Source organism: Cervus canadensis, chromosome 11, assembly GCF_019320065.1.
Source record: "Cervus canadensis isolate Bull #8, Minnesota chromosome 11, ASM1932006v1, whole genome shotgun sequence".
Taxonomy (NCBI): domain Eukaryota; kingdom Metazoa; phylum Chordata; class Mammalia; order Artiodactyla; family Cervidae; genus Cervus; species Cervus canadensis.
In genome coordinates, this window is record NC_057396.1 from 6,241,262 (window position 1) to 6,313,350 (window position 72,089).

The following is a 72,089-nucleotide window of genomic DNA, read 5'->3' on the forward strand; positions in this document are numbered from 1 at the left end:
GGTCCATTGTGTCATTTAAAGTTTGTGTTTCCCCTAAGGCAATTAGAGAAGGAAGAAATGAAGAACCCCAGGGTTAGTAGAAGGAAAGAAATCTTAAAAATCAGGGCAGAAATAAATGCAAAAGAAACTAAAGAGACCATAGCAAAAATCAACAAAGCTAAAAGCTGGTTTTTTGAAAAAATAAACAAAATTGACAAACCACTAGCAAGACTCATTAAGAAACAAAGAGAGAAGAACCAAATCAACAAAATTAGAAATGAAAATGGGGAGATCACAACAGACAACAGTGAAATACAAAGGATCATAAGAGACTACTACCAGCAGCTCTATGCCAATAAAATGGACAACTTGGATGAAATGGACAAATTCTTAGAAAAGTACAACTTTCCAAAACTGAACCAGGAAGAAATAGACGATCTTAACAGACCCATCACAAGCAAGGAAATCAAAACTGTAATCAAAAATCTTCCAGCAAACAAAAGCCCAGGACCAGATGGCTTCACAGCTGAATTCTACCAAAAATTTATAGAAGAGCTAACACCTATCTTACTCAAACTCTTCCAGAAAATTGCAGATGAAGGTAAGCTTCCAAACTCATTCTATGAGGCCACCATCACCCTAATTCCAAAACCAGACAAAGATGCCACAAAAAAAGAAAACTACAGGCCAATATCACTGATGAACATAGATGCAAAAATCCTTAACAAAATTTTAGCAAGCAGAATCCAACAACATATGAAAAAAATCATACACCATGACCAAGTGGGCTTTATCCCAGGAATGCAAGGATTCTTTAATATCCGCAAATCAATCAATGTCATACACCACATTAACAAATTGAAAGATAAAAACCATATGATTATCTCAATAGATGCAGAGAAAGCCTTTGACAAAATACAACACTCATTTATGATTAAAACTCTCCAAAAAGCAGGAATAGAAGGAACATACCTCAACATAATAAAAGATATATATGACAAACCCACAGCAAGCATCACCCTCAATGGTGAAAAATTGAAAGCATTTCCCCTGAAGTCAGGAACAAGACAAGGGTGCCCACTCTCACCACTACTATTCAGCATAGTTTTGGAAGTTTGGGCCACAGCAATCAGAGCAGAAAAAGAAGTAAAAGGAATCCAGATAGGAAAAGAAGAACTGAAACTCTCGCTGTTTGCAGATAACAGGATCCTCTACATAGAAAACCCTAAAGACTCTACCAGAAAATTACTAGAGCTAATCAGCAAATATAGTAAAGTTGCAGGATATAAGATTAACACACAGAAATCCCTTGCATTCCTATATACTAACAATGAAAAAACAGAAAGAGACATTAAGGAAACAATACCATTCACCATTGCAACAAAAAGAATAAAATACTTAGGAGTACATCTACCTAAAGAAACAAAAGACCTATATATAGAAAACTATAAAACACGGATGAAAGAAATCAAAGAGGACACAAACAGATGGAGAAACATACCGTGTTCATGGATTGGAAGAATCAATATTGTCAAAATGGCTATTCTACCCAAAGCAATCTGTAGATACAATGCAATCCTTATCAAGCTACCAACGGTATTTTTCACAGAACTAGAACAAATAATTTCACAATTTGTATGGAAATACAAAAAACCTTGAATAGCCAAAGTAATCTTGAGAAAGAAGAATGGAACTGGAGAAATCAACCTACCTGACTTCCGACTATACTACAAAGCCACAGTCATCAAGACAGTATGGTACTGGCACAAAGACAGAAATATAGATCAATGGAACAGAATAGAAAGCCCAGAGATAAATCCACGAACCTATGGACACCTTATCTTTGACAAAGGAGGCAAGGATATACAATGGAAAAAAGACAACCTCTTTAACAAGTGGTGCTGGGAAAACTGGTCAACCACTTGTAAAAGAATGAAACTAGAACACTTTCTAACACCATACACAAAAATAAACTCAAAATGGATTAAAGATCTAAATGTAAGACCAGAAACTATAAAACTCCTAGAGGAGAACATAGGCAAAACACTCTCCGACATAAATCACAGCAGGATCCTCTATGACCCACCTCCCAGAATATTGGAAATAAAAGCAAAACTAAACAAATGGGACCTAAGGAAACTTAAAAGCTTTTGCACTACAAAGGAAACTATAAGCAAGGTGAAAAGACAGCCCTCAGATTGGGAGAAAATAATAGCAAATGAAGAAACAGACAAAGGATTAATCTCAAAAATATACAAGCAACTCCTGAAGCTCAATTCCAGGAAAATAAATGACCCAATCAAAAAGTGGGCCAAAGAACTAAACAGACATTTCTCCAAAGAAGACATACAGATGGCTAACAAACACATGAAAAGATGCTCAACATCACTCATTATCAGAGAAATGCAAATCAAAACCACAATGAGGTACCATTACACGCCAGTCAGGATGGCTGCTATCCAAAAGTCTACAAGCAATAAATGCTGGAGAGGGTGTGGAGAAAAGGGAACCCTCTTACACTGTTGGTGGGAATGCAAACTAGTACAGCCGCTATGGAAAACAGTGTGGAGATTCCTTAAAAAACTTGGGAAATAGAACTACCATATGACCCAGCAATCCCACTTCTGGGCATACACACGCGAGGAAACCAGATCTGAAAGAGCACATGTGCACCCAATGTTCATCACAGCAGCTGTTTATAAAGCCAGGACAGGAGCAACCTAGCTCCATCACAGATGAATGATAAGGAACTGTTGTACAGATACACCATGGAATAATTACTCAGCCGTTAAAAAGAATTCATTTGAACCAGTCCTAATGAGATGGATGAAACTGGAGCCCCTTATACAGAGTGAAGTAAGCCAGAAAGATAAAGAACATTACAGCATACTAACACATATATATGGAATTTAGAAAGATGGTAACGATAACCCTGTATGCAAAACAGAAAAAGAGACACAGAAATACAAAACAGACTTTTGGACTCTGTGGGAGAATGTGAGGGTGGGATATTTCAAAAGAACAGCATGTATACTATCTATGGTGAGGCAGATCACCGGCCCGGGTGGGATGCATGAGATAGGTGCTCGGGCCTGGTTCACTGGGAAGACCCAGAGGAATCGGGTGGAGAGGGACGTGGGAGGGGGGATCGGGGTGGGGAATACGTGTAAATCTATGGCTGATTCATATCAATGTATGACAAAACCCACTGAAATGTTGTGAAGTAATTAGCCTCCAATTAATAAAAAAAAATAAAAAATAAAAAATAAAAGTTTGTGTTTCCTTGTTAATTTTCAGTTTAGTTGATCTATCCATAGTTGTGAGTGGAGTATTAAAGTCTCCCACTATTATTGTGTTACTATTAATTTCCTCTTTCATACTCGTTAGCATTTGCCGTACATATTGCAGTGCTCCTATGTTGGGTGCATATATATTTATAATTGTTTTATCTTCTTCTTGGATCATTATGTAGTGTCCTTCTTTGTCTCTTTTCACAGCCTTTATTTTAAAGTCTATTTTATCTGATATGAGTATTGTGACTCCTGCTTTCTTTTGGTCTCCGTTTGCGTGAAATATTTTTTTCCAGCCCTTCACTTTTAGTCTGTATGTGTCTCTTGTTTTGAGGTGGGTCCCTTGTAGACATCATATATAGGGGTCTTGTTTTTGTATCCATTCAGCCAGTCTTTGTCTTTTGGTTGGGGCATTCAACCAATTTACATTTAAGGTAATTATTGATAGGTATGGTCCCATTGCCATTTACTTTGTTGTTTTGGGTTCATGTTTATACACCCTTTCTGTGTTTCCTGTCTAGAGAAGATCCTTTAGCATTTGTTGAAGAGCTGGTTTGGTGGTGCTGGATTCTTTCAGCTTTTGCTTGTCTGTAAAGCTTTTGAATTCTCCTTCATATCTGAATGAGATCCTTGCTGGGTACAGTAATCTAGGTTGTAGGTTATTCTTTTTCATTACTTTAAGTATGTCCTGCCATTCCTTTCTGACCTGAAGGGTTTCTATTGATAGATCAGCTGTTATCCTTATGGGAATCCCTTTGTCTGTTATTTCTTGTTTCTCCCTTGCTGCTTTTAATATTTGTTCTTTGTGTTTGATCTTTGTTAATTTGATTCATATGTGTCTTGGGGTGTTTTGTCTTGGGTTTATCCTGTTTGGGACTCTCTGGGTTTCTTGGATCTGTGTAACTAATTCCTTCCCCATTTTAGGGAAGTTTTCAGCTATTATCTCCTCGAGTATTTTCTCATGGCCTTTCTTTTTGTCTTCTTCTTCTGGGACTCCTATGATTTGAATGTTGGGGCATTTCACATTGTCCCAGAGGTCCCTGAGGTTGTCCTCATTTCTTTTGATCCTTTTTTCTTTTTTCCTCTCTGCTTCATTTATTTCCACCATTTTATCTTCTACCTCACTTATCCTATCTTCTGTCTCCGTTATTCTACTCTTGGTTCCCTCCAGAGTGTTTTTGATCTCATTTATTGTGTTATTCATTTTTAATTGACTCTTTTTTATTTCTTCTAGGTCCTTATTAAACATTTCTTGCATCTTCTCAATCTTTGTCTCCAGGCTATTTATCTGTAACTCCATTTTGTTTTCAAGATTTTTGGATCATTTTTATTATCATTATTCTAAATTCTTTTTCAGGTAGATTCCCTATCTCCTCCTCTTTTGTTTGACTTGGTGGGCACTTTTCATGTTCCTTTACCTGTTGGGTATTTCTCTGCCTTTTCATCTTGTTTAGATTGCTGTGTCTGGAGTGGGCTTTCTGTATTCTGGTGGTCTGTGGTTCCTTTTTATTGTGGAGGTTTCACCCAGTGGGTGGGGTTGGACGATTGGCTTGTCAAGGTTTCCTGGTTAGGGAAGCTTGCTTCGGTGTTCTGGTGCATGGAACTGGATTTCTTCTCTCTGGAGTGTAATGGAGTGTCCAGTAATGAGTTTTCAGATGGGTCTATGTGTTAGCTGTGACTTTGGGCAGCCTGTATGTTGATGCTCAGGGCTATGTTCCAGTGTTGCTGGAGAATTTACGTGGTATGTCTTGTTCTGGAACTTATTGGCTCTTGGGTGGTGGTTGTTTTCAGTGTAGGTATGGAGGCTTTTGGATGGTCTCTTATTACTTAATGTTCCATGTAGTCAGGAGTTTTCTGGTATTCTCAGGTTTTGGGCTTAAGTCTCCTGCCTCTGGATTTCAGTCTTATTCTTCCAGTAGTCTCAAGACTTCTCCAACTATACAGCACTGATAATAAAACTGCTAGGTTAATGGTGAAAAGATTCTCCACCATGAGGGACACCCAGAGAGGTTCACAGAGTTACATGAAGAAGAGGAGAGGGAGGAGGGAGATAGAGGTGAGTAGGAGGAGAAAAACGGGGACTCAAGAGGAGAGCGACAGATCCATGCAGTTCTCTGTTCCCAAAGTTTTCTCCATAGCCCAGACACCCACAGAGATTCACAGAATTGGATTGGGAAGAGAAGGGGAAGGGGGGAAATAGAGGTGTTCTGAGGTAGAAAACGGAGAGTCAAAAGTGGGAGAGAGTAATCAACACACTCCTGAGTAAAAATGGGTACTGAATATTGGATTCTTAAATGTCCAAAATTGATATCAAATACTGAAAAACAAAGATTAAAAATCTATAGTAGAGGTTAGACTCTTTAAAATACAATATTAAAAACAAAAACACAAAAATTTTAGAAATATATATGAAGCTCAGTTTAAAAATAGGGCTTCTCCTTTTTTTTGCAAGGTTATAGTGAAATGAAAATGAAAATTAAGGAGTAATAGAGGAGTAATAGAGGATTTTAAAAGAAAATAAGAGAAAAAATAAAACAAGAAAAAAAATTTTTTTCCTAATTAAAAAAACAGTAAAAATATATGAAAATGAAAGTTAAGGAGTAATGGGGGAGTAGTAGGGAATTTTAAAAGAAAATAAAAGAGAAAAAAAATAAAAAAGAAAAGAAAAGAAAAAAAATTTTTTTATTAAAAAAAAAGGTAAAGATACATCTAGGTATTCCTCTGGAGCTGTTGCAGTCAGTGTGGGTTCGGCTCAGTTTCAGATAGCTCCTCGTTCCAGCTTACACTTCTTGATATCTATAGGCCCCTTCTGGTGTAGTCGGTGTTCTCTACAGGGATTTTAATCTGTTGCACCGGTCCCTTCTGAAGCGGTTCACTTTGTTTATTTGGCTTCTGTTTGCCGGTCCCTTCAGTGTCTAATTTCCACCCTGACACAGGCGGGCGGAGGTGGACTCTTGTCCAGGTTCGCTGGTTCAGTTGTGCTGCGGGGAGCGAGGGGCGCTGCAGGCAGATATCGCTGTGTGTGGGCAGCACTCACCGTGTTGCGGCCACACTGGGCTTGCCCCCGCTCACGGGTGTGTGCTCTCCCCGTCTACACTGCTCAGGCTCTCAGCTGCTCTATATGGAGCGGGCCCTGCATTGCATGCAGTTCCAGTTTTCGGGTTCTCCACAAAAGCGCGGACTCTTTTGTGGTTGCGCCTGTGTTTTGTGCCTTCCCCGCCCGAGCAGCTCAGGCCGCCAGGAGCTTGACGGGCACACTCTCCCCGGGTGCGGTGCGTCTTCTCCCCTCTGCGGTCCCAGACTGTTTCCTAGCGTGGCAGTCAGGTGCACCTTGTGTCTGTTCTCGGGAGCTGGCCTCTAGCCGCGACCCTCCCGGCGGATGTCGACCATCCAGAACCTCAGGAAGTCCTTGGTTAGAAACTGGAGGCCTGTTTGCAGTGTGGGAGGGGATGCCATCTCTGGGGCCAAGTTTGCCCCTTTCCCCTCCCCCCGCCTCCTGCCTCTGGCAGGGGATGTGCCGGTCCACCATTGGCTAGCTCTTCTCTGGAATTGCTCAGTGCCTTTGTTCTGCGAATGGCCAGCAATGTGTTCAGGCTGGTTAATTTTCTCTCTCTCTCTCTTGCTATCCCACAGTTTAAGTTGCTATATCACCTTAGCTCCCTCCGATTGCCCTCAGGGCATTCAGGCCTGGTCCTTACCCTAAGCAATGCTGCCCGCTCCTCTCCGTTCTGCCCCCACTTGCTGGTGGCGAATGTGGGCATCTGGGGTACTTTTCTGCTGGAAGTTGCTTTTAGGCATGTAATCTGTGGGTTTTATTTATTTTTCCTCCCAGTTAGGTTGCCCTCCAAGATTCAAAAACTTCCCCCAGACCCGCCAGTGAGAGGGTTTCCTGGTGTTTGGAAACTTTCTCTATTATGACTCCCTTCCTGGGGCAGGTGTCTGTCCCTAGCTCTTTTGTCTCTCTTTTTATGTCTTATATTTTGTCCTACCTCCTTTTGAAGATCATGGGCTGCTTTTCTGGGAGCCTGATGTCTTCTGCTAGTGATCAGAAGTTGTTTTGTGAAGTTTGCTCAGCGTTCAAATGTTCTTTCGATGAATTTGTAGGGGAGAAAGTGGTCTCCCTGTCCTATTCCTCTGCCATCTTGGCTCCTTCCCCCTCCAGAGTGTATTATAGTAAGTCAAATAAGTCAGACAAACAATTACATCCTTATGAGTGGAATACAGTAAATAAAAGAACCAGCAAACAAAACAAAATATTATAGTAATATACAAAGAGAGTTCCAGAAAAACATCTATTTCTGCTTTATTGACTACGCCAAAGCCTTCAACTGTGTAGATCACAATAAACTGTGGAAAATTCTGAAGGAGATGGGAATACCAGACCACCTGACCTGCCTCTTGAGAAACCTGTATGCAGGTCAAGAAGCAACAGTTAGAACTGGACGTGGAACAACAGACTGGTTCCAAATAGGAAAAGGAGTACTTCAAGGCTGTATATTGTCACCCTGCTTATTTAACTGATATGCAGAGTACATCATGAGAAACGCTGGGCTGGAAGAAGCATAAGCTGGAATTAAGATTTCCAGGAGAAATATCAATAACCTCAGATATGCAGATGACACCACCCTTATGGCAGAAAGTGAAAAGGAATTAAAAAGCTTCTTGATGAAAGTGAAACAGCAGAATGAAAAAGTTGGCTTAAAGCTCAACATTCAGAAAACTAAGATCATGGCATCTGGTCCCATCACCAAATGGGAAATAGATGGGGAGACAGTGGAAACAGTGTCAGACTTAATTACTGGGGGCTCCAATATCACTGCTGATGGTGACTGCAGCCATGAAATTAAAAGATGCTTACTCCTTGGAAGGAAAGTTATGACCAACCTAGATAGCATATTAAAAAGCAGAGACATTACTTTGCCAACAAAGGTCTGTCTGGTCAAGGCTATGGTTTTTCTAGTGGTCATGCATGGATATGAGAGTTGGACTGTGAAGAAAGCTGAGCGCCGAAAAATTGATGCTTTTGAACTGTGGTGTTGGAGCAGGCTCTTGAGAGTCCCTTGGACTGCAAGGAGATCCAACCAGTCCATCCTAAAGGAGATCAGTCCTGGGTGTTCATTGGAAGGACTGATGCTGAAGCTGAAACTCCAATACTTTGGCCACCTCATGCAAAGAGTTGACTCATTGGAAAAGACCCTGATGTTGGGAGGGATTGGGGGCAGGAAGAGAAGGGGACGACAGAGGATGAGATGGCTGGATGGCATCACCAACTCGATGGGCATAAGTTTGAGTAAACTCTGGTAGTTTGTGATGGACAGGGAGGCCTGGCGTGCTGAGGTTCATGGGGTCACAAAGATTCGGACACGACTGAGCGACTGAATTGAACTGAACTGATAGTAATATACTTACACAGACAGAGCAAACTGGTGACTGCCATAGGGGAGAACAATGGGCAGTTAGGGAAAATAAGTGAACAGGAGTCAGAGATGCAAGCTTCTAGTTATAACTCAAGCCACAAAGGTATAATATACAGCATATGGAACATAGACAATAATACTGTAATAATTGGGAATTTCCCTGTTGACTCAGCACTAAAGAACCTGCCTGCCAAGCAGGAGACGTGAGTTCGATCGCTTGATCAGGAAGATCCCCTGGAGATGGAAATGGCAACCCACTCCAGTATTCTTGCCTGGGAAATCCCATGGTTAGAAGAATCTGGCAGGTTACAGTCCATGATGCTGCAAAGAGTCACACACGACTTAATGACCAAAAAACAATTTGTTCAGTCCTTAAGTCATGTCGGACTCTTTGTGACCCCATGAACTGCAGCACACCAGGCTTCCCTGTCCTAAACCATCTCCTGAAGCTTGCCCAAATTCATGTCCATTGAGTCAGTGATGCCATTCAACCATCTCGTTCTCCATCATCCCCTTCTTCTGCCTTCACTCAATCTTTCCCAGCATCAGGGTCTTTTCCAATGAGCTGGCTGTTTGCATCAGGTGGCCAAAAAATTGGAGCTGTAGCTTCAGCATCAGCTCTTCAAATGAGTACTCAGGGTTAATTTCCTTTAGGACTGATCAGTTTGATCTCTTGCACTCCTTTACCTAAGTCTAAATAAATTCCATTTTTTTTCCTCAGTGGAAAAGGATGTTTTTTAAAGTCAGACATAACTGTGTTTGCATTCCAGCTCTGACCTGCATAGTAAATGTGTAACCTAGGGAGGGTAATTTAAACTCTATGGAGAAAATAATGCATATTCCATGGGCTAATTTATAATTTGAATTTAAATATGAAAGTGTGTTACAAGTATCTATAATTGCATCTGGTATGTGGTATACAAGGAGGTAAATAAAAAAATGCTATCATTAGTTTGTTGTGAGGACTTCATAAAACTTCAAAGTGCAATTAAAATTGAATCCTCACTTTATTCCATACAAGTCATTTTAAAGGAGAATTATGCTATATATACCCTGCAATGTCATTCATTAGTTATTACCATGTTTAGGATGACAGACATTGATATTGAACAGTTGTGTGAAGGTACTGTTTTTCTTAATTGAAGTATAATTGGTGTATAAAGTTGTATTAGCTTCAAGTCTGTAACATAGCAATCTATCAAATATATTACAAAATGATGATCAAAGCAAGAACAGTAAATATCTGTCACCAAAAAAATTATTACAGTTATTGTTTTTTACAAACTGTGGGAAATTCTTAAAGAGATGGGAATACCAGACCACCTTTCCTGCCTCCTGAGAAACCTGTATGCAGGTCAAGAAGCAACAGTTAGAACAAGACATGGAACAACAGACTGGTTCAAAATTGGGAAAGGAGTACATCAAGGCTGTATATTGTTACCCTGCTGGTAAAGGGGTGTCAAAAGCAACTTCACTTATAACTTTTTAAGACAAATTGTGTTAATTAGTCATATTTAACTTTGGTTAAACTTCAACTGAATATATATAGTACATCTGTTTACTTAGAGGTCACTTTTTCAGCAGTCTCTAGATTCTTACAAAATCATTCCTCTGTTCATTTATTTACTGAATAAAAACATCACTGATTTTTAAGTATGTTCCACAGACTGTTTTGAAACTAGGGAAATAACAAAGAACCTATGGTCCCTACCTGCAGGGTATTTACAGTCTAATTGGAAGACAGATATGCAAACAACTCAAACTCAGCAGTAATTAGGAAAATGTTAATTAAACAAGATTTACACTCATCAACTTGGCAAAAATTAAAATTTTGTATAATGCTGACTGTTGGCAAGAATATGAGAATTCTGAATGTAGGAATCATGATGCAGTAATACTTAACATTGTATAATGATGAATTTTGTTTTAGATATGTTAAATTTGAAATATCTGTGGAAACCCAAATGAGGATATCAGGTTGGAAGTTGGGTGCTCTCCAAAGGAATATAGCTTTAGGAGTTATACCTGAGTGTGACTCTAGAAGCCAAAACAAAAACAAACAAACAACTAAACTATTAATAAAAGGTCTTGAGCAGAAAAGATTCAAAGCCTACAGATCCCATGGACTGTAGCCTACCAGGATCCCCATCCATGAGATTTTCCAGGCAAAAGTGCTGGAGTGGGTTGCCATTTCCTTCTCCAGGGAATCTTCCCAACCCAGGGATTGAACCCAGGTCTCTCATATTGTAGGCAGATGCTTTACCATCTGAGCCACCAGGGAAGAGATTAATAAAAGATCTTGAGCAGAAAAGATTCAAAGCCTGTTCTCTCAGAACATCCCACCCTCGCCTTCCAGCATTGAACAAGTATACTATCAAGGGTGAAACAGATCACCAGCCCAGGTTGGATGCATGAGACAAGTGCTCAGGGCTGGTGCACTGGGAAGACCCAGAGGGATGGGATGGAGAGGGAGGCAGGAAGGTGGGGGATAGGGATGGGGAACACATGTAAATCCATGGCTGATTCATGCCAGTGTATGGCAAAAACCACTACAATATTGTAAAGTAATTAGCCTCCAACTAATAAAAATAAATGGAAAAAAAAATATGAGAAGGAAGCATGATGAACTGAAAGAATAAAACTGCTTTTATGAAGGTTAAAAAAAAAAAAAGATTCAAACCCTGGTCACTAAATGTCATGTCTGCAATGAATACTGGGTTAGACTGTTTATCTTGAGTTTTTACTATGCCAAACTAAAGAAGGGAATGTGATTGAATAAGGCAAAGTGTTGGACTGGTATCTGTTAATGAGATATGGAGCTCTAAGTCAGCTGACCCAGGTCCCTGGGCAATCCTTGTACTGTTGCAGTTTTTCCTTTCTTTAGATTATGAACTCTGAAAATTTCACAGAATCTATAAATCCATCCCTAGAGCAAAATAGAAACACATTTCAGAGTGTCATTTCAGAGTGTTATAAATCCACTGATGGATCCCAGCTTAAAAATACTTGGAAAGATTAACTATGATTGTGACTTTTTTTTCTTTTTACCTAATCATATTTTTCCATAATCTATCGGTTAGTGGCAACGACGCTCACTGCAGATGGTAGGAAAGGTGAAGCCGACATTAAGTTTAATTCCACTGTGGCAAAAGTTCACAGCTGTCCCAGACTGTCTCAGTAGGGTTTAAAGTAAAAAAGAACTGACTGATACTGTTCTTGTTCCTGGAAATTGATATAAAAGAAACCTAAATTCTATTTTTTCACTTTTTCATCTTTGTGGCTGTATGATACATTAGATTGCTGTTTATAAAGCTAAGCCATCTTCTGGACCCATTTTCAGAGGCCAAGTAGTATAGAAAGAGTGACAAAGAAACTGAATAGTGGCACTTGTGTGTCCTGGATAAGGAAATTAAATGCCTAGGAATTTACTCTCATGACCAGGTGACTGTCTTTCCAAGTAGTGAGACAATAACATCAACAACAAAACCTAAAGCCTTGGTAATGAATGGTGAAAACTAGACAGAAGTCCTGTCCTCCTTCATAAAATAATGAAAATTAATAATCGGAAAGAATGTTCAATCAAGTGAACTTGTCAGTCATTTACTATTATTTATACTACATTATTTTCCAGTTCAGTTTTAAGTGTAAAATAATGACTTTTTCACCTTTTTTCCCTTGGAGTTCAGGACATTTACTTCTGACATTATCTTTTTTACATAGTTTCCCTTCACCTATCTATTTAAAAAAAAGTTGTAAGATAGAGTGAGAATAGCACTAGAAGTAAATCAGAGTATCTGGGAACAAATCCTACACCTGATAACACTTGGGTATCTTGGACCAAGTCCAATAAACTGAGGACAATACTTTCCCTGTCTATCTAATAAGGCTACTACAAGGATTCAATGAGGTAAAGTACTCAAAGCATTTTTGTCCAATTTGGCTCAAATTTTCAAGGAAGAAACTATTGCTTAGACAAATTAGCTTTTTTGGTAATGACCACGAGGATAAACTGCTTAAAGGGTGTGTGAGAGAGAGTGTGGAATGTGAGATACTGCCTGCATCCTCAAGGGACCAGCTGGATTAAGTTTAGATGGTTGCTGAACCACGTTATAAAAAGGGAGTACCCTAATAATCGCTGGGCTTTATTTTGCAAAGCATTGCTTACAAATTTGAGGTCACAGTTGGGTTGTTTGACACAACAGCAGAAATACAAAAGGCAGAGAGAAGGAAAGAGGGAAACCCTAATGTTTGGTCATTAAGTAAGGGACATGGATAAAAAAAAATAAATGGGGAATTGTATTAAACTGTTTGCTCTGTGGTGTGAGATGTGAACTCTTAGTCCCATGTGAAACCTTTTTCTTACTTTAAATTTAAAAAAAAATATTTTTCTTTAGTGGAAAATTGCTTTACAATTTTGTATTGGTTTCTGCTGTACAACAGTGCGAATTGCAGTCATTTGTTGTTGTTTAGTCACTAAGTCATGTCCATCTCTTTGAGACCCCATGGACTGCAGCACGCCAGGCTTCCTGTTCTTCACTATCTCCAGGAGTTTCCTCAAACTCATGTCCATTGAGTCAGTGATGCCATCCAACCATCTCATCCTCTATTGCCTGCTTCTCTTTATGCCCCCAATCTTGCCCATCATCAGGGCCTTTCCCCTCCTTCCCCTCCCCCCATCCCACCCATCTAGGTCATCTTCATTACAATCTTTCTCTGGCTCAGCGTTTCAGGAAGGAGGCTTGCATGGGCGGGGTGGGGGGTGGGCGGGGGTGGGGGGCGGTAGCTGGTGGTGGTGAGGGGTGGGGTTGGGGGGGAATGCAAAGCCCTGAGTTCTGCTTCAAGGCTGAGACAGAACTAAACCAGAGACTGCCCCCTGGAGGACAGCCAAATAAGAGCTACATGGGGATTAGCAGAGAGAAAAAGATGAACTCAGAAGTCCATAAACATGACTAATTACTTTATTCTTGTAACCAGCCAACTCCTGAGTCTGACAGAAAACAACAACTTAGTATCCCAGAAAAAGGAGGAGTGACTGTGTTATCATCTGTGGTCTTTCAACTCCTCACCATAGTTACGGTAACAGTTTAGCTCTTTAAATCTCCCTGGGCGGGGGACGCATTCAGTGAGCTCTGTTTCCGTCATTAAACTTTATTGTTCCTCCAAATCTTCTCTCTACCAAAATATATCTCACCTAAACCTTAGAATTAACCTTATAGAAACCACTTCCTCTCCTCACTGTAATTAGTTATGCATTCCAACACACCATAGCAGTAAGCATCTTTCTTTAATAAGAAAAAGCACCATGAATCTATGGAGTCAGTTTAAAATAAACAACTACGTAAGCATGTTAAAAAAAACTCATCTGTGAAGGCCCTTGAAATATTTTGAATTTTATTTGAGAATATATTTGAGTCCATTTTTGATTATTCACTGCTTTCTTCACAGAATATCTAAGTTTATCACCATGCATTCAGAGTTGGTGCTTGTTTTTACCTCAGTATGCCTAATAAAAGTCTTTGACTAGATGCATCATCAGCATGAAGCATCTTTGTGTGGCTTAACGCGAATTTATGATCCCATGGGTTCCTTGGGGCATTAGTCAGGACTCAGATGAGAGAGGCGCCCTGATCAGTGTCTCCCCAGAGGAAGTCAAGGGATTAGCGGGGGCTGCAATTTCCTCTGGGTCTCAGGACCTCATGCAACATCTTGCACACGTCTTTAAGAACATGGTTATTGAAATATTTCCTTTCTATTAGGCTTATGAACCAGAAATGCAAGTTGGCGAACTTCTGGATTTTTACAAAGACTGAGGGACCCTTGGATTTAGAGTGTAAGATCTGGGAGAACCTAAACATACTGCAGTGGGAGGGGCAGTACTGCTCAGTAAGGAACTGTCACCTACAACTGTCAACATGCCCTCATTGAGAGACACCGTGTGTTCTACTGAGATGGCAGAGGCTCAGAGATACATTGAAAGAGAATCCCAACTTCTTTGACTCATCTATATGAAAGACTCCAAAGATTAAACTACTTTGGTTGTTATGCCACCTTGTTTCACTCTACAGGTGATGAACAGGGAATGATGTAGGACAGTACCCAATCTACTGAGGTCAATCATACAATCATGAGCTTATGATGCTGGTTCATTCAACAGGGCAATCAGATATGCCAAGATATATGTCTACTATTACTACCAAATGAATCAGAGACTAGGCATTATTAACCAGTTGTTTTTAAAATGTTGACTGAGTTTCTACTTTCTACTATTAAAACATTGAAAGTGAAAGTCATTCAGGCGTGTCCAACTCTTTGCAAGCCCATGGACTATACAATCCATGGGATTCTCCAGGTCAGAATACTGGAGTGGGTAGCCTTTCCCTTATCTAGGGGATCTTCCCAATCCATGGATCAAACCGAGGTCTCCCACATTGCAGGCAGATTTTTTACCAACTGAGCTACAAGGGAAGCCCATTGAATAACAGATAAAATATTAAAGATGGGAGAGAATGGATACATGTGTATGTATGGCTGAGTTCCGTTGCTGTTTGCCTGAAACCCACAGTATTATTAATCGCTATATCCTAGTGCAGAATAAAAAGCTTAAAGTTTGAAAAAAAAGAAACTGTTAAAGATTAAAGACTCATAAGGACAGTAATTTCTTGATTGGTGACAAAAGAATACCAAATGCAAATAGATTTTGACAGATTGTTTGACCTTGCTATCCAGGGTGAGCAGGAAAGAGTATTTTGACAATTATCAATAACCAGTATGTAGGATGTAGGAGGGCACTCACACTGCATATTTGCCATCTGAGATATTTAAAAGGCTCTCACATATTTTTTCTCTATGCATTGTAATTGTAATTACAGTGACTCAATAAATGTGAGAGCTATAATACTATCAAATATCATTGTATACTATGTGGATGATAGGTGATGAATCCATTATTAAAGCAACTTTAATTGCCCATTTAAGTACATGTCTTGATAGTGAAAATATAATATAGATTAATAGGATTAACTAAGATCCAAACACAGAAAGAGATTTATATTTTTGATCAATTTAATTATTGTGGTTTGGGAAGCACAGTGCCCCAGAAACAAAGAGCATTACTCTTAATCTATTATGCATGACTTCTTCTTCAGAAAAAAAAATTCTTTGTTCACAATACATATTTTTATTGATTCTTATCAATTGTTGCTGAGGCTTTAAAAGTAATCGATTGAATGTCTTTAAAGTCTGGTCAAAAATTCCAGGATGAGTTGAAGATTTTTGGTTCACTAAATTATTTCTAGATTTTTAAGGTATTTAGATATTGGCATTTCTGATTTTATCAGAAGTGTTTATCAGACTCTTTAAAACCTGAAGTTACACTAACTTTTCTTACAGTTTAAATAAATGCCTAATTAGACCCAAGATCTTGATATTAAATACAACAAAGCTTCTCACTGGACTTCTCTGATACCCATTGAATTTACAAGTTCTACTGATGCTATAATAGATAGTGAAGACTATACATCCAAATGCTAACAAGCAATGCATATGGGCAGTTACACCTTGAAAATATGGAATTGGCTGGCAGTTCTCCTGTGAGATCTAGAAATAGATAGCTGGAATTAAAAGATGAATATTCTAAAATTAAACTGAATATTTTTGCTATTGCAAAACTCAGCATTGTTTAGGCTTACTATGCCTTATTTAGGAGTAGTAACTATTTATTGTGAGACCGCTGAACCAAGAACATCAATTACCCAGCTACTGAGATGAAAATGTTACTACTCTTATTTATTATCATTTGAATGTTGACCACATACTTACCATACCTCTGAACCACTTCTGATTTCTTTTCTCCTGTTTATAAGTTGCTTTAGTTAATGCAATTTCATTAATCTAAGATAAGAACACTGGATCTTCAAGAGACCAAAATAAGATTTTATTAAGTGACTTTCACAGAATGAATAAGTCAGTCTTACTAAAAATACCTATCTAGGAATGGAAATTTTTGGAAAAGTTTTTTTTTTTTTAAATATATGGAATATATCTTAAGAATTATTTTACAGTATGAAAAGAAAATTTAACAAGGTTTCCAGAGATTTGTTTTATACTTTTAAAAATTATAAAAATTCAGAGATCACATTAAGAGTGGATTTTTAACTGGAAGAATATAAAGTATGCAATTTGAGAGTCCCTTGGACAGCAAGGATATCCAATCAGTCCATCCTAAAGGAAATCAGCCCTGAATATTCATTGGTAGGACTGATGCTGAAGCTGAAACTCCAATATTTTGGCCACCTAGTGTGAAGAACTGAATCATTTGAAAAGACCCTGATGCTGGGAAAGATTGAAGGTGGGAGGAGAAGGGGATGGCAGAGGATGAGATGGTTGGATGGCATCACCAACTCAATGGACATGAGTTTGAATAAGCTCCAGGAGTTGGTGATGGACAAGGTACTCTGGCGTGCTGCCGTCCATGGGGTCGCAGAGGGTCGGACACGACTGAGAGACTGAACTGAACTGAAACCATAAAACAAAATTCAGAACATACTACACTAATTTTCCAACCTCAAGTTCAACCCTTGTTTATACTGACTTGTAAAATTAATTAGAGAATATTGGGGGAAAGAAAAATATAACAACTAAAATATTAGTAAGACAAACCAAATTCAAATTATGGGTGTTTATAAGAACTTGATTCTTTAAATCAAATGACAATCACATTTAATCCTGGCTACTTGATACAGTTTAGAAAGTAGTTGGGCACACTCAATTGGGCTGGTTATAATATATATTTTCTAGTATCCAATAACTTATGCTTTTTCTAAGTAGTATTTGCAAAATCCTATTGTTAAGATTTTTATAGTGTCTTCAGATTTACAAAATACTCCCTCTTAACTCTCTCCCTTACTTATTCATAACAATATCCTTGTGATATTGTGTGAAGGATATCTCCTTTTATGCACTTGGAAGTTGAGAATCCTGCTGTTAAGTGATTTGACCAAAACTGTAAAAGTTCTATGAGGCATGAGGCAGAGATCAATGGTTGTAACCTGCCTCTGGTTCCCATATTCTCACCACCTCATCTCTCTCATCTTTAGTACCCCTCATTAGCTGAGGAAGCCCTGATGAGAATATTCTAGTGTTTCAGCATAATGAAACAAAGCACCCAATGGAAAGCATTCTGGTTCTCAGATTCCTATGTATGTATATATTCATCCATTCAGCACCATCTCAATGATTGCCTACTACTTGCCTAGTAAGTAATTCCTTCCTGTAGTAAGGAAGGAAGGAAGAATTACTTCCTGTAGTAAGTAATTGCCTTCCTGACAATTAAGGGTGCAATAACAGCAGTAAACAAAATATATGGCAATCTCAGCCTCATTTTAGTATGGAGACATATATATATATATATATATACAATAAAAATTAGAGTACTGAGATGTGGTAAGTTAAAAAGTAGGAAATTCTGTTGAGGAATGAAAATTAAAACACAGAAGAGAAGTACATAGCACCAGGAAGGTGGGAAGTTGGGAGAAGTGTAAACAACTGAGGCAAGAGTCTTAAAGAGAACTTGTGAATGGAGTTCAAAGCAAAGAAAACAGAAAGCCCAAGACTCCAAGTCAAGAATGTACAGGGGAGGGTTGAGGAAAGGTCCAAAACCCTAGCACAATAAGAAATAAAAACCATAGCAACAGTGGGGGACCAGACTGAACAGTGCACCAGGGATTATTTGAAGAACTTTGACATTTATTGTAAATGGAGAACATCAGAGAGGAAAAAAGATATATTTCCAATCACTGATTAGACAGACATGTACTTAGTATTGGTTCAAACCTCTAATATTCTATTCTTCCACTTTAAATGGGAAGGATGGACAAGATATTATAAATATAACCACAAAGAAATGCTGAGTTGTAATTTAGTAATAGCTCTAAATGTGGTGGTTTAGTAACTGTGAATTGTAAAATAAAGCAATTTTTCAGTTAAGTTTTTATCCTTTAAAAAATGATCACATGCCCAGTAACCAAGATGAATTACACACTGTGGGAAGCAATAAATAGAATGAATTCACTGACATCTAGGTGAAATGTCTGTAGTTTTTGAAAAATGAAAGTGTTAGTCACTCAGTCATGTCTGACTCTTTGTGACCCTATGGGCTGCAGCCCATCAGGCTCCTCTGTCCATGGGATCCTCCAGGCAAGAATAGTGGAGTGGGTAGCCATTCCCTTCTCCAAGGTATCTTCCTGACCCACGGTCAAACCTGGGTCTCCTGCATCACAGGCAAATTCTTTACCATCTTAGCCACCAGGGAAGAGTAGTTGAACCGAAATCAAATGATATGGCTTGAGCCCAGATTCAGACATACATGTGATTCTGAGAAAATCACAGAATTTTTTCTGAATTCCAGTTCCTTCTATCTGTTTTGTCTACCTCCAAAGAGCATCATGAAAACCAAATGAGGCTCTGAGTATGTATGTGTGCATGTAAGCACTATAAATCATTTTATATATTAAGTGTATAGAACAAATTACTACAAATAGTAGTAATGATAGAATTTAGAAGTACTCAAATAACAAGAAATGAGATTTACATATATAATTTAAATTGAAACTGTTAACTCTAGAGGGCTTCTTCTGCCCTTTAATAAACGAGGATGTTGCCCAGAATCCCATCTAGAATTTCATCTAGTTTTGTTCTCCTCTAGCCTTACTCTGTCTGCATATTTCTCCTGAAATCTAGGCCCATATTTCCAGGAGCTTATTGAATATATCCACAAGTATGTAACTTCCAAATTAATATTGACTAAACTAAGTCCACTATCGTTCTTCCTCCTTTCCACATAGTCCCTCCCTCAGTGAATAAAACTGCCATCCATCGAATTCCTCAAGTTACAAACCTGACAGTTTTCATGTACCACTCCTTATCTCTCACATCTTCCATTATTTGAGATTGATTCTAGAAGTAGTGCTTAATGGCTTGATTTAGTCCTGGTTCTGCTAAGCAGTGAGACCTCAGTGGGTAGAGGGAGGGGGAACATTTAACCTCTTGGTACTTCAGTTTTATATTTACAAATTTAGTATTAAAATTTCTAATCCACAGGGTACATATGAGTGTTAAACACACAGCCACATCCCACACATATCATAGGACAGTTATAAACTGGGTACAACATGATTGTTTTCTAGTAAGAGTATTATTATTAAACCAAACAGGTTCTCCCTTAGGATGCTCCATGAGCTCTAACTTTATCTTCTTCTCCCATTATCAGAACCTTACTCTGAGCTTTCATCATCTTTTACTTAAATGCACGTGTCCTATCTTTTTCATGCTTAGTGATGGATCATAACATAAAGATGGATCAACTTGCCTGCTTCCCTTCTGGGCAATGAGCACTGAGGGTAGGAGGTTTTACTCATTTTCATATCCTCAAAGTCTAGTACAGGGAATAGTTCATGATGTCTACTCAATAGATATTTACATATTTACCAAAAGGTGTCTACCTAGATATTTACTGAAAGGAAGGAAGAAGAGAGAAAAGAAGGGGGTGAGGAGAAAGGAAAAGAGAAAGAGAAAATGGAAAGAGGAAGAGGAGGAAAGAAAAAAGTAGATGGGAGTAAGGGGGAAGGAAAGAAAATGAAAATGTGAGAGAGAAAGAAGAAACACGAGCTCGGTTTCTTTTCAACAGTTTTTAACTCTTGAATCCACTTTCCATACTGCTAGGAGAGTTAACATCTTAAAGCAAAACGTTCGAGTTAAAACATAGATTAAGAATCTTGACTCCCCAATAGGATAAAGGACAAATTCAGAGCATGGAACTTCTGTTTTATAATTATCTGTCCAAATTCAACTTCTACTATCACATCTTTACCCACGTATCCCATTCTCTAGCTAGCCTAAAATTTATTGTTGTTCAGTCGCTCAGTCATGTCCAACTCTTTGCAACCCCATGGACTACAGCACGCCAGGCTTCCCTGTCCTTCACCATTTCCTGGATCTTGCTCAAACTCATGTCCACTGAGTCCGTGATGCCATCCAACTATCTTGTGCTCTGTTGTCCCCTTCTCCTTCTGCCTTCAGTCTTTCTCAGCATCAGTCTTTCCTAATCAGTCGGCTCTTTGCATCAGGGGGTCAAAGTATTGGAGTTTCAGCTTCAGCATCAGTCCTTCCAATGACTACTCAGGACTGATTTCCTCTAGGATTGACTGGTTTGATTTCCTTGCTGTCCAAGGGACTCTCAAGAATCTTCTCCAACACCACAGTTCAAAAGTATCAATTCTTCAGCGTTCATCCTTCCTTATGGTCCAACTCTCACCCATACATGACTACTGGAAAAACCACAGCTTTGACTATACAGACTTTTGTCAGCAAAGTAATGTCTCTGTTTTTTTTTTATATGCTGTCTATGTTTGTCATAGCTTTTCTTCCAAGGAACAAGCATATTTTAATTTCATGGCTACAACCACCATCTGCAATGATTTCTGAGCCCAAGAAAATAAAATCTGTCATTGTTTCCATTGTCTGCCCATTTATTTGCCTTGAAGTGATGGGACTGGATGCCATGATCTTCATTTTTTGAATGTTGAGTTTTAAGCCAGTTTTTCCACTCTCCTCTTTCACCTTTATCAAGAGGCTCTTTAGTTCCCTTTAGCTTTCTGCCATAAGGGTGGTGTCATCTCCATATCTGAGGTTATTTATATTTCTCCCAACAATCTTGATTCCAGCTTGTGCTTCATCCAGCCTGGCATGCCACATGGTGTACTCTGCATATAAGTTAAAGAAGCAGGGTGACAATATACAGCCTTAATGTATTCCTTTCCCAATTTGGAACCAGTCCATTGCTTCTTGTCTGGTTCTAACTGCTGCATCTTGTCCTGCATACAGATTTCTCAGGAAGCAGGTAATGTGGCCTGGTATTCCCATCTGTTTAAGAATTTTCCAGTTTGTTGTAATCCACACAGCCAAAGGCTTTAGTGTAGTCAATGAAGCAGAAGTAGGTGTTTTTCTGGAGTTGTCTTGCTTTTTCTATGATTCAACGTATGTTGGCAATTTGATTTCTGGTTCCTCTGCCTTTTCTAAATTCAGCTTGAACGTCTGGCAGTTCTCAGTTCATGTATTGTTGAAGCCTAGCTTGGAGAATTTTGGATATTACTTTGCTAGCATGTGAAATGAGTACTATTGTTCTGTAGTTTGAGCATTCTTTGGCATTGCCTTTCTTTGGGATTGAAATGAATCCTAAATTTCTTGCCATTCCCTAAACCAATCAGAAACTTTCACTAGTCACTTCTATTAATTTTCCCTGGATGGCTCAGTCTCTTATTTGTCTGGTAGACTTTTACTCATCACCCTATAAATCTTGGGCTTCCCCGGTGGTTCAGAAGGCAAAGCATCTACCTGTAATGTGGGAAATCTGGGGCCGATCCCTGGGTCAGGAAGATCCCTTGGGGAAGAGAATGGCAATCCACACAGTATGTGGCCTGGAGAATTCCATAGACAGAGGAGCCTGGCAGGCTACAATCCATGGTGTCACAAAGAGTCTGACATGACTGTACGACTAACACTCTAAATCTCAGCTCAAATATTTTCTCTACTGTGAGGTTTTTTAGATTACCTTAAATATAGACTTTTTCAAAGAATTTTTTTTTCTTTCCCTCTACTATAACACTTGCCTGGTTGAATTGTTTTTTTTAATACATTGACACATATAGTCTGGTACTTCTTGAGATCAAGGATTGTTCATTTCCATGACTCCTGACACATAGAGGGCTTTCCATGGCTGATTTATTGAATGAACAAATGAATGCTGAATGAAAGCATCAACTTTTTCCATTTTGTTTCTATATAGAGAAAGTGAAAATTTTAGTTGCTCAGTCATGTCCGACTCTTTACGACCCCATGGACTATTCAGTCCATGGAATTCTCCAGGTCACAATACTGGAGTGGATTGCCATTCCCTTTCTCCAGGGGATCTTCCCAACCCAGGGATTGAAGCCAGGTCTCCTACATTGCAGGCAGATTCTTTACCACTGAGCCACCAGGGAAGCTATTGGTTACCAAATCCATTTACAGATAAGTATGATGCTGATTGCAAAAGAATCAATGGATAAGTGGATCCAAGCTTTTAATCATCAGAGATTCCAAATCAATAGGTGTCTTGTATAGCCCAGTAGTCTTTATTTTAACAAGCTCCACAGTAAGGCTGCATGTGTACCATTTTCCCTACACAGACATGTCCAGCTAATGGGATGGGAGCTGAAATCTATACCAGGCTTCTTTCTGGAAGCCAGTTTTGTGTGATCTAGGACAGTGGTCTCCAACTTTTTTCTTTGTCTAAGAATATAATTGTTTTATAATGTTGTGTTGGTTTCTGCTATACAACAATGTGGATCAGTGAATCAGTACACATATATCCCTTTCCTCCTGAGCCTCCCTTCCACCCCTCTAGGTTATCATAGAGCAACTTTTTGACACCAGGAATCGGTTTCATGGAAGACAGTTTTTCTACGGACGGGGGTCCGGGAGGGATGGTTCAGGCAGCAATGCAAGTGATGGGGAGTGGCAGATGAGGCTTTGCTCCGTTGCCCACCAGTCACCTCCTGCTGTGCGGCCCTGTTCCTAACAGGTTGAGGACCAGTACCTGTCCTGGCCCAGGGGATGGGAACCCCTGCTCCAGGAGGAAAGAGCACAGCTTCCAAGAGACAATAAAACACTGTGGACACTGATGTGGTCCTTCTCAGAGGGTGTTGTTGTTCAGTCACTAAGTACTGTCTGATGCTTTTGCAACCCCATGGACTGTAGCTCGCCAGGCTCCTTTGTCCTTGGATTTTCCAGGCAAGAATGCTGGAATGGGTTGCCATTTCCTTCTCCAGGGGATCTTCTTAAGCCAGGGATTGACCCCATGTCTCCAGTATTCGCAGGCACATTCTTTACCGCTAAGTCATCTGGAAGCTCACCCTCAGAGGCTACTGAATCAAATTAAAAAGAAAGAGGAATTTATTGATAATATCAGAGATTAATCTCTAACAGTATGCCAAGGCAAGGTGTGGAGATATTCTTTAATTACTAAACAGTCATCATTTGAGGTTATTTTAAAACAGCTGCTTGAAGATAGGGTTAAAAAAGATTTCCTTACACATTCTCGCTTCCAGTATAAAATTGAATATTAATTCCAAGAAATAAGTATATGTGATCTTTTGCTTAATAAATCCTGCTAAAATAAAGTTTCATTGGAACCCTAGAACTTGAAATATTATAATAGTTTTGTGTTTCTAAATGACAGTAATATGAGAATCTGTTTAAACATTAACTAAAAATCAATTGATCTTTTAGGTTTCAAGTCAATTTCTCACGATGGTGTTTTCCTCTATATTTAGTTTAAATGGTTAAGCAAAGTACTACCCAGAATTTATAACTTAAAACCCAGTAAATGTTTTTAAAAAGCTTCATGTATTTGGGTACTTTTTGAGATGGTAACAAAACAGGTTCTTCTACATGCCAATGGTTTATATTTGTTACCCTTTTCCCTGATCAGGCAATCCTTTCTCTCTTCATCTGAGGACACTTCAGGCATCCTTCAAGCCCAGATCAGATATGCAATTATGTTTTAAAATATGTGTGCCATTGGCTCATTGCTATTATTTAACAAAATAAAAGCAAATGAGAGGAGGGAGGCAGTGAGGAGAGAGTGAGTGAAAGAGGGAGAGATTCTAAAGTTTAATATCTTAAATGCCTGTTGGTCCTTTAATGGACCGGAACCTGGTGGTCCGGAGTCTATGATAAGAAAGTAAGAGAAAGAGGCTGATAGCACTTGTTGGTCCTTTAATGGACCAGAACCTGGTGGCCCAGAGAGTAAGAGAGAGAAAGAGAGAGAGAGAGAAGGAATAGAAAGAAAGAAAGACACGGGGACCAAAGCTCGGATGGAGCAAAGGTGTTTTAATCAACATGGCATGGGCATATATACTGTCTTACAAGGTGGTTATTCTCAGCAAAGACAAATATTAAAATTCCAGACTTACAAAACATAAGATGATCCCTATCAAAGAGAGAGAGTTGCAAACAATCACCTTTTACCATTTGGCTCATAAAAAGGAAGAGGGTACTTATCACTGTAATGAGAAATGCCTGGATTCCTCAGCCCCGGGAAAGGCACGCCTCTCCTCTTAATTCCTGAATATTCAGGAATCAATAAGGGCCAGAGGGCTCCTGACAGATCCAAAACAGCACACAGGAAGCCTCTTGTTAAATGCCTCCTTACAAATGCCCAGATCAATGACCTTTTACTATGCTGAAATATATTTTGTTGAAAAGGAAATACAGTGTCATAGAAATGAACCCGTAGTAGCTGGGCTGGACAGTACAATCACAAGTTCAATAATGCTACGGTGGAAGCCAGACTTTGGAGCCAGACAATCTATACAGCCAGAAATTAAATCTGGCTTTTATTGTGAGGACTCAAGGAACTTATGTAATATGTCTCTGTTTTTGTTTCTTTAAATCGAAAGTAGAATTAATTTGAACCCACTTGATGTGGCCAGAACATTAAAATAAACAATAAATTTGAAGGAGTAGCCTATGTCATACTGGGTGCAAATGGTAAGAAATAGCCACTGGGATACAGTTAATGATATTGACCAGGAAGTTTCATCCAGACTTTTCTTGAATTACAGGCAGTCTATTTTCAGCTCAGACTTCAATAATGAAGTTACTTTTCCCACCAAAAAAAGCAACATCCAAAGGAAAGGCAGAATACAGAATCCCGATCAAGTGGAATACACAGAGCACTCATGTCAGATAGTGCTATGTGGAACAAGAAGAAAAAGGCCATTTCTGAATAATTAATGCCAGAGGAAGAAAACAAATTTTTATACTGAAAAAATGAACAAAATTTCTAAAAGGAACTTTGAGGGAAGACAGAAGCTAAGACTGAGAGGTTTTTTTTTTTTGGTAAATAAGTCTTATAACAAAACATAACTATTCCAGTATTTGTGGTCAACAGTTATTCAACCTTTACATACTGAAGTCACATAGGTATAATACTCTCCTATATTACTGAGAAAGACACCTAAGAAGCTAGTGGCAGAGATCTGCCCAGGATACCAAGCAAATGACTGGTATAACCTGAATACCAAGAGCAAAATAAAAATATAAAAACATAAACCAGACTGGATAAAGTATATCTTCTTAATATAAACAAATACAACCACTTCAGTAAGGCAGAGTTTGCCTCCTGGTGATGTCAGGGAACTTGAAATTAACATTGGAACAGTTTCTTATATATAGTTTGTTCTTCGGTTGTCTGGTTCTTCGGTTGTCTGCCTCACTAGTGTTTGTACAGTCCTCAGTCTTTTCTTTCCCCCCTTTTTGCACAAAATTCAAAACATAAAATTATCTCCAATTATTGCTATATATTGCTTTCTGGACTAAAGTTTCACTGCTTGTCCATTACAGTAATGCTTCTTGTGTCCAAAATAGGCATAACATCGAAGCAACGTACATAGTTAGAGTATATAGTTTGGGAAAGATTTCACTCAGCACATCTGTGAAGGTCTTTAAGGCAATTTGAGGAAAAATTTACATTACCAGGGAATATTAACTACGATCATTTATTCACTTTCTTCTATTCTTCGACTGTTGTAAATCATATATTTTGCCCCAATTCTCAAATTCCTTAGGGTGAGATTAAGAAATGCTCAAGCACTAAGTTTTTCCAATAGACTACGTATAATTGACTAAAGACTGAAACTCCAGCAGATGCTTCTGCTAAAATCTACAGAAAGAAAACAATTTGGAAGTTGCCTGCAGCATGCCTGAATTCACTCTAGAACACTGTGACCCAGGGCATTGAAATACAGAAATATTTTAGGCAATTTCTGTTTTAAAAAAAATCACCAGCCTGTTTGATTTGGAGCAGTTGCTCCTCCAACTTTACTTTGTACAAAAAATAGCACAGAAAAACTGAAGATTGCAAAGTAGATTGGAAGAAGCCTCAGATGACTTTTAATGGAATATTATGTGCCCAAAACACAAAGGATTTAAATTAGTATCTTAAAATGTTCCATTTACCACATATCACAGGAAGTAAGAGTCTTTTGGGGGGGGGGGGAGGGGGGAGGAGGGTTCCTTTCAGCTACATTTCTCCAAATCCTTGACCCGTTGAACTGTTTGTTCCAGGTCATCAAACTCCTTAATAATTTAAATCCCCAAATTTAGATTGAGAAAGGATATGGTTGGTTATATATAACTGTCAGTTCACCTAGAAAAAAATAATCCTGCACATACAAGCGTGCCTGTACACACAAACACACACACTAATCTTGCATATGCACAATTACTTCAGAAGCTTAGAGTAAGCCTATTATCACAAAGATAAGTATAAAGTGCATTTTAATTGTAAACCAGCATATGGCAACTATGTCAAAGCCTGATTTATCTTTTGAAGTTTAAATTATTTATAGTCTCTCCCATGTGATGCCAAATTATCTCAGTTCCCCTCAGATCTCCCTCTGACATGTGGCCCTACTGGTTTCAGATAAAACGACATAGGCCAGCCTTTCTCAATGCAGTCTCTAAAGAAAATTCATTCCTATAAGACGTGAATTGTTGTCACATAGAGAGAAAAACAGCCTCTTGGTCAAAGTGGGCAATGTTCGGTTAAACAAAGCTAAATGGGTTTTCATTTTTCACTTGCTATTAATAATAGGTAAGGTTTCTCACAAATGTTAATGAGCATTGTTCATAAAATGTTAATGAACATTGTGAATTGGGAAATGGGTGAAGAGTCGATGCTAAATGTGGTATACAACATTTTCCCAAGTTATTTGAACATCTCAGATTAAAGGAGTGGTATTACAAGGCAGACGTGGCTGGAAAACGCTAAGAGCTTCGCCTTCAGGACCCCCCTCTTTCCCTTCAGGGCTCTTTAGCCCACCCCCACCCCTGTCATCCCCAATCACTATTCCTCTCACAACCCCAACAGGCCCCTGGATGCTCATGCTCCTCTTAACCTCCCATCACTAAAGGCTAATTTCCTTCCAAATGCTGGCAATTATTTATTTCTCTGGAGATTTTTCTTTATTTATAACAACAGTGAGAGGGTAACAGGCAGGAAGGCCAGGGGTCTCCAAATGGAGGAAAGAGGCTGCAAGTGCCAGACATTTTTATCTCTCTTAAGAGGCAGGAAGAAAAAACCAGCGATATTTTTCCTTCTCTATACAAATTTAAAAGGAGGTTTCTCTTAAAGTGCTGTGTTGTTATGACACCTGGTTTCACCTGAAGCTAACTACTCTCAAACCTTGAGTTAACCAATACATTTCTTTTTCTTATGGAAATGTTGTCTTAAGCTATGTTAATGTACCCCAGACTCTATCTTCAAGTTGCTTCCACCAAACGGCCTGACTTACTTACTCAGATATTGTTCCCTAATCTATGTAAATGAAACTATTTGTTGGTATTCTGCCCTTCTACAAGATTCAAGTCAATCGTTTTAAGGCCAGGGATGAATTATCTGGTGCCATTCTAAATTTTATGACACTCCTTTCTTTTCATTAACAGACTGTGAGTGACTATATAACATACAGCTAAAGACTAGGAGGCGGGTACTCTTTTGCCCCCTTCTGATGCCTATGTCAGAAGCTTTCTCTAACTCCTTTATACTTTAATAAAACTTTATTACACAAAAGCTCTGAGCGATCCAGCCCTGTCTCTGGCCCCGGATTGAATTCGTCTCCTCCGGAGGCCAAGAATCCCGGCGTCTTATCGTTCAGCAACAACCTTTCAATAGCAAAACCTAGACTGTTTTGTTGTTTGCCATATGTTAGGTAAGGGGTATGCCCCATATATTTTTAAATTAAAATGTTTGTAGTACAATATGTGATGATAAGAAATATGAGTCATATATATGTCAAACATAATAAAATAATGTCCATTAATCCACCATGCAAACTAAAAAAAATAGCATAATAAACAATTTAACACCTACCTAAGTGTTCCTCGTTTCTCCCATCACTTACGCTACCAGAGGCATTCACTACATGTTTTTTTGAATGTATTTTGTCTTGATTTTAAAATTTTTAATAGTTTTTCAGATATAGATCTATCCTTAAATAATCTGTTTTAGCTTGTCATTGAGATATATAAAAGTAGAATTATGCTACATGAAATCTTCAATGAATTGAATTTTTCACTAAATATTTTCTAAGATGCAGCCTTATATTGCGTGGCAGGAATTCATTCTTGTTTTCCTGCTACTTAATATTCCATTGTATGAATATACTGCAATTTACCTATTTTCCTGTTTATGAATATTTCAGATGTCTCTAGTTTTTTGTTATTACAGAGAATAATACAATGAATATTCTTGCACATTTACAAATTTTTCATTAGGGTATATAATTAAACTCTTTAATTCACATGGGAGAAGGAAATGGCAACCCACTCCAGTACTCTTGCCTGGAGAGCCCCGTGGACAAAGGAGCCTGGTGGGCTGCCATCTATGCGGGTCCCACAGAGTCGGACACGACTGAAGCGACTTAGCAGCAGCAGCAGAAGCAGCAGTTCACATGGCCATAATGAGTCATATTATATGAGACTGTCAAACTTTAAAGTCATGTTGCTTACCAAAGTGAATTGTACAAATTTATATCCCCACCAACAATATATATCAGAGTTCTTATTATTTGTACTCATCTATAATGAAGTTATTTTATTAGGTGGATACAGGTTTTGAATTGTTACAAATTCTAGTGAATTAAACCTATGATCATTGCATATTGTCCGTCTCTATAGCAAAACATTACTTTTATCAGAGATGCATTTTTCTGATATTAGCATATATATCCTTGCTTTCTTCCTTTTTATGGTTCATATGCCTGGCATATCTTTTCCAGGCTTTTTGTCCTTATATTTCTAGGTCTTCAAAAATTATATACAAAATACTTCTATTGCTTGTCAAGTTTATTCCATTTATGTTTACTGTGATCACTGATATATTTGGATTTGTTATATTTGGATGTCTTATATTTATATATTGTACTTGCTTTATTCCTCTATTTTATTTTTATTGAAGGATTTTCACTGTTATACGTTTTCTTCTGTGGTTATCTTAAGAATTTTATGATTTATATTTATCTTTAAAAATGCTACTCAATATTTTAAGCGCTCAAATAACAAAAGAACTCTAGAATCTTGGTACCTAAAGTCTATGGATCATTATTACCATGGGCCTTACCCGGGAGCTTGTCAGAAAGGCCCATTCTCACACCCCACCCTAGAACAACTGCTGTAGCTATTCTGCAGGAAAATGATGGCCTATCCAAAATCTGGTTCAGATGTCAAGTATCATACATACACAAACACACACACAGTGAGATATGTCTATAAATGTTATTTTTTTCCTCAAGTTTTAAAGACAAGTGCTCAAGGCTGTTGCACTTGGAAGACCCAGAGGGATGGGATGCGGAGGGAGGTGGGAGGGGGGATCGGGAACACATGTAAATCCATGGCTGATTCATGTCAATGTATGGCAAAAACAAGTACAATATTGTAACGTAATTAGCCTCCAACTAATAAAAATAAATGAAAAAATAAAAAATAAAGAGTCAAAAAACTTTTAAAAATTCATATTACTTACATAATGAAGCTTGCTGGGTTGAGCAGAGTGTATCTTAAGCAGACCTGAAAATGGCATCAAAGAGACAAGAAAGGAAACTTTTGTAGAGGTTTAGGGTTGGGGTGGCCACAGTCGACACTGTGAGCTGAACATCTAGACTAGAACTGCAGCTACTAGATTTGTTTCTCCTTTTGCTTTGCTTATTAACTGGATCTGTGTCCTGCAGGTGAGCTTTCACTTTGACCCGTGCCATTTTGCCTTGTTTACTGAGTCCAGTGAAGACTCCGTTACAGACTTAATCAATTTAACTCAGAAGTTATAATTAGCTTATGGGGGGGGGGGGTGGTGACCAGGATGATAGAGTAGGAAGAACTTGAGCTCACCTCCTCTCACTAGCACACTAAAATTACAATGACTTAAAGAGTGGAGAAGGCAATGGCACCCCACTCCAGTACTCTTGCCTGGAAAACCCATGGATGGAGGAGCCTGGTAGCCTGCAGTCCATGGGGTCGTGAAGAGTCGGACATGACTGAGCGACTTCACTTTCACTTTTCACTTTTATGCTTTGGAGAAGGCAATGGCACCCCACTCCAGTGTTCTTGCCTGGAGAATCCCAGGGATGGGGTGGCACAGAGTCGGACACGACTGAAGTGACTTAGCAATTGATGAGAAATAAGAAAGCCAGCAGAAAGATCTCCTACAGCTGAAGATATGAAGAGGGAACCACAACGAGACAGGCAGGAGGGGTAGAAATGTTGTGTAGTCAAGAGCCATTCACTTGGGTTGGTGACCCAGAAATGGGGGAAATATTACATTTTAGGATGCTCTATCCAAGGAGCAAGAGGTCTAAACCCCACACTGGGCTCCCCTCTGTGGTAGGCAGTGCCCAGCACCAGGAAGATAAGCCCATGAAACATTTGGCTTTGAAGGTCAGTGGAGTTTTCTTTTGGAAGAGACAGAGGGCTATAAGAAATGGAGATTCCATTCTTTTTCTTTTAAAATAATTGTATGTATTTATTTATTTTTGGCTGTGTTGGGTCTCCATTGCTGTATGGGCTCTTAGTAGTTGCAGTGCGATGGCTTCTCACTGCGGTGGCTTTTCTTTTTGAGGAGCACAGGCTCTATAGTGCGGGCTTTAGTAGTTGTGGCAAACAAGCTTAGTGGCTCTGCAGCATGTGAAATCTTCCCAGGTCAGGGATCGAACCTATGTCTCCTGCATTGGCAGGCAAATTCTATCTCAGTGAGCCACCAGGGAAGCCCCTAGAGATTCTGTTCTTAAAGGGTGCACACAAAAACCTCAAATGCTCTGGGACTCAGAGAAGAAGAAGTAATTTGAAAGAAGACTATGTCAAGCCCACCTGCTGATCTTGGAGAAACTTTAAGAGAGTCAGGAGGCAACTGGAGTTATCCTTGGGACAGACACTGGCAGCAGCCATTTGGGGGAGTTTGTTCTACCATGTGGACATAGGTGCCGACAAACCATGTTTTAGAAACCTCCCTGTAGTTCATTATTCCTAGGACCCAACCCCACCCACCAACCTGTCAGCACCAGTACTGGGATGCCTTATGCCAATCAACTAACCAGACAGGGACCCAGTCCCACCTACCAGTAGGTCAACTAACTCAAAACCTCCTTATCCCACAGCCACCCCATGAAGTTTCCCTGTTAACGAGAGGACCCAGAACTTGAACACACATACCAGTGCATCAGCGCCAACCCTGGGACCACCAGAGCCCTGCAGCCAGAGACCTTGGGACTAGCTCCACTCACAAGCAGGATGATGCCACCCCCCAGGGATATCCCTGCCCCACTTCATGAGCAGGCCAACATCAACTCTGAGACAACTTGAATCCTGAAGCCAGCCATCCCAAGATCTAGCCTCACTCACCACCGACAACAATATCAAGAATTAGTCCCATCCAGCAGTAGGCAAACACTAAATCTAGGACGCCCAGCCCCACAACTACTCACCCCAGAACAAGGCTCTGCCTACCAGTGGGACAGTACTAGCTCCAGGATTGTCCCCCACCCCAGGACTCTGCATCCAGCTGTCTCATGACCCAGCCCGGCCCGTCAGCAGTCAATAGCCTCTTCACATGGGAGGACTCAGCAACCAGCCAGACCAGGGGCCAGCCATGCCCACAGACCACTTGTAGTAGTAAGCCTGTCATGAAAGAAGGACCCATGCAGCTCACATGGGGGCATCCCTAGAGCTTATTGCTATGGTGACCAAAGAGGAGAGTGACACTGGATGCACAGGATGTCTTTTACAAAGGACTACTTCTCCAAGGTCAAGAAAGGCAATCAATGTACCAAATATACTGAAGTAAAAGCAGCAAATCAGGCAAAATGAAGCAACAGAGCACTATGTTCCAAACAAAGGAACAAGAGAAAATCCACCAAAGAAAAATAAGTGAAGAAAGAAAAAAAATAATGAAGACATAAGCAATTTATCCAATAAAGGCTTCATTGGGTAATGGTAAAGGTAATGATGATAAAGATGTTCAAAGAACTTGGGAGAAAATTTAATAAACAGCATAAGAAGTTTTCAAAAAAGAATTTAAAAATGTAAAGAAGAACCAAATAGAAATGAATAATACAATAACTGAAACTTTTAAAACACACTGAGGCTGCTTCTGCTGCTGCTAAGTCGATTCAGTCATGTCCCACTCTGTGCGACCCCATAGAATGGCAGTGCACCAGGCTCCTCTGTCCGTGGGATTCTCCAGGCAAGAATACTGGAGTGGGTTGCCATTTCCTTCTCCATTTAAAACACACTAGAAGGAATCAACAGTAGAGGAGGTAATACAGAGGGATAGATCAACAAGCTGGAGGTAAAAGTAGACATCACTGAAGCTGAACAGAAAAAAAAAAGGAATAAAAAAAATGAGGACAGTTTAAGAGACCTTTGGGACAATATCAAGTGTACTAACATTTGCATTATAGGGATCCCAGATGGAGAATAGAGACAGAAAGGGACAAAGGTCATATTGGAAAACATAAGATATGACAATTTCCTGAAATTTAGAAAATTAAAATACATCCAGGTACAAAAATCATACAAAATTCCAAGTAGGACCAACCCAACGAGGAATACACCCAGATACATTGTAATTAAATAGCAAAAATTAAAAATAAGAAAAGAATATTAAAAGCTGTGAGAGAAAAGCAATGTCATTTATAAAGGAACTCCCATAAAGCTATCAGCTGACTTTTCAGTAGAAATCCTACAGGCCAGAAAGGAGTGACACAATATACAGTATTTAAAGTGGTGAAAGGAAAAAGCTACAACTACGAATACACTGCCCAGCAGGACTTTTAGTCCAATTTGATGAAGAGATAAAAAGTTTTAGAAATAAGCAAAAGCTAAAAGAGTTCTGTACCATCGAGTCAGTTCTACAAATAATGTTAAAGGGCATTCTCTATATGAAGAAGAAAAGTAGACATTTGAAAATTACAAAAGGAAAAATTTCATTTGGTACAGAAAAATGTAAAATAAAGATAGCAAATAAACCATGTATAAAGCTATTAGAAAGGTTAAAAGACAAAGAGTTAAATCATCTATATCCACTTAAGGAATAAGTACTTAAGGAAACATAAAATAAAAAGAAGTAAACTATGTCAGAAACAGTAAACATGGGGGGAGTCAAATGCAGGATTACTGAAACATATTTGAACTTAAAAGATCAGCAAACTATAATAATTATATATATATGATTATTACATATATGTATATATGTTATATATACATATACATATGTACAATAAATGACTATATGTGATTATTTTATATATATATGTACATTATACGTATCTTAAAACATTCCTATACAAACTTCATGGTAACTGGAAACCAAAAATCTATAATAGATACACACATAACACTAAAGATAATTATTAAAATGTATATTATATATGTATATATATTATATATTAAAATTACTATATATAGTATATATGATTATTACATATATATGTAAAGCAATTCCTATACAAAACTCACAGTAACCACAACCCAAAAACCTATAATAGATAAACATGCATAATAGTAAAAATAGTTATTAAATCACAAAGAAAGAGAGCAAAAGAAGACAGGAACAAACAAGAACTACAGAAACAACTCAAAAATATTCAACATTCATTTATGATTAAAAGCTCTTAACAAAGTGGATATAGAGAGAACATACCTCAGCATAATAAAGATATATATGACAAGCCCACAGCTAACACCATACTCAATGATGAAAAGCTGAAAGCATTTCCTCTAAGATGAGGAATAAGACAATGACAATGATGCCTACTCTTTCCACTTTTGCTCAACATAGTATTGGGAATATTTGTCATAACAATCAGACAAGAAAAATAAAAGAATCCAAATTGAAAATAAAGAATTAAAACCATCCTATATGATGACATAACACTTATATAGAACATTCTACTAGAATTCATCAATAAATTTGGTAACCTTACAGGATACAAAATTAATTTAGAGAAACATGTTGTATTTCTAAATACAACATAAATTAAAAACAAACCATCCAAAAGAGAAGGGAAGAATGTCACCAGAAAAATAAAATACCTAGGAACAAATCTAACTAAGGAAGTAAAAAAAAAACCTATGCTTGGAAAACTGTAAGAAACTGATGAAAAAAATTAAATGTGACACCAAAAGATGGAAAGATATATTGTGTTCATGGACTGGGAGAATTTAATTGTTAAAATAAGCATACTCCCCAAGGTAAGCGTCTTTTAATTTCATGGCTGCAATCACCATCTGCAGTGATTTTGGAGCCCCAAAAAATAAAATCTGTCACTGTTTCCACTCTTTCCCCATCTATTTGCCATGAAGTGATGGGACTGGATGCCATGATCTTAGTTTTCTGAATGTTGAGCTTTAAGCCAACTTTTTCAGTCTCCTCTTTCACTTTCATCAAGACGCTCTTTAGTTCTTCTTCACTTTCTGCCATAAGGGCCATGTCATCTGCATATCTGAGGTTACTGATATTTCTCCCGGCAATCTTGATTCCAACTTGTGCTTCATCCAGTCTGGCATTTCACATGATGTACTCTGTATGTAAGTTAAATAAACAAGGTGACAATAAATAGCCTTGACATACTCCTTTTCCTATTTGGAACCAGTCTGTTGTTCCATGTATAGTTCTAACTGTTGCTTTTTGACCTGCATGCAGATTTCTGAGGAGGCAGGTCAAATGGTCTGATATTCCCATCACTTTAAGAATTTTCCACAGTTTGTCGTGATCCACACAGTCAAAGGCTTTGACATAGTTAATAAAGCAGAAGTAAATATTTTTCTGGAACTCTCTTGCTTTTTCGATGATCCATTGGATGTTGTCTTAGGGGCTAAAGTCTTAATCTCTAGTTTTTATTATTTGACTGTATTTAGAAATTAAGCCTTCAAAGAGGTAATTGAAGTAAAATGAAGTCATAAGCATAGCCCTAATCCAAGGACACTAGTTAAGGCCCTGAACACACACAGATGGAAGAGCAACCAGTGAGAAGGCAGTCGTCTGCAGGCCAAGGAGAGGTCTCAGAAGAAACCAAACCTGCTAACACTCTGACCTTGGATTTTTAGTGTCCATACCTGTAAGAAAATATATCTGTGTTGTCTAAGCCACCTAGTCTGTGATATTTTGTTATGGCAGCCCTAGTAGATTAATACAACATCTTTATTCAACAATTTGACAGTCTTGCCATCACAGATGATCTGGACATGTGAGATCTTAATGACGTCCAATTTTCTTCTGGGACACAGATATGAAATCATACTGATGACATCCTCCTCTGAAGATATTTGACACAAACATTAAGGACATAGAAATTATTACAAAGGAACTCACAAAAAAGAAGGATGGCCATTGTCCACACATAGTTCAAGGTCTTGTCATCTCATTTGTTTTTATTTTTTTTGTTTGTTTTTTGTTTAATTAATTTATTTATTTTAATTGGAGGCTAATTACTTTACAATATTGTACTGGTTTTTGCCATAAATTGATATGAATCAGCCATGGGTGTACATGTACCCCCATCCTGAACCCCTCTCCCATCTCCCTCCCCATCCTATCCCTCAGGGTCATCCCAGTGCACCGGCCCTGCGCACCCTGTCTCATGCATTGAACCTGGACTGGCGATCTGTTTCACATGTGGTAATAGACATGTTTCAATGCTATTCTCTCAGATCATCCCACCCTCGCCTTCTCCCACAGAGTTCATAAGTCTGTTCTTTACATCTTTGTCTCTTTTGCTGTCTTGCATATAGGGTCATCATTACCATCTTTCTAAATTCCATATATATGTGCATTAATATACTGTATTGGTGGGTTTTTTCTGATTCATTTCACTGTGTATAATAGGCTCCAGTTTCATCCACCTCATTAGAACTGATTCAAATGAATTCTTTTTAACAGCTGAGTAATATTCCACTGTGTATATGTACCACACAGCTTTTTTATCCATTCGTCTGCTGATGGGCATCTAGATTGCTTCCATGTCCTAGCTATTATAAACAGTGCTGCGATGAACATTGGGGTACATGTGTCTCTTTCAATTCTGGTTTCCTTGGTGTGTATGCCCAGAGGTGGGATTGCTGGGTCATGTGGCAGTTCTATTTCCAGTTTTTTAAGGACCTCCACACTGTTCTCCATAGTGGCTGTACTAGTTTGCATTCCCACCAACAGTGTAAGAGGGTTCTCTTTTCTCCACACCCTCTCCAGCATTTATTGTTTGTAGACTTTTTGACAGCGGCCATTCTGACCAGCATGAGATGCCATCTCATTTAAATCCCTGAAAATTATTTGGTAAACTGAGAGCAGCTCCATCCCTGACAGTGTTAATAAACAGTTACTGACCCTCTTAGCAACCCCATTAAACTAGCCCAATATCTTTTAGGCTTCTGGGGGTTTTAAAGGCAGCATATTCTTTATTTAAAATTTTTTACTTTGGTTGCAAATTTACCCACTTTGAATGGGGCCCCCTCCAGCAAAAGGCTATAGAATTTGTTCAGACTGCAATACGACAGATATCCCCAGTAGTGTTCCTTAGAAAGTCCTTCATTGCAGAGGTTTTAACAACTTTTCTCATGCCTCCTGGAGGCTGGCCATTCATGATGGTCTTAAGCTGACCATGAGCTTCTGATATAAGAAACTGCTCTACTCAGTTCCAACTCATATATTAGTATTATTAGAGTGATTGCTACTGGCCACATACTGGGCTTTCTTGGCAATAGAGGCTTTCACAGGCCCTAACCCATGACCCCCTTCATATGCATTTTCCTGGGTTATGAAAGCAATACCCTGAAATCTCTACTTAGCCACCAAGCCTGCCTCATTATAGGATGGAATCAAACCTAGGTCCCCTGAATATCTACCTGCAGGAAGGGGTAGCTACCCCTATCTTTAGGCTCTTGCCAGATGCCATGGTGTAAGAGAAGGCCAATCCTCTCACAGGTCTCCTAGATACATAGGGAGTCCCTTGATATAAAGCAATGAGCAGGCAGAGTCCAACCACTGTATACATAACAATATGGAATTTAACAGAGAGTCACTGCTTCTTACCCTTTAACCAGAATGTCGGCACAATTGGCCCAACTTCAGGCACTCATCTGGTTTACAGATGACCTTGTCAAAAGTCAGCTCCATCTGCTTATCTTACAGACTCTTGTGCCATTGTCAAGGGTCTGGCTGTGTGGACAAACCAATGGCAGAAACCACAATTCTTTGTACAAGGTTGCAAAGATTCTTCACCTTTAGATGAAGAATCCTTGGAATTTCTTGCTTCATAAATGCACAAAATATAAATCATATTACAAGTTATACGTATCTCTGCACATACTAAAGAAAGACACTCCTGATACACTTCAGAGTTCAGGATTTCATTGATAGTGACCAAGGCACTCATTTTACTTCTCAGAGGGAACAATGTTGAGCTCCTGAATAAGGCTTTTAATGGAACTTTCATCTTCCTTACTGGCTTCATGGAGCACTATAATGGCTTATTAAGTTTAAAATCAGGTAAATGAGACACCTGTGAAATCAGTCACATGATGACTGGGGTGAACTGTAATAGGGACTGACTCCATTGTTTCTTCACGCTGAGCTGCTGACAGTATTTAAGTCTCATCCCTCACTCTTCTCCTTGTGCCATGCATCTGAACAAGCCGAATAAGAAAGCCTAGGTACTCATTCCTTGGCCACTTGTGAGAAGTTCAAAGCCACTCCTAAGAACCCTTAGCCAGCCCACCACTACCCACCATAAAAACTCCAGGCAAGCTTCCTCTTCTGGCTCTGTCAAGTCAATTTCAGAAGGCTTGGCAGCTAACCTCTTCTTTCCAGCAAGCCTCATAATATGAGTAATAAACCTTTACAACTGCTCTTGGGATGTGTGTGTGCGTGTGTGTGTCATCATTAATTTCGACATCTGAACCAAATTTTTTTGTGAACATATTTACAGTTTCTTCAGAGTGGCTACAACATCTGCTAAATGAGAATTAGCTTTTTAAAAAAATATTCTCAAGTGAATAAAATATTCAGCACTTCTCCAGAACACTTTAGTATCACTCTCTTTTCCCAGCTAACATTTTATTTTTCTTTACCTCTGTTCCTTTTTTAATTTATAAATAAGATAGTACTATTTTTATTGCTTCATACAATGTTTATGTGATGTTGACCAAGTTGAGTATCATTTCTTCTTTAATCTCCTACCTCCTATCTGAGGTCATTCTTTTTTCTTTCTTTCTTTTAGAAGTATTTTTATCTTAACAGATCCCAGTGTTGACATTCTTTGTAGATGATCTACCTTGCCTCCGTGGCTGCTTTTAAGAGTTCCCCTTTGGATGAACCTAGAGTCTGTCATACAGAGTGAAGTATCTCAGAAGGAGAAAAACAAATATTGTATATTAATGCATATATATGGAATCTAGAAAACAATGGTACTGAAGAACCTATTTGCAGGACAGGAATAGAGAAGCAGACAGAGAATGGACTTGTGGACATGGGGTCGTGGAAGGAGAGAGGGGGACTAATTGAGAAAGTAGCACTGGCATATGCACCTAGCCAGTGGGAAGCTGCTGTGTAGACAGGGAGCTCAGCTTGGTGCTCTGTGATGACCCAGAAGGGTGGGGTGGAGAAGGGAGGCTCAAGAGGAAGGGGCTATACATACGCTGACTCATACTGTTGCACAGCAAAAACTAACATAACATTGTAATTATACTCCGATTCACAAAATAAATTTTAAAAAGTTCCTCTTCAGTTTTGTGCTGTTTCATCACAAAGAGTGACGGTTTTAATTTTTTTTCTTTGCACCACTTATGTATAGATTGATGCTTTTCATGATATTATTTTCACCCACTATTTCTGCAAATATTGTCTCTTTTCCACTTTCTCTGTTCTGATTTTCTGGCAATTTCTTCAAAGCCATCAATTTATACTACACCTTATTCTTTCCTCCATATTTCTAAAAATTTCTTTTATATTTCCATACTTTTGTCTTTTTCTGTACTATATTCTTAATGATTTATTTCAGTACACTCATTCTTCCTTCAGCTATATCTGATCTGCTATTTAACTTACCTATTGCTTTTTTTTTAAATAGTAGCAATTGCGTTTCTATACTTAAAATGTATATTTAATTTTTAAAAATCTTTACTTTTATATTTTTGAGATTAATCCTTTGTCTGTTGCTTTGTTTGCTATTATTTTCTTCCAATCTGAGGGCTGTCTTTTCACCTTGCTTATAGTTTCCTTTGTTGTGCAAAAGCTTTTAAGTTTCATGCTTTTATTTCCAATATTCATTTGCATTTTTATTCTTTTAAAAAATATATGTTTAACCAATTCCTTCATAGTTACTTTGTAATTTCTGATAATTTAAATAGCTAAAATTCTCGAGGAAATTTGTTGTTTTTGTTAAATATCAGTCACAAAGGCTTCTTTTTCAGCAATTTTGTTGATCCTGATTGTGAGATAAATTTGCTTGAGATTAATCTGTGAAAATTCTGCAGCCTAAATAGAATTTTCCATCTTCTAGAAAGGATTTAGATTGGTTTCTGCTAAGAGCCAAGGGATTGTTGCTGACCTAGACTCACTTAGGCTCATATTAAAGATATTAATGAGTAAATATCAAATTTCCCATCTTGCAATTGACAGAGAATTTAGCCTCTTATTACTCCACTAACATTTGCATATTTTGGGGGGCAACTTCACTTTTCCAGTTTGCTTTCCAGTTACTGCTCACTGATCTACTCTATCCTAAACTCATAAATTTATTTGAATATTTGTTTACTTAGGAAATTAATCTTGTAGATATTCCTTAACATTCTTGGATCTAGCAATGCATTTGAAAACAATGTTTTATTTAGAATCTAGTTGATTTGTAGCAGAAGGACCTTCAGAATGCATCTTACTTCTAGAAGCAGAAGTTTATTTTAATGATTAGAATGTGAACCCTTCGAACTGGAGAGATATTTTGATACAAAGATAATATGTGCCTCAACCCACAGCCCAGAGCTTCCTCAACCTACCACCATAGGGACAGTCCTTCTCTTACATTTAAGCAGAAACAGGAGAGGAACTAAACAAACTCTTGATGAAAGTGAAAGAGGAAAGTGAAAAACCTGGCTTAAAACTTAACATTCAAAAAAAGAAGATCAGGGCATCCAATCCCATCACTTCATGGCAAATAGATGGGGAAACAATGGAAACAGTGACAGACTTTCTTTTCTTGGGCTCCAAAATCACTGCAGAGGGTGACTGCAGCCATGAAATTAAAAGTTGCTTGCTCCTTGGAAGAAAAGCTATGATAAAGCTAGACAGTGTATTAAAAATCAAAGGCATTATTTTGCTGACAAAGGCCCATATAGTCAAAGCTATGGTTTTTCAAGTAGTCAAGTATAGATGCAAGAGTTGGACCACTGAAGAATTGATGCTTTTGAACTGTGGTGTTGGAGAAGATTCTTGAGAGTCCCTTGGACTGCAAGGAGATCCAACGAGTCCATCCTAAAGGAAATCAGTCCTGAATATTCATTGGAAGGACTGATACTGAAGCTGAAGCTCCAATACTTTGGTCACCTGATGTGAAGAGCTGAATCAGTTGGAAAAGACTTTGATGCTGGGAAAGACTGAAGGCAGGAGGAGAAGGGGATGACAGAGGACAAGATGTTTGGATGGCATCACCAACTCAATGGACATGAGATTGAGCAAGCTCAAGAGATGGTGAAAGACAGGGAAGCCTGATGTTCTTCAAGTATATGGGGTCACAAAAAGTCGGACACGACTGAGCAACTGAGCAACAAGGAGACTCATTCGGCTTCCCCTGTGGCTCAGTGGTAAAGAATCCACCTGCAATGCATGAGACATGTGTTTGAACCCTGGGTCTGGAAGATGCCCTGGAGGAAAGCACAGAAACCCACTCCAGTATTCTTGCTGCAAAAATCCCATGGACAGAGGAACCTGGTGAGCAGCACACTCTGAAGTTCATACAGTCACAAAGAAGCAACTGAGAACGTATAGGACGCATGCATAGGAGATTATTATGTAAGTCTTCCAGATTTCATCCTTTCCATTAGACTCTTGAGAGTCCCTTGGAATGCAAGGAGATCCAGCCAGTCCATCCTAAAGGAGATCAGTCCTGGGTGTTCATTGGAAGGACTGATGTTGAAGCTGAAACTCCAATACTTTGGCCACCTGATGTGAAGAGCTGACTGATTGGAACAGACCCTGATGCTGGGAAAAATTGAGGGCAGGAGGAGAAGGGGATGACAGAGATGAGATGGTTGGATGGCAACAGCGACTCAATGGACATGGGTTTGGGTGGACTCTGGGAGTTGGTGAGGGACAGGGAGGCCTGGCGTGCTGCAGTTCATGGGGTCGCAAAAAGTAGGACACGACTGAGCGACTGAAATGAATTGAACTGTTTAGAATTACATTTTAATGAAAAATATTATTTTTTATGTGATCAGTTATCTCTCTGGCTGTTATATTTTTATTTGTTTCATTTTTAGGGCATTTAGTATTACTTTTCAAAATGCTTCCATGTGCTGATAATAATTACTAAATAGATACTATTCCAAAGTTGTTTGCATTCTCATTCTGATAAGCTAAAAACCATTTAAAACTCTTTACTTGGTCTTATCAATTTGGGAATTTGATTTATACCTTGAATAAAAAAGTTAGATTTTACCCAGATTTTAGTAATTACTAAATTTTCATTCAACAGTCCATTTTTCCTGAGCTTAAGTTTCTAACTGTTGTAATTGTGTACAAAATTTGGAACCGCTATGTGTCACCTTGGTTGTTTAGTATATAAATAATAGGCTACAATTATAACAGCAAAAAGAGTTTGGAGAAGCAAATTTGTTTAGTAGCAATTAAATCCAGAGAATCATTCCAAAAAAAAAAAAAAAGCTAAGTAATAACTTTAATTGAGTTGTAAGCAAAATGGAAAAACTTCAACATAATGTTTCTAAACATCTTGTAGAAAAGTGACAGTCTACCTATAATTACCTTGCTTAGTCACTTTTTGGCTACAGAGATAAAAATTTTTATATGAAAATTTTATATGGAAGGATTTTACACTGCTAAAGTACTCACAAAATGTGAAGGTGACATTCACATGTTAGTAAACTCTCAAAATATAGTTTTTCATTTTTTAAGGGGGAAAAATTAATTTCACATGCTATTTATTGCTACTTTTCAGGAATGAAACAAGATAAAAAAAGTTTTTATGTGATTAAAATCACCAAGAAGTCACCTGCAATAATTAAAAATACTCCAAAACACAATCATTTTCCTGCCCAACAGGGGATTTGTCTTTGAATTTTATTATAATCAAAGTAAATAAATGTATTATAAATTTATATTAATAAAAATCCCACTTCTTGTCATATGTAGTAACTGATTTTGAGCTAAACTTTCTGCCACACACAACTGTAAAAAAATGCAGGACTTCAATTTGTGAGAAAGGAGATGCACATAGAGTATCATGTTTATCTAGGCATTCACCATGGATGCACAATAGGATTATTAGGATTATAGTACTTGGAGGTTAAATCAAACAAAACAGAGTGATCTTTCTGAGCTGAGAGGTAAGAAACTGGATTCATAGTAATAAGGCAGTTGGAATTTATAGTGTATATCACTTTGCTCATGAATCTGCAAGTTTAGCAGGACTTAGTAAAGACACCTAATTTCTGCCTACTCAATCATATGGGGGAGCTTGAAAGATATGGACTGGAATCATCTGAAGTTTTTGTCCATTCACACATCTGGTGCTTGACATTGGAAAGATTCAAACTGTTGGAGGCTAGAATATCTGGAGCTCATTGGATATCTCCATCTCAGAGGTCTCTGTGTGTTCTATGTAGCCAGAAATTTTTAAGGTAGCCAGATTTCTCATTTGTCTACTAAGAGCTTCCAAGGCATATGTCTCAAGAGAGATAAATGGGTAGAAGCTGAATTGTGTCTTTTTTAACCTAGCCTTATAAGTCATTCTTATTTTATTAATTCAGGCTCTCTTCCTTTTGTCTTTATGAGTCTAGTTAAAAGTTCATCAATGTTGTTTATGTTTTCAAAGAACCAGCTTTTAATTTCCTTGGATCTTTTTCATTATTTATTTAGCCTCTACTCTATCTTTACTCTGATCTTTATTCTTTCTTTCCATCTGCTCACTTTGGCTTGTTTTTTTCTTTATTTCCTTTAGGTGTAAAGTTAGGTTACTTATTTGAGATTTTTATTATTTCTTGAGGTAATCTTGTATCACTATAAACTCCCCTTTTAGAACTGCTTTTGCTAAGTCCCCAAAGTTTTGGATCCCCTGGAGAAGGGAATGGCTACTCACTTCAGTGTTCTTGCCAGGATAAGCCCATGCACCAATGAACCTAGCAGGCTACAGTCCATGGGGTCACAAAGAGTTGGACATGGCTGAGCAGCTAACACTTTCACTTTCAAATGTTTTGGATCGTCGTGTTTTCATTTTCATTTGCCTCTAGGCATTTTAAAAATTTCCTCTTTGATTTGTTCAGTGATAGATTGGTTGTTTAGTAGCATGTGGCTTAGCCTCCACATGTCTGGGTTTCTTAAGTTTTTTTATTTTTCTTGTAAATGATTTATAATCTCATAGAATTATGGCTGCAAAAGATGCTTGAGATGATTTCAATATTCTTAAATTTAGTGGGGTTTTGCTTTCTAACCTAGAATGTGATCTATTCTGGAGAATTTTCCATGTGCACTTGAAAAGAATATGTATTCTGTGACTTTCTGATGAAATACTCTCTCTCTCTCTGTCCCTCCCTCTCTAGATAAATAGATGATAGATAGATACATAGATACATACATAGATATAGATATATATAACAGTTAAGTCCTTTTGGTCTAATGTGTCATCATACTCAACGATGAAAAGCTGAAAGCATTTCTTCTAAGATCAGGAACAAGACAAATATACCCACTTTCATCAGTTTTATTCAACATAGTTTTGGACGTCACAACCACAGCTATAGAGAAAAAAAAAAAAGAAATAAAAGAAATCTAAATTGGAAAGGGGTCTTCCCTGATAGCTCAGTTGGTAAAGAATCCTCCTGCAGTGCAGGAGACCCCAATTCGATCCCTGGGTCAGGGAGGTCCACTGCAAAGGGATAGGCTACCCATTCCAGTATTCTTGGGCTTGGGTAAAGAATCTGCCAGAAATGTGGGTGATCTGGGTTTGATCCCTAGATTGGGAAGATCCCCCCTGGTGAAGGGAAAGGCTATCCACTTCAATATTCTGGCCTGGAGAATTCCATGGACTGTATAGTCCATGAAGTTGCAAAGAGTCGGATACGACTTTCACTTTCACTTTCAAATTGGAAAGGAAGAAGTAAAACTGACTGTTTGCAGAGTACAGGATATTATACATAGGCAATCCTAAAGATGCTACCAAAACTATTCAAACTAATAAATTAACTCAGTAAAGTTGCAGGATACAAAATTAATATACAGAAATCTTGGGCATTTCTACATTCTAACAACAAAGTATCAGAAAGAGAAATTAAAGAAACAAGCTCATTTACCAACAGATCAAAAAAATAAGATAACTAGGAATAAATCTAGTTAGGGAGGCAAAAGATCTATAGTCTGAAAACTATAAGATGCTGATGAAAGAAATGGAAGATAACACACAACAGATGGAAAGATACACCATGTTCTTGGACTGGAAGAATCAATACTGTCAAAATGACTATCCTATCCAAGGCAATCTACAGTTTCAACACAATGCCCATCAAATTACCTCTGGCACTTTTCACAGAACTAGAACAAAATTTTTTTAATTTGTATGGAAGCACAAAAGACCCCAATAGCCAAAATAATATTTTTCTTAAAAAAAAAAATCTTTCAATTGGAGGAAAAATTGCCTTATAATATTGTGTTGGTTTCTGCTGTACATCAACATGAATCAGTCATAATTATACATTTATCTTCTTCCTCTTGAGCCTCCCTCCCCTCCCCCACCCCACCCCACCCTTTTAGGTAATCACAGAGCACCAGGTTGGGCTCCCTGTGTTATATAGTAACTTCTTGCTAGCTATCTATTTTACACATGATAATATATATATGTTGATGCTACTTTCTCCATTCATTCCACTCTCTTTCCCCCACTGTGTCCAAAAATCTGTTCTATACATTTTTGTCTCAATTCCTTCCTTGAAAATAGCTTCATCAATACAGTTTTTCTAGATTTCATATATATATTTTTTAATATGTGATATCTGTTTTTCTCTGTCTGACTTACTTCACTCTGTATAACAGGATCTAGGTTCATCCACCTCAGTAAAACTGACTTAAATTCATTCTTTTTGTGGCTGAGTAACATTCCATTGTATATATGTATCATATCTTCTTTATCCATTCATCTGTCAATGGACTTCTAAATTGCTTCCATGTCCTGGCTATTGTAAATAGTGCTGCAATGAACACAAAAACACATGCATCTTTTATAATTGTGTCTTTCTCAAGGTATATGTTCAGTAGTGGGATTTTTGCATCAATGGCAAGTTTATTCCTAGTTTTTTAAGGAATATCAATACTATTCTCCATAATGAATGTATCAGTTTACATTCCCAGTATAGGAGGATTCCCTTTTCTCCATATCCCCTCCAGCATTTCTTGTTTTGTAGATTTTTTCATGATGGCCATTCTGATTGGTGTGAGGTGATATAATTGTAGCTTTGACTTGAAAACAATCTTGAGAAAGAAAAATGAAGCTGGAAGAATGGCACGCCCAGAATTCAGAGTGTAATACAAAGCTACAGTAATAAAAAGCAGTATGGTACTGGCGCCAAACCATACAGATGATGAAACAGGGTAGAAATAAGCCCACACACCGATGGTAAATTAATCTACAGCAGAGGAGGTAAGAATACCCAATGGAGAAAAGAAAGTCTTTCCATAAGTGGCCCCTGGGAAAACTAGACGCTGCATATAAAAGAATGAAATCGGAATATTCTCTAACATCATATGCAAAAACAACTCAACACGGATGAGACCTAAATGTAATATCAGATACCATAACACTCCTAGAGAAAAACAGGCAGGACACTCTTGGATATAATTCACAGCAGTACTTTTTAGGATCCCTGCCTAAAGTAAAGGAAATAAAAGCAAAAGTAAACAAATGAGACCTAATTAAACTTAAAAGCTTTTTGCACAGCAAAAGCAATCATTAACAAAATGAAAAGACAACATAATGAATGGGAGAAAACATTTATAAATGATAGAAATGATAAGGAATAAATACCCAATACATAAAAACAGCTCATACAACTCAATATTAAAAAAAAAAAAAAAAGACTGCTTAAAAATTAGGCAGAAGAAATTTTTCCAAAGAGGAAGTGCAGATGGCTAACAAGCACATGAAAGGATGATCAACATCACTAATCATCATAACAATTCAAATAAAAATCACAATGAGATATCACCTCACGCCCGTTATCAAGAAGAACACAAATAAAAAATGTTGGCAAAGATGTGAAGAAATGGGAACCCTTGTATGCTGTTCTTGGGAATGCAAATTTTCGCAGCCACTGTGGAAATCAATATGGAGCTTTCTCAAAAAACTAAAAATTAAGCTACCATACAACTCAGCAATTCCATTCCTGGGTACATATCCCCAAAACACAAAAATTCTAATTCAAAAAGATACATGCACCTAAATGTTCATAGCAGTGTTATTTACCGTTTCCAAGATGTGGAAGCAACCTAAGTGTCTATCAACAGATGAATCAATACAGAAGATCTGGTGTACACAAACACCTATACACACAATATAATGCTACTCGGCCATTTTAAAAAATGAATCTTTGCCATTTACAGCAAGAGCATGAATGGATTTGGAAGGCATCATGTTAAATTTAAAAAGTCAGAGAGAGAACAACAAATAAGGTACGATATCACATGCAAGTGGAATCTCATAAATACAATAAACTGGTGAATAAAATTACTGGTATAGTTGTTCTGCAGTCTGTGGGTCATCTGCTCAGTGGCTCTATGGTAGGGCTAATGGCGCCCTCCTCAAGAGGGGTCAACCACATGCTACGTGACCCCGGTTTGCAGCAGTCAGAGCCCCTGCCCCCATGGCAGGCAACTGCTGACCCATGCCTCCACAGGAGACACTCAAACACACAAAAGCAGGTCTGGCTCAGTCTCTGTGTGGTTTCTGGGGTCTGGTGTGAACAAGGTTTAGTTTGAGCCCTCCAAGCATCTCTGGAAGGTATGGTATTCGATTCTAAATATGACTTCGCCCCTCCTGTAGTCTTGCTAGGGTGTCTCCCTTGCCCTTGGATGTGGGATATCTTTTTTCTTGGTGGGACCCAACTTTCTCTTGCCAATGGTTGTTCAGCAGCAAATTGCAATTTTGGAGTTCCTGCAGGAGAAGATGAGAGCACGTCCTTCAACTCTGCCATCTTGCTTACTTGGGTGCAATCTCAAAATTAACAGAAAGAACTCTGTTTGTTTCCAAGGCAAACCATTCAATATCACAGTAAACCAACCTATACCCCAATCACTAATACTGAAGAAGCTGAAGTTGAATGGCTCTATGAAGACCTACAAGACCTTCTAGAACTAACACTAACACCCAAAAAAGATGTCCTTTTCATCATAAGGGACTGGAATGCAAAAGTAGGAAGTCAAGAGATACCTGGAGTAACAGGAAAGTTTGACCTTGGAGTACAAAATGAAGCAGGGCAAGGGCTAATGGAGTTTTGCCAAGAGAACATACTGGTCATAGCTAACACCCTCTTCCAACAGAATAACAGACAACTCTACACATGGACATGACCAGATGATCAACACCGAAATCAGATTGATTATATTCTTTGCAGCCAAAGATGGAGAAGCTCTATACAGTCAACAACAACAACAAAAAAGACCAGGAGCTGACTGTGGCTCAGATCACAAACTCCTTACTGTAAAATTCAGACTTAAATGAAAGAAAGTAGGGAAATCCACTAGACCATTCAGACATGGCCTGAATCAAACCCCTTACACAATTATACAGTGGAAGTAACAAATATATTCAAGGGATTACATTTGATAGAGTGTCTGAAGAACTGTGGATGGAGGTTGGTGACATTGTACAGGAGGCAGTGATAAAGACCATCACCAAGAAAAAGAAATGCAAAAAGGCAAAATGGTTGTCTGAGAAGGCTCTACAAATAGCTGAGAAAACAAGATAAGTGAAAAGCAAAGGAGAAAAGGAAAGATATACCCATCTGAATGCAAAGTTCCAAAGAATAGCAAGGAGAGATAAGAAAGCCTTCCTCAGTGATCAATGCAAGGAAATAGAGAAAACAATAAAATGGGAAAGACTAGAGATCTCTTCAAGAAAATTAGAAATACCAAGGGAATATTTCATGCAAGGATGGGTACAATAAAGGACAGAAATGGTATGGACCTATGAGAAGCCGAAGATTTTAAGAAGAAGTGGCAAGGCTACACAGAAGAACTATACAAAAAAGATCTTCATGACCCAGATAATCATGATGGTGTGATCACTCACCTAGAGCAAGACATCCTGGATTGCGAAGACAAGTGGGCCTCAGGAAGCATCACTATGAACAAAGCTAGTGGAGATGATAGAATTCCAGCTAAGTTATTTCAAATCTTGAAAGATGATGCTATGAAAGTACTGTACTCCATATGCCAGCAAATTTGGAAAACTCAGCAGTGGCCACAGGACTGGAAAAGGTCAGTTTTCATTCCAATCCCAAAGAAAGGCAATACCAAAGAATGTTCAAACTACTGTACAATTGCACTCATCTCACATGTTAGCAAAGTAATGCTCAAAATTCTCCAAATCAGGCTTCAACAATACGTGAACCGAGAACTTCCAGATGCTCAAACTGGATTTTGGAAAGGCAGAGGAACCAGAGATCAAATTGTCAACATCTGTTGAATCATAGAAAAAGCAAGAGAATTCCAGGAAAACATCTATTTCTGCTTCACTGATTACTCTAAGCCTTTGACTGTGTGGATTACAACAAACTGTGGAAAATTCTGAAAGAGATGGGAATACCAAACCACCTGACCTGCCTCCTGAGAAATCTGTATGCAGATCAAGAAGCAGCAGTTAGAACCAGACATGGAACAATGAACTGGTTCCAAATTGGGAAAGAGTACATCAAGGCTGTATATTTTCACCCTGCTTATTTAACTAATATGCAGAGTACACCATGAGAAATGCTGGACTGATGAAGCACAAAGCCGGAATCAAGATTACTGGGAGAATATCAATAACCTTAGATATGCAGATGACACCACCCTTATGGTAGGAAACCAAGAGGAACTGAAGAACCATTTGATGAAAGTGAAAGAGGAGAGTGAAAAAGTTGGCTTAAAACTCAACATTCAAAAAATGAAGATCATGGCATCTGGTCCCATCACTTCAGGCAAATAGATGGGGAAACAATGGAAACAGTGACAGACTTTATTTTTCTGGGCTCCAAAATCACTGCAGATGGTGACTGTAGCCATGAAAGTAAAAGACACTTGCTCCTTGGAAGAAAAGCTATGACAAACCTAGACAGCATATTAAACAGCAGAGACATTACTTTGCCAACAAAGGTCCGTCTAGTCAAAGCTCTGGTTTTTCCTGTAGTCATGTAGGATGTAAGAGCTGGACCATAAAGAAAGTTGAGCACCAAAGAATTAATGGTTTTGAACTGTGGTGTTGGAGAAGATTCTTGAGAGTCCCTTGGACTGCAAGGAGATCCAGCCAGTCAATCCTAAATGAAATCAGTCCTAAATATGCATTGGAAGGACTGGTGCTGACGCTCCAATACTTTGGCCACTTCACGCGAAGAACTGACTCATTGGAAAAGACCCTGATGCTGTGAAAGATTGAAGGGAGTGGGAGAAGGGGACGACAGAGAATGAGATGGTTGGACGGCATCACTGACTTGATGGACATGAGTTTGAGCAAGCTCCAGGAGTTGGTGATGGGCAGGGAAACCTGGCATGCTGCAGTCCATGGGGTCACAAAGAGTCAGAAACGACTGAGTGGCTGAACTGAGTGAATAGACTAGAAAAGAGAAAGACTGAGTAATACAGAGAGCAACTAGTGGTTACCAGTGCGGAGAGGGTGTGGGGCAATATAAAGTTAGGGAGAGGGAGGTGTAAACTACTGGTGTAATACAGGCTACAGGAGTGTATTATACAACAAAGGGAATATAACCAGTATTTTGTAGTAACTAAATTAAGTGTTATATTTTAAAATTTTATACAAATTTAACATGAAGAAGGAAATGGTAACCCACTCCAGTATTCTTACCTGGAGAATCCTACAGACAAAGGAGCCTGGCACACTACAGTCCATGGGGTCACAAGAGTCAGACATGACTTAGCAACTAAATCACCACCACCATACAAAGTTAAAAATAAATAAAAAAGAATAATTAAATAAACAAGTAAAATAGCAATATATAAATGAGTCAGAACAAAAAAAGTCATTCGCCAACCCACATCATCGGAAGTGAATAATGAGGGCTGCCCAAATTCAAGAACAGGAGAATTAGCTTCCAAATTTTGTGGGATGAGTGTCAAAACATTTGCAGATATGTTTTAAAACCACCTATGATCTAGAAGCACATGTAGATTAGCTTTAGATGGAGACAAAAATCAAATGTCATGCAGGAGAAATAATTGATTGAGGTGGGAAGAGGAAGTAGTAAGACATCGTGGTTCTCAGAAGCACATAATCACGACTGGATTATAAAAGTGTGCAGAATGCAAAATATAGACCAAATTTTACATTGTCACCTTTCAAGAAGGGCTAATTTACCCCAAAATTATTAAAAAGCATGATCTTTGGGCTCTGTGGAAAGAGGGGGAGAATCTTAGGGAGAATTAGCAAGATGAATAAGAACATCAAATTGGGCCTTAGTTTCGCCTAAGTGGTTGGTGTGGGTGGAGGAGGGCAAGTAGCCCAGGAGAGAAATCAAAGTTCACAGGTTAATTATAGAGATACAAGCAAATTTTGAAAATGGAAGCATCTGATCTTTGGTGATTTCAGTTTAGAAGGACAGTCTGAATAATGACAGTAAATTTGTGTGACATAATCTTTTAAATTTAAATATTAAAGGAAAATAATGCAGTGTCAATAAATTTAACACAAAAGATCTTACAAAAAACCTGTCCTGGTATGGAAACAAAAGAGAACAAGGTGAAAAATAAGCATGACAATGCACAAGGAAGTGATATAAGAGGCAACAATTACAAACACAGGAGAAAGAAAAGAATTATGAATTTTACTCAACACCAATAAACATAGAGTCATCAGAGAAAAGGAGGGAGAATTTTTGTCACCAACATATTCTATCTAAAGAAGTATAAAAGGAATTAGAGTTAGGCTTTTTTTTCCAATAATCAAATTTTAAAGTTATCCAAAAAATCCATTAAATATATAAAAACTACAGATTCTATCAGAAATCACTTGTTACTTGTGGGAAATACAAGGCCTTTTTCTAGCAGTATAAAGCAACAATAGGTTTCCCTGGTGGCTCAGATGGTAAAGAATCTACCTGTAATGAAGTAGACCTGGTTTGATCCCTGGGTTGGGAAGATTCCCTAGAGAAGAGAATGGCAATCCAATCCAGTATTCTTGGCTGGAAAACCCAATGGACAGAGGAGCTTGGCAGACTACAGTCCATGGGGTTGCAAAGAGTTGGACACGACTGAGTGACTAACACTTTCACTTTTCACTTTCATGCAATAACAGTATTTCATTACATGATAATAAGCTAGGATTTCAGCATAGCTACTGGACAAAAGATTTGTTAACATCTTTTTAATAAATTACACTATAATCACATAAGCAATGGATTTTAATGACACACAGGAGATTATAGGTTGAATAGATTTCTGAAAACACATTTTGAAGTAATCTTTAAACATTTTTGCTATGTGTTTATCTAGTAATCTCAAAAGAATTGATTAATGAATTCAGGGAAAAGATCTGCTTGCTGTTGTATATATATACAATATAATTTTTCAGACTGCTTGCTCTGACTTCATATGAAATTACAAAAACCTTCAGGCACTGAACAAAGCAATTTACATACACTATTTTCAAACCATACAATAACCTTTCAAGCAGGAATTAAAACTATCCCTACTTTGTTGAGGCAATACATTGTCTTGTGGAGACTAACTGACTACCACATTTGCATAGTTTGTAAGAACCAAGATTTGAAACTAACTCTGGCTTCTAAGGATGTATTTCACCACATTCACTAAGATCCAAGCAGAATATGAAGCTCAGGACAAATTTAAAGCAATAATTAACTGCTCTAATCATACACATATATACTCTCTCTCTCTCTCTCTCACACACACACACACACACACACACACACACACACACACACGTACACAAAAGCATCCTAGCACCTAAGAGGATCAATGTTCAATGTTGGGGTCAGGAAGACACTCAATTAGGGAAATAAATTTACAATGATAGGATATATAAAACAGGCTTTTCTGAAATGCAACTTAGAGTAAGTTTTTAACTTGATTGTACTTTTTGTTCATTCTCAAAATTCTTCCAATTGGTAATGTTGGCCAATGCAAAATTTAAGTTTACAGTCTAAGCTATTTCATGATTCATTTTGACATGTGGCAGAAATCAACATAATATTATAAACCAATTATCCTTCAATTAAAAATAAATTTAAAAAAGAGTAAATCCCAAGAGTTCTCATCACAAGGCTAATATATATATATATATATATATATTTATATATATATATATATTTATATATATATTTATTTCTCTCTCAAAATGCTTTATGTATATACATGTGTTTATATAATATGTACATATATACATCTCCTTATATGTCTACCATCTATCTACCTATCTAGATAGATAGCTATAGATCATCTCCATAGATAGATGGATAGATAGATATTGATAAACAGATAGGTACATAGATATATAACAGAGAGATAAAGTGTCAGAGGGATATAACTCATATATATTTATCATTAGGCATGAAAAAATATTCAGCAGGCTCATGTTACCTTTAGAGATATCTATTAAAAAATAGTGGTTCATTACATAATTTTTGTTCATTATTTGAGATTTTGTATATTGATTGAAGGGAATAAATATGATATTTTAGTTCCACAACTGTATATGCCTTAGGTTTATATTAAATTTTATTATTAAGATTAATTTTACACTTTATAATGCATTTTCAAAATAAGGAAGTAAATATACAATTTACATCTGAGCTCTTGGTCTAATACAACTTTGGCAAGCAGTTTGTTACATTTCACACACCAGGAAAGAGCTTCCCTCTGATGTCACAAGAATGCGTGTAGTCCAGAAGCCAAAGTTATAATTAGTTGTGAATACACATTTTGGGTGAGTTTATGCCTGGGACAAATGCGATCCCATTTTAGGATCATGGCTTTCTAATGCTTCTCTTCCAACCCCTGCTGTCATGATCCTGCTGTGAGAAAAGCAAAGCAGTGGTTTCCACTTTTACTCCCATTCTTTCAAAGGAAAGTAAACTGGGAAAAATTGTAACATGATTTATCACATTGAGTGGGAGCTCCCCGACACTGAATGGCCTTTATCTTAAAGATTAAGTAAGGTATGTTTTTCAGAAGTAGAAGCTTGTATTTTAATTTAACAATGGTTTTCGGAGATGAATACTGTTCTGGACACAGATCCGCATATTCTAGTTCATTAGACATACACATTTCAGATAATTATGAAACTAAATACATAATTATTTCCTCTGGTGTAACAATAGAGTTGGGCTTCCCTGGTAGATCTGCTGATAAAGAATATACCTGCAATGCAGGCAACCCTGGTTCAATTCCTGGGTTGGGAGGATCCGCTGGAGAAGGGATAGGCTACCCATTCCAGTATTCTTGGGCTTCCCTGGTGGAGTTATGGAAATCAATATGAAGTTTGGAGTCTAATCATGAAAAGGGATCACCAGAAAAATTGCTTCAGTGTGGTTATTAAGTCACATACCAAGTCACAGTCAGAACTCCTCAATTCAGGAAAGTTTGTGAATCCTCATCAAATGTATTTGATAGTGCCAGGTTTATTTTTATGTGATAATTCATGTTACAGGAAGACTGAAGTTATTTGAATCTGTAATCATTAATTCTTCTATATACCATAAAATTAGATATGTTGGACTTAAGGAGGATTACAATTCTATAATGCCAAAAAAAATGGAAAGAAAAAAATCAAATTGTCTTATTCTATATACATACTATAAGGGAGATAAGGGATGAAATGGAAACAAAACAGCCTTTGTAGTGAAATGGATGGGCTTCAAGTCTCACGTTAGTCAATTAGTAGCTATGAGACATTGTTTATTGTCTCGGAGGCTCTAATTTGCAAAACAGAATAACGTTTTACAAATTATTGGGAGGATCAGTAATAATCCAGGTGAAGTTTCTAAGATGTAATAGGTGTACTAGAGAAGTCTTTATTTAAATTAGGTGAAATTGGACTTTGGGTTGAATTTACATTTAAAAGCAAAATTTAATATACACACATATATTATCTCCAAATAAAGAATTTTAGGATTGCATGTAATTTATATATGATCCCCCTACTTAATATAATATCTGATGCACAATTTTCCTGAAATGAGTTCATTTAACTTCTCTTGAACCTTTCCAGTGACAAGCAAAAGGCTGCACTTCTCTTCAAAGCAGGGACAACCATGAGTTAAGCACATCTGCTTTCTAATGGCTTTTCAGTTGGTCCCATCACTTTTCTCCTTCCTTGGTTAATATTTGAAGTCATTTTTGATGCATTACTTTGCTGTTTGCCTTCCAGTGGAGCCGTTCATGTTCATCAGTTCTGTTCTGAACCTAGCTCCAAGGACTAAACACAACAAAAGTCATGTGGGTTGGGTCACTTTATAGTTCAAGAAAATTATTAGTTCTCTCCTTCTTTGTAAACCTATTACTTTTAAAATTTTCTATGAAACCAAAGGGGGCATTAGCATTTTGAGAGACTATTGGTTCATGTTAAGTTCTATTGACCACAATTTTTTTAGTTTTTACTTCCTACTTAATAGGATTTTTACTTGAATATTTGATTATTGCTAGGTAGCAGAGAAGAGAGTCATAATAGTAATTTGAGATTCCTCAACCTCATAATGCTTGGTATTGCTGATGCAATTCCTAGTAATTCCACCTCCTTGAAAACAAAACTATAAAACTCCCCAGGCACAATTTGTAACAGAATGTGGTTAAATCTGCACCATAAATTTACTCTTTATGTCAGTGTAATTTACTCACATCACCTCTATTTAACTCAATCTTAAGGCCATTAAAATCTAAAAGATGATTCAAACGCTTGTTTTGATATAATTCATTATTCATTTATGTTTTTAAAGATGAAGACAGTTATGTTATCTCCAAATGAATTTAGCACATTCAATAAGCAATACAATATTAAATATCTAAAGTTTTGCCATTATGGCAAGGTCAAATGTGGTATGTTTTACTCTATTGATTCACATTCATGACCCAAATGAGGTTATTGCTTATGCACAGGGTACAATTATATCAAGGTTAGACAAGAAGACTTCTCTAGTACAAGATAGAGCACTATGAAATCATACAGTAGTGCTAAAACTTGGATTGGTGTTATACTTCATGACATATTATCTAGCTTTCCCAAATATTAAAAAAGTGGATCTTTATCTCTGCTACTGAGTTTAACTTTCTAACCTATACATATTGATAATGTGATACTTTTTCAGTTATACTTAACTGTAGCTATATGATAATCCACTTATTAAAATGTAAAAAAATTATATAGCATATTTCAATCACATATATAAAAAAAGAACTCATGAGAAAATTTCCAAATTTTCCTCTTAAAGGTAGCCAAGCCAAATTCTGTTTAAGAATATACTCTCACATTAAAGTTTTCATATCTCAAATTATTTAAATAAGTACATAATAATACCAGTGAAATTTGCTTTAAAAGTTAAACTATTTTAAAGGATAATCACAGAATATAATGAGAATATATGCTAATACTTAAGTTATAATTAAGCACAAAAAAAAAATATCAAGCAAAGTAATTTGGAAACCATGCCATAGTAAATCTAGGTTCTTTTATAGCCTGGCATATTTGTATACATTAAGAAATAATTTTGTCTATTATTTTTTCCACTATTTTGAAGCATAACTACAAAAATTACACGACTAGATTTGATGTTTAATAAGTAAGAGTAGCTGATATTCCTGAATCGGTATTTTGTGTTACAATGAGATAAGTATATTGGAGTGAGTTTATCTAATTACACTTACATTGACCTCATTTATTTAAAAAAACAGTCATGGAAGCATATCACACACATGGAACAATTTCATTATTGTTTCTAAATCCTGGTTTTTCTGGACAGATATGTGTTAGTAAAACTGCTATGATGCATGGTGCATGCAACTGCTTATCTGAGTGTCAGCTTTCACATGAAAAACTGTTTACACAAATCCTATCATTATCAGAATGACTGTTGTGTGATTTCAAACAACAAGGAAATAATTCTGCTACTAATTTTGAAATGGTCAAGAGCATTTCTTTCAACATATGTCTTCTTTTAACTCTCTTTGCCCTCAGAAAATTTGCTAGCCTCTGTATAAATAATTCTCTGCCAAACCAAATTCCATTTATTCAAATATAAAATAAATCTTCTTTGAAATTTTGTCTTTTTTTGATCTGTCTCCTTTCTTGACAAAGTTAAAACCATTCTCCTAATCCTTCAGGATAAAAACTAACCATTACTTTTCCTGTATTTCTAAAACACAACTTAGTCCACAAGCATAGTCAAAGCTACCTCTCCAATGGATCATTCAGTTCAGTTTCGTTCAGTCGCTCAGTTGTGTCCGACTCTTTGCGACCCCATGAACCTCAGCACGCCAGGGCTCCCTGTCCATCACCAACTCCCGGAGTTCACCAAAACCCATGTCCATTGAGTCAGTGATGACATCCAACCTTCTCACCTCTGTCGTCCCCTTCTCCTCCTGCCCCCAATCCATCCCAACATCAGGGTCTTTTCCAATGAGTCAGCCCTTCACATGAGGTGGCCAAAGTATTGGAGTTTCAGATTCAACATCAGTCCTTCCAGTGAACATCCAGGACTGATCTCCTTTAGGATGGACTGGTTGGATCTCCTTGAAGTCCAAAGGACTCTCAAGAGTCTTTTCCAACACCACAGTTCAAAAGCATCAATTTTTTGGTGCTCAGCTTTCTTTATACTCCAACTCTCAGATCCATACATGACCATTGGAAAAACCTTAGCCTTGACTAGACAGACGTTTGCTGGCAAAGTAATGTCTCTGTTGCTCAATATGCTGTCTAGTGTGGTCATAACTTTCCTTCTAAGGAGTAAGCGTCTTTTAATTTCATGGCTGCAGTCACCATCTGCAGTGATTTTGGAGCCCCCAAAAATAGTCAGCCACTGTTTCCACTGTTTCCCCATCTACTTGTCATGAAGTGATGGGACCGGATGCCATGATCTTAGTTTTCTGAATGTTGAGCTTTAAGCCAACTTTTTCACTCTCCTCTTTCACTTTCATCAAGAGGCCCTTTAGTTCTTCTTCACATTCTGCCATAAGAGTGGTGTCATCTGCATATCTGAGGTTATTGAGATTTCTCCCGGCAATCTTGATTCCAGCTTGGGCTTCGTTCAGCCCAGTGTTTCTCATGATGTACTCTGCATATAAATAAGCAGGGTGACAATATACAGGCTTGACGTTCTCCTTTTCCTATCTGGAACCAGCCTGTTGGTCCATGCCCAGTTCTAACTGTTGCTTCTTGACCTGTATACAGATTTCTCAAGAGGCAGGTCAGGTGGTCTGGTATTCCCATCTCTTTCAGAATTTTCCACAGTTTATTGTGATCCACACAGTTGAAGGCTTTGGCGTAGTCAATAAAACAGAAATAGATGTTTTTCTGGGACTCTCTTGCTTTTTTGATGACCCAGTGGATATTGGGAATTTGATCTCTGGTTCCTCTGCCTTTTCTAAAACCGGCTTGAACATCTGGAAGTTCACGGTTCACATATTGATGAAGCCTGGCTTGGAGAATTTTAAGCATTACTTTACTAGCGTGTGAGATGAGTGCAATTGTGCAGTAGTTTGAACATTCTTTGGCATTGCCTTTCTTTGGGATTGGAATGAAAACTGACCTTTTCCAGTCCTGTGGCCACTGCTGAGTTTTCCAAATTTGCTGGCATATTGAGTGCAACACTTTCACAGCACTTTCAGGATTTGAAATGGCTCAACTGGTATTCCATCACCTCCACTAGATTTGTTCATAGTGATACTTCCTAAGGCCCACTTGACTTCACATTCGAGGATGTCTGGCTCTAGGTGAGTTATCACACCATCATGATTATCTGGGTCGTGAAGAACTTTTTTGTACAGTTCTTCTGTGTTTTCTTGCCACCTCTTCTTAATATCTTCTGCTTCTGTTAGGTCCCTACCATTTCTGTCCTTTATTGTGCCCATCTTTGCATGAAATGTTCCCTTGGTATCTCTAATTTTCTTGACAAGATCTCTAGTCTTTCCCATTCTATTGTTTTCATCTATTTCTTTGCATTGATCACTGAGGAAGGCTTTCTTATCTCTTCTTGCTATTCTTTGGAACTCTGCATTCAAATGGGTGTATCTTTCCTTTTCTCCTTTGCTTTTCACTTCCCTTCTTTTCACAGCTATTTGTAAGGACTCCTCAGACAGCCATTTTGCCTTTTTGCATTTCTTTTTCTTGGGGATAGTCTTGATTCCTGTTTCCTGTACAATGTCACGAACCTCCATCCCTAGTTCATCAAGCACTCTATCAGATCTAGTCCCTTAAATCTATTTTTCACTCCCACTGTATAGTTATAATGGATTGGATTTAGGTCATACCTGAATGGTCTAGTGGTTTTCTACACTTTCTTCAATTTCAGTCTGAATTTGGCAATAAGGAGTTCATGATATGAGTCACAGTCAGTTCCTGGTCTTGTTTTTGCTGACTGTATAGAGCTTCTCCATCTTTGGCTGCAAAGAACATAATCAATCTGATTTCAGTGTCGACCATCTAGTGATGTCCATGTGTAGTCTTCTCTTGTGTTGCTGGAAGAGAGTGTTTGCTATGACCAGTGTGTTCCCTTGGCAGAACTCTATTAGCCTTTGCCCTCCTTCATTCTGTACTCCAAGGCCAAATTTGCCTCTTACTCCAGGTGTTTCTTGACTTTCTACTTTTGCATTCCAGTCTCCTATAATGAAAAAAGACATCTTTTTGGGGTGTTAGTTCTAGAAGGTCTTGTAGGTCTTCATAGAACTGTTCAACTTCAGCTTCTTCAGTGTTGCTGGTCGAGACATAGACATGGATTACCGTGATATTGAATGGTTTGCCTTGGAAATGAACAGAGATCATTCTGTCATTTTTGAGATTGCATCCAAGTACTGCATTTTGGACTCTTTTGTTGACTATGATGGCTACTCCTTTTCTTTAAGGGATTCCTACCCACAGTAGTAGATATAATGGTCATCTGAGTTAAATTCACCCATTCCAGTTCATCTTAGTTCACTGATTCCTAGAATGTCAATGTTCACTCTTGCCATCTCCTGTTTGACCACTCCCAATTTGCCTTGATTCATGGACCTAACATCCAGGTTCCTATGCAACATTGCTCTTTACAGCATTGAACCCTGCTTCCATCACCAGTCCCATTCACAACTGGGTGTTGTTTTGGCTTTGGCGCCATCCCTCCATTCTTTCTGGAGTTATTTCTCCACTGATCTCCAGTAGCATATTGGGCACCTACTGACCTGGGGAGTTCATCTTTCAGTGCCCTATCATTTTGCCTTTTCATACTGTTCATGGGGTTCTCAAGGCAAGAATACTGAAGTGGTTTACCATTCCCTTCTCCAGTGGACCACATTCTGTCAGACCTCTCTACCCTCAATGACCATGAATGGATCATTCCCTCTTCATTTTCACTGCCACTTCCCTAGCAAATTATTCAGTGACTACTGATCTATAGTCATAAATATTAAGTTTCATGGGAAAATTTCAAATATCATTTTAAAACTTAGATCCTATTTCTGTTCAAGATTTCACTCACAGTCCAAAAATCTTAATCAACTTCTAAACTCAAGTATATAATGAACGGTCCTTCAAAATCATAGCTCAAATAAAAGAATATAGTGAAAATGGTCAAACAAATCAACACAAATAACATATTATTTTCAAAGACAATATAAATTTATCTTTCCAACTTGTTTAGTTGTGATAAAATGTTAAACAAGCCAAACAACTGGGGAGTACAGAATAATACAGAAACTAGATGACAAAGTATAAGCATTTTCAATTCTTTCTGGAAGAATATACAGTAAAAATGAAAGAAGGGAGAAGGAAATTAGTGATTAATTGTTTAGAAGTGTTTATATACACTACTTATAGTATTACAGCACATGTGTGCATATAGTTTTATAGTACATATTGATAAAGAGGGCTTTCTGGGTGGCGCTAGTGGTAAAGAATCCACCTGCCAATGCAGGAGACATAAGAGATGTGGGTTTGATTCCTGGGTCAGGAAGATCTCCTGGAGGAGGGTATAGCAACCCACTCCAGTATTCTTGCCTGAAGAATCCCCATGGACAGAGGAGTCTGTTAGGCTACAGTACACAGGGTCACAAAGGCTTGGACACAGTTGAAGCAACTGAGCATGCACGTATGCACTGGTAAAGAATCCACCTGAAAAAAAAAAAAAAAAGAATCCACCTGCAATGCAGGAGATGCAGGTTTGATCCCTGGGTCAGGAAGATCCCCTGAAGAAGGAAATGACAACTGATTCCAATATTCTTGGCTGGGAAATCTTTTGGACAGAGGAGCCTGGTGGGCTACAGTCCATGGGCTTGCAAGAGTCAGACACGACTTAGCGACTAAACCACCACCATACACACACACACACACACACACACACACACACACACACACAGAGTTAGCCTTTCTACTTGTTGGCACTTCTTTTCTCTAAGCTGTGTTGCATAATAATGCATGGTGAAATTTTCAAAACAGTACCCTGCACATATTATGCTCGTGCCCACCATCCTTCATTCACTCTTCATTGCCTGCAAATAAAAATACACAAACTTTGATATGAAATGTAAGGCTCTCATAAACCTATCCTTAAGTTACTTTGCTGAACTAAATTAATCTTCTGGCTCCACTAACACCTCTCTCGGTAATCATTCTTCTAGTCACAAAGTTTAATACCTTTGTGTTTTTTGATTCCTGTATCTCCACTGGTTAGGTAGCCAATAGTCAAGAGTTCACTTGAATCTATTTTTTTTGCTCTATTTACATGGAAACAACATGTATTACTTTCTCTCTCTGATTCGTATCTCTTAATGCTCACTTTCCTATGCTGTAATGATTGATTTTCCACTCTTGCCTAGACCTTTGTCTTAGTTGTGAAAATCTCCCTCTATATTTTCTTATCTACATTAAGATTTTAGACTCTGTGCTAGCTCAACTTTGCAGAGTTAAGGGTCTCTTAATCTATGTATAAGAAACTCAAGCTACCATGGTTATTATTTTTAGATTTAAACTTTTGCTTTTCTAAGCCTGTGTCACTGACTTGCTTCTTTTCATTTATAAAAAGCCTTACCAGATGGTATATTTGATTCACTTAACTCACATTTGTTGTTGTTCTTCAGTCATTAAGCTGTGTCTGACTCTATGCAACCCCACGGACACACAGGAAGCACACCAGGCTTCCCTGTCCTTCACTATTGCCTGGAGTTTGCTCAAACTCATTTCCATTGAGTTAGTGATGCTATCTAACCATCTCATCCTCTGCCATCCCCACCCCCTTCTTCTTTTGCCTCCAATTGTTCCCAGCATTAGGGTCTTTTCCAGTGAGTCAATTCTTCACATCAGGTGGTCAAAGTATTGGATCTTCAGCTTCAGCATCAGTCCTTCCAATGAATGTTCATGACTGATTTCCTTTAGGAATGACTGGTTTGATCTCCTTGCAGTCCAAGGGACTCTCAAGAGTTTTTTCCAATACCACAGTTCGAAAGCATCAATTCTTTGTCACTCAGCTTTCTTTATGGTCCAACTCTCACATCCATACATAACTCCTGGAAAAACCACAGCTTCAACTAGATGGACCTTTGTCAGCAAAGTGACATTTCTTCTTTTCAGTACACTACCTAGGCTTCTCACAGCTTTTCTTTCAAGGAGCAAGCATCTTTTAATTTCGTGGCTGCAGTCACCATCTGCAGTGATTTTGGAGTCCAATAAAGAAAGTTTGCCACTGTTTCCATTGTTTCTCCATCTATTTGACATAAAGTGATGGGATCAGATATCATGATCTTTCTTTTTTGAATGTTGAGTATTAAGCCAGCTTTTTCACTTTCATCAAGAGGATCTTTAGCTCCTCTTTGCTTTCTGCCATAAGGGTGGTGTCATCTGCATATCTGAGGTTATTGATATTTCTCCTGGAAATCTTGATTGCAGCTTGTTCTTCATCCAGTCCCACATTTCTCATGATGTACTCTGCATATAAGCTAAGTAAGCAGGCTGACAATATACAGCCTTGACATACTCCTTTCCCAATTTGGAACCAGTCTGTTGTTCCAAATTGTCCAGTTCTGTTGCTTTTTGACCTGCATACAGATTTCTCAGGAGGTAGGTAAGGTGGTTTGGTATTCCCATCTTTTTAAGAATTTTCCACAGTTTGTTGTGATCCACAAAGTCAAAGGCTTTGGTATAGTCAATAAGACAGAATGATCCGTTTGTTTCCAAAACAAACCATTCAATATCACACTAATCCAAATCTATGCTCCAAGCACTAATGCTGAAAAAGCTGATGTTGTACAGTTCTCGATGACCTACAAGACGTTCTAGAACTAACACACATACAAAAACATGTCCTTTTCATCATAAGGGACTGGAATGCAAAGGTAGATAGTCAATAGATACCCGGAGTAACAGGCAAGTTTGGCCTTGGAGTACAAAATGAAGCAGGGCAAAGGCTAGTAGAGTTTTGCCAAGAGAACACACTGGTCATAGCAAACACCCTCTTCCAGCAACACAAGAGAAGACTCTACACATGGACATCACCAGATGGTCAACACTGAAATCAGATTGATCACATTCTTTGCAGCCAAAGATGGAGAAGCTCTATACAGTCAGCAAAAACAAGACTGGGAGCTGACTGTGGCTCAGATCATGAACTCCTTATTGCCAAATTCAGACAAATTGAAGAAGTAGGGAAATCCACTAGACCATAATCCCTTATGGTTATACAGTGACAGTGGCAAATTGATACAAGATAGTAGATCTGATAGAGTGCCTGAAGAACTATGGATGGAGGTTCGTGACTGTTGAAGCCTAGTTTGAAGGATTTTGATCATTACCTTGCTAGTATGTGAAATGGTTATGGACACAGTACACAAGAGATTTTTTTCAAACCACTCTCCTGGTTTTATTTCTTTAATCTTCCTCATGTTATTCTTTCTAGAGCCCCAGTGTGAACATATGAAACAGATCCATGCTCTAAGACATTAAAAGCATCTATAAACATAATAGCTCATTGATATCAATGAATACCGTATAACCCTTACTGGGTTTCACTGGACTGGATAACACAGCTAAATCCAACTACACATATGTGCTTTTCCAACAAACTGAATTTTAAAAACTCATCTATTCTTTCTATTTCTGTGTAAGAATGTTGAAACTTGTCTGGGTCAAGTAGGTTTTACTTCATCCTAACTACTTATAAAAGAATGAGAAGAATACTACTTCAAAGAATTGAATGCAAAGAGAATACTAAGAGTTCTGTTAGTTAATAGTGTCAGGTACCTAGCCTTGATGAGTGCTTTTGACGTGTAAAGCAAGCAAACTGAACACCTTTATCAAATCTATGCATTACAATGTATATATGTCAATAAACTACATCCTCAAAAGGGTTATAATAAGGGTGCTGCTAATGTCAGAATGCTGATTTTCCTGTAATTTTAGCTTTCTCTCATTTTCCAAGGCATAATCCTATTACTTTCTAATCAGATGCATTTTTTTTTTTTTTTACTGATTTTTTTTATACTATTTACTCTGAGTTGTAACTGAATTTTTGATATCTTTCTCTTGGTTAAGGTAACATTTGGTAACTGTAGTAACCATGGTTACACACTTGACTCATAGTCTCTGTCTACATTTGGCTTCTGATCCCTACCTGAGAACATGTATAGGTTCTATTTCATCTTTCTTGCTCATGTTTGCTTACTTTTGTTTTCTTCCTAATAAAATATAGATCACTCATATTTTTAAAATTTTATTTATGAAGTAAAATGGTTATGTGTACATAGTTTCACCATGAAAAATATGGACACAAGGTATTAAAAGATTTGGCGTATTTCCTACATGAATAAATTAAAAGCATAACAATATTGAAATAAAATTACAATTCAGGAAGTACTGAATAGGAATTGAAATATAGAAACATTTTAGTAAAAATTCTTTTTAGATACTGCAAATATGGATTTGAAACAATATGGTAAACTGATTATATCAGATCTGAAATACTTCCAGAATGGCAGCAAATATATTGTTTACATGTTTTCTTGCTATTCATAAAACACCTAGTCAATATGAAGTGTATACTCAATGAGCTTAGCTACACAGGAAAGCTTTAAACTTTATCTCTTTGATAAATCAAAACCAGAAAATTTCAAGACTAGCTTTTGTGTCTCAGTCTACCTTAAAGATACTTTTGGCATTGAAACCACATCACCTTGAACACATGTGTCCATCAGAGCTTCTAACATGGTAAGAGAGGTTGTTAAGGATGTGTTAAGCCTCTTAGAGGGGTGTTTTATTCCTTAAAGTTATAGTAAACATCAATTCCATCTAAAGAACTCCTGTGATGATACTGACATTTATTTAAAAGCTTTTAAGACTTTTCTTAGACTGCTTCCAAGCTTGAAACCAAAACTGTCCATTAACCATTATTACAATAACCCCTAATCTGATCTCTTGTGCTTCATCTACATGATAGTATCAATGGCAAAGAGTTAAAATTATCCGCTATTCTTACCACATTTATTGAGGAGGTGACTCATTATCTATTCCTTATTGAATTAGCACAACATTCACATAGATATGAAGCTAAAGGATTATATTTGGAATTTCTGGGTTTATCTCTCAGTCCAATCAAGCTTTTAGGTTTTAGGCTGTGAAGGGTAACAGAGTCATAAACGTGTGTCTGTTCCATGAGATCAAGCTGTGTGCCTTATTTTCTCACATCTATGCTCTCATGCTTACAACACATAAAAAAGGAAGGAAACAAATATTTATTGGATGAGTAAATGACTGAAAGCTCATTCAGCCGGCCACAATGACCTAACTAAATGAGACTTCATGAAGCATCTGGCTTATACTGCAGGGAATAAATTTGCTAAATTTGAAAAATTGTAACCAAGAATGTAAAAGGAACACTTTTTCTCTAAGGCTTTCCTACTTTCCCACTGACTCTTGCTAATCTTTCAAGACCTTTCAATGTGTCTTCCTCTCCAGGAATCTGTTGGCCCTTTCTTTAGGCTAGGCTAAGAGCTCATCTCCTATATAAATATAACTCATGGTGTAACAAGGAATTAAAATAAAATCAGTATTATTTGGAAAGAAGAGTGAGAGAGTGGCATGAGCTGAAGCTGAAAAGTTAGGAAGGAGCCAAACACTGAAGATTAAATTCAAAAGGTCCCAGTGCTGAGGGGCTGAAAGACCACCCTGGGGGTGATATAAAGCCATTGAAGGGATTTATCAAGTAGTAGCATTGACATATTTTAATTGAAGATGAATCATTTTGAAACATGGTGGTGGTGGCGGTGAGGAACAAGATTGGATACAGAGATTATCTCAAGAGTCTAGGTAAAAGATGATAAGAGCCTGAATAGAACAGGGGTGAGGAGAGAAAACAGACTGAATAACTATCTAGAGGATAAAATCAACAGGACTTGATATTGGTTTACATATAGGGAAGAGATATGGATCATTCTTATTCATTAATTGAAGTATTTATTGACTATATCCTATATTCCAGGTACTGTGTTTAGGTAGGGGAGACAGGATGAAAAATGGGTACTACTAATGCCCTCGGGGGGTTATAGTCTAGTGAAAGAGATCTTAGTGTTAATTTGAGCCAGAGAGTGGATCTTGATAACTTCTAAGTTCCTGGCTTAGCATGGATAGATGATAGTGCCATTAACTGTAAAAGAAAACACAGGGGGAGCAGGGAGGAAAGCAAGATATAAAATATGAAGAAATCATTTACAAGGCAACTTATAAGTAATGTAATATAAATTACTAATAAGATGACAGAATCTCATTTCCTTAAAATTAGTGTTTTTAAGATTAAATAATTTCCTAAAGCTAACCTTTTATTATTTTATACTCTTTTTCTGTCTTTTTTTCTTTTTATTTTATATTGAAGTATAACTGATTATCAATATTGTGTTTGTTTCAACTGCCCAACAAAGTGATTCAGTTATACACATACATGTATTCAATCTCAAGTTGCCCCAACTAGGTTGTCACATAATACTGAGCAGAGTTCTCTGTGCTATACAGTATGTCTTTATTTGCAGGAAAAATTAGCAACTAAATCTTCTAATTAACAGAAAAAAGTAATGTTTCATTTTTAAAACGACTCTTAGTTTCTTAAATAGAATAATTTCTAGGAAAGTAGTCTTAAATATTGAGCTCCCTATAATAAATTCAAATTGTGATCTGCCTTGCCAAATTTAGAGTTTCACAAATATTTTCAGAAATTAAACTTTCCTTTAGCTGCCGCTGAATATGGAGGGGGCACAAAACAAAGAAGTGATTAAGGCGGAATGCACTGAACGTGACTGAGTATGGAAAGTGGGAACAAGTTCAGAAACTTAAATTAAAATGGATTTGCTAGGAAACAAGAGCACATGGGCAACAACAAACAATAGAACAGAATGATCCTGAGCTGGCCTGTTGGTGGAGGGCTCTGAAATGTAGACTGAGAAATTCATATTGGGTTTAAATAAAAGGAAGTATTTCTCATAAAGTGGGGTTATCGAGAGAATTAAAGTGAAAGTGTCAGTCACTCAGTCATGTCCAACTCTTTGTGTGCCCATGGACTGTATCCCTCCAGGCTCCTCTGTCCATGGGATTCTCCAGGCAAGAATACTGGAGTGGGTTGCCATGCCCTCCTCGAGGGGATCTTCCCAACCCAGAGGTCAAACCCCAGTCTCCTGCATTGCAGGCAGATTCTTTACTATCTAAGCCACCAGGGAGAATGACCTAAACATAATGTTTAAAAAAAAAAAATTATCATGGCAATTTTATGGAGGATAGAGTACAATTAGAAGGAGTGGAGGCAGGGACACCAAGGCTGTGATATGGGCAGTTACATGATAGGACAGTACAACAGAGACAGGTTCAGTGACTCATTCCACACAGGAAATATCAGCTAGGAAAAAAAAAAATAGATAACTTTTTCCAGAAGAGTGCTTTCCTTTTATAGAAGGATTGCTGTGAGGTTATTTGGGAAATGTCACACTTCAGAAATGAATAGGAAAATCTTGGCATGTTGCAATTAACATGAACAGTTTCAGAGATCTGAGCCCTAGGAAGCAGCACACTTTGGAGGGAGGAACAAATGATAAACCTTAGATCTGAAAGTACTGGGAGTATAAAAGACTTAGTAAGAGCAGCTGGAATGACGTCACTTTAGCTGCATAAGTGTTGCAGAATCATCAGAAAACTATGATTGCATTATTGACTCAGTCATTTATTGCATCAAGAAATGCTAGGTTTTCCAGATTACTAACAAACAAAACGGGAACAAAAGCACAAAACATGCCCTATAAATGATAATATATACTTCAATGGCAAAATGTCAAGACACTGAAGTTTATGAGGTTAAGTCAAAGCAAATTTCTCATTTCATTCAATTATGCTTGTTGAAAAATAAATGGTGTTCTGGAGCAAACACATTTTTAAAAAATATGTATAAAGTCAACTTAAATATGATTTGGGTGCTCAATGTTAAAATTACTGTAGTCTGAAAGATTTCCTTTTAAAAAATGTCAACACTTCCTTAATGGCACAGAAGAAAGTGTAGATGATTTACAAGGCATCTCCATGGATTCTGGTTAGCATTTTTAGAACAACAGCAAATAAAGCCATGTTGACATTAGCTGTGTTGTTAATGATACAAACAAGGCAGAAGTAAAACAGTTCTGTTGGCCTCAGCCCAGACAGATTCTCTGTTAGCCAAATTTATAAACTGTACAACAGATGGCAAGATAAAAATGTTTTTTTTTAATTTTTAGTAATATGATCATATAAAAATATGTTGTACCAATAAGTAGAAAAATACCTGCTTCACATGTGTGTTTATACAGATACTACTTAGTATACAAAGTGTGACATGCAGAGATTTTTAAATGAAAGGATTCCAAGTAAACTAATAAATTCAAAATGTAAGATAGACAAATATTCTCCTGTAACTATGAAGAAACAGGGAATAATCACCCTGCTGGGTGTCTGGCATTATATCAGAAAGTTCTAATACAGATACTAATCTTAAGATTATTTAATAAAGATATAAAAATACATTAAATCCATAGAATATAAAATACAATAACTATAATCACACACTGGTGGAAGTGTGAGATCAAATGATGCTGGTAGACTAGAGCTGTGGCCCCCAAATGCCAAGGCTAGGCTGACTGCATTGTCATGTGGGAAACATTTTAAAAGTCCAGATTTCTTGGCCCTGTCCTGGATTCAATAGGTCTGAAGAGGGGCATGGAAATATGGAATTATTAAAACTCCTCTTTATATTTGTGTTCAGTCATGCCTGTGAGTCACAGGACAAGAGAACCTACTGAGTAAACGCTTATTGGAAGAGGTGGGCCTTGGTTTACACAAGAGTTTATCAAACATCATTTACTGAATAGTAGCTATTTGCCAGATACTAGGAATACAGAACCAAAAGTAAACCAACTATTAGGGAAGTTGTGATAATTCATTTTAAAAAGGTATATACAAGATGCCAGGGAGCTCATGAAAGAAACATTTGTATCAAGAAGGATGTTCAGAAACACTTTAACGGAAGAAGTGAGGCTGCAGTTAAAGCTTGTAAGACAGAGAAAAGGATTTAAAGAAAAGAGATAAAGGTAATAGAACAGCAAGCATGAGGAGAGGAATATCAAAAAGAAAGCTTAGTTGAAAAGACATTTATTAAAATTAATAGTTTCTAAATATTCAAAAGTTTAAAGATACAAATGATTTAACCATCATTCAGGTACATTTCCCAAATGAATACACATCCATTTTCATAATGGAGTAGTCCCCAGAATATGTTAGTACCATTTTTGTCTTTCCTATTGTTTTGAAAATACAGGGGATGAATGTTTTGAAAATACAGGAAATGAAAGATATTGTATCAGGCTCTCAATCTTAGCTTCACCATTTAGTAAATATATGTCCTTGAGAAAAACATCTACCCTTTCAAAGGCTCAGTTTCTTGTTTTTAAAAAATATTACTTCATGTTTTTTATTAGAATTTAAGTGAAAACTGCACTGATTATTTTCCTCTCCACTGCCACTTCCATTCCCGGTCACAGCATATGGTGCTACCAATTGTCCAAACCAGAAACCTCGCTTATTGTTGACGATTCCCCCAGGGCCACCAACCCCACGAGGCACCTTTGTGTAATTTTGGAAAGCTTCCTCCTTCCTCCTGGCAGACACAGGCCATTCCAGGGAACACACTCAGGTGAGCTGGGCTCAAATGAGTCTTCAGCATCCACTCATTTCCTGAGTAGTCACCCTGTGCAAGGCAACACCTGCAGAACTGAGAACATAATTTCTGCTTTCCTTTGCCTCAATGTAACATCCCACCACTCCTCCAAGTACTAGATTATTGTTTTACTTTTTTTAAATTAATTTATTTATTTTAACTGGAGGCTAATTACTTTACAATATTGTTGTGGTTTTTGCCATACAGTGACATGAATCAGCCATGGGTGTACCGGTGTTCCCCATCCTGAACCCCCCTCCCACTTCCCTCCCCATCCCATCCCTCTGGGTCCTTTGAACCTGTATACTTCTTGCCACTCCCAAAGCTCCTCTTCTTCAAACTACTCATCCCTATAACATGGATGATTTTTAGCAGCCTCTTCACTACATTTGGTATAACTTCCTCCATAAAATAACATGCAGCCAGAATGAAACTTTTCAAAGACAAATATCAATCACCTATCAATGTCTCTACTGAAAACCTGGCCTGGCAATGGCTTTCCATTGCCCTAGAAAAAAAGTATATAGAGTACTTCATGAGTACTGCTTCACAGAAATGCAAAGTCTTTCATGAGTGATTAATTCTCTTCTTACTTCTCTGGACTCCTTTATCCCCACTCCACACTGATTGCAGTGCTTAATGAAAATTGTTCTGATTCCTCTGCTTCTTTGTGGATACTGTTTGTTTTCTGAAATTTTTATTTTTTTTTTTTTATTCTAAACTTATAGGATAAATTTATTCAAATCTTTGGGTTGTTGTCTGTTTTTTACTCATAAACAAATTTATAATTAAGTCTTTTTGAGATTGAAATTTTTAATCATCTCTTTTTTTTTGATACATAATATTATTTTAGTTTCAGATATACTACATAGTGATTTGGTGTTTACACACATAAATGAAATGATCAGCACAATAAGTCTAGAAACCATGCATCCTTATATAAAGTTATTACAATCTTATTGATTAAACTTCTGACACTGTATATTATATCCCATGGCTTATTTATAACTGGAGGTTTGTAACCCTTAATCTCCTTCACCTATTTTGCCCACCCCACTCTCTGGCAACCACCACTCTATATCTATGAGCCTGTTTTCATTTGTTTGGTTTGTTTTTTAGATTCCACATATGAGATGATGCAGTACTTGTTTTTCACTGTCTGACTTACTTCACTTAGCATATCTGCTAGATTCATCCATGTTATTACAAATGGCAAGATTTCACTTACTTTTAATGTCTGAGTAATAGTATATATATACAGTGTACTGTGCTTCGTCACTCAGTCATGTCTGACTCTTTGCAACCCCATGGACTCTAGCCCACCAGGCTCCTCTGTCCATGGGTATTCTCCAGGTGAGAATACTCGAGTGGGTTGCCATGCCCTCCTCCAGTGGAACTTCCCAATCCAGGGATCGAACCCAGGTCTCCCACA